General features: G+C 35.2%; 1 protein-coding gene across 1 annotated transcript; it reads left to right on the top strand.

Moving 5' to 3' along the window:
• The first annotated feature begins 41600 nt into the window (after positions 1-41600).
• On the top strand, positions 41601-43589 carry LOC149578040 (uncharacterized). The gene is made up of 2 exons (XM_089795982.1): positions 41601-41655; positions 41797-43589. Exons 1-2 carry the CDS (start codon positions 41611-41613, stop codon positions 43372-43374), a joined length of 1623 nt encoding a protein of 540 aa, XP_089652108.1. The 5' UTR covers positions 41601-41610; the 3' UTR covers positions 43375-43589.
• Positions 43590-72089: the final 28500 nt, after the last annotated feature.

The raw sequence follows: 72089 nt of genomic DNA, 5'->3' as shown, positions 1-72089 counted from the left end.
GATTCCTCTCATTAAGCATTGTGCAAAATGAAAACTCTATTGGTGTTTTTCAACTATTAAGAAATAAAATAATTAACACCAAGATTAAAAAGATCAAAATAATCTAAGGATAAGCTACTTCCTATAAACAATAATATATGCTTCATATCTGGATCCAACTTCAACAAAATCAAGACATATTTTTTGCACTTTAGGCTCTGCAAGACTAAGGTGGGTATACGTAAGGGATGGAATATTTTCAATCTAATAATACACACATCCTTTACTAATTCCATGAAAATCCACAACAATACACATCCCTTAGGGTCCGTTTGGTTCGTGGAATTTAAAAAACTCAAATTTCTACAGACCCTGGTTTAGCCAAATCAAGGTTTTGTATATCTTCATTCCGATTTTTGGGATTTTACTAAAATTGTTTGTTTCACTTGGAAGATGCGTGTGAAGACACATTTTTATTCATAAGCTTGGAGTTGAAGGCAAATTTCAAAAAGTAGTCCAATCTATTGTTTTTACACTCCTTAAAAAATAAAATCAGGTTTTGATTTTCAATTCCTACTTTTTTTAGGAAGTTAGAAAACCTGGTTTTGAGGCAAAATTGGAAGTCCCGTATACTAATTCCATTTTGTAAATTTTGAATCAAATGCACAAATTTTAAAATTTGGGTTTTCAAAAAGCCTATTCCTATCATCTTCCAGGAACCAAACGGACCCTTATAGCAGATTTGGTCACAATTCTTTTCAATTTTACAAATATTCTTGGGCAATAGTAGCTAATTAAGACTCAAAAATTAGATGCAAATAAGTGTTGACCAGCTTTGACACTCTTCAAATAGTAAAATAAAGTTGATTTTGATTTTAGACTTGGAGCTTATTCTTGATCTCTCTATTTGCGGATTGGATTAACTAGATCAGTGCCTCATCCATTGGGATTCAGAATCTACTTTAATTTATAGATCTAATTTATTTCATTAAAACAAATACTATTAGCAATTCTTACTAAAATTCATTCTTACAGACATCCTTCCTATCACCATAGAAACCCTGTCAAATTCACTAAAGGTTTTACTTAATTCATTGAATCAATGGAAATAATGAATTGACATACAACCTAAAGTGAATTGCATTCAATTGGACAAGCTTTGCTTATCCAAAATCAACATGACTAAGTAATAACAATGGAGACAAAATTCAGCAAGAATAGATATGGGGACAACTCATCTTTGAATTAAGTTCTTTTGAAAATTGTATACAATTGTAATAAAACTTAGAATGACTCAAGAAAAGACATTAGGATCATGCAATATTAATGTATTCTTAGAAATTTGTAGAGAAAATACATCAAAAGGTTTGCACTAGTAACTGGACCAACCAAAATTTAGTATAGACTAAAATTATACAATAAATCAGACCCTTTCTCTAGCCCTGGAATCTCACTTATATAGAGTGAGATGCAACAAGCTTCAAGCTTAGAGAACTAACATCTCTCCTATAGAAAAAATATTTTTACAATTTTTTTTATCATAAGAGACAAAATTTTGTGTAACATAAAAGACTTTACATCACAATATTCCTTTGGTGGGGCTATTTTCTATTTACACCTTTTAGGATACTACAAACTCCATGATTGGTTCCTTTATCACTCTGATTCATCTAAGTATGTAGACATCAGGCTTGCCAATGATGAATTCTGCTTTAATGTCTATAGCTTTACTTCAATTCAAGGCTCTTCACTGTCACCATCATGAACTATCAAAACAACAATAATTAGTGAATCATGTTCTGTGACATCAATAGATGGGACCATGGTGGTCTCTTCTTGAATTTCTTGCTCCTCTTTGTCCTGCCTTACATGTTCTAATGTGTCATTCATTTGGTTTTTTTCCTGATTAATGATCATAAGTGGTTGTTCTATCGAGGGAAATTGCTCTACTTTTATTTCTTCTTCTATGAGATCTATTATTTGATGCCCTTCATGGCCCATCTTCTCTTCTCTTGTTGCCACCTATTTTGAAGACAAGAGTTCTTCCTTCCATTTGCTGAAAATAGTGTCATCAAGGCAATCAAAACTTAGGATCTCTCATTGGTTTTTATTACAAAGCCTCCTAATTGTTCTATTTCAGAAAAATATTTTCTAACAGTATTATAGAACAATTGTACTTTGACCAGTTCTTCATTAGACATTACCCATAGTACATGCCCTTTTTCATTGACAACATGATTCATTCTGTTGCACGATAAATCATCTAATTCCTTTCCCCATTCTTCCTTTTCTTTTATTTTATCACTTCTTTTAAGGGCACTAAGAAAGAGATCAAACTTTTTGTTGTATACTTAGAAAGACAAATCATAATTCTTTTTTGAACAAAAACCCTTTTCTCATCAAATTTTGTTATATTATTAATTATACCAAAAAATTTCTCTATTTGATCACATGACAAATTGGTGACAGAGATGCATATAGTTGTAATATCATTACCCCTTTCTTTCCATATCTATACAATGGGCTTTAATGTATTTTCATCTCTCTTTATTTCATTCCACATTTCTATAATTCTTGCCAACTAATCATAGAAAACTAGCCAATCAACCTTGTCTACCAAATACAAAATTGTTTTCCTAAGTTTTTCTTCATTTTTATTATTTACTTCAATCTAATTTTTTCTTTTCCTCATCAAAATCCTCTGCAGTATAGAACTTTGGCCTCTGAGGGGTATTTGGTAACTCAACAATGGGGGTGTATTTGAATGGCTCAATTGGGGGATAAGGGGGGTATGCAATTCTTGGTCTGTTGGACTCCCTAAATTTCCTTTTTCCAAGCTATTTATCCATTTGGGAAACCTTGTTTTCAAGTAGTTGTATTATGTTTCCTCTCTCCTCATATGCCTTGAGTATTTCTCCAAATTTAGCATTAAGTTCTATGAATTTACCCTTCTCTTTATCGGCTACTACACTCCCAAAGGATAACATCTCTTGAGCCATATTGGTGACATCTCCACTGTGTACTTCATCAACTCTGTACACTGTAAGAGTACCAGTATGTTCAAAAGTTGAAATTTCTTGCATCCTGGTCTTGTTTCTTTTTTCATTGGACCAAATAACTAGGGCTTGGTGATCATTACTAGATTTCATCCCTCTACGTGCTTGTGGAATTTCTTCTTCAGTCTTATATTGTACATTTTTCTCTTTTCTAATAAAATAAAAAATCATAGCATTAGCTATGTCCCACTCTAGCAAAATAAAAACTCTTGATTCATTGTCTAACTATCTCCCGACCTCAGGTGCTAAATGAGAAAAATCCTCCAAAATTTTGGCTTTCACCTCTTCCTTAATTTCAGAGTCCAATTTCTTTGGTTGATCTATTTTTATTGATTTACATTTCTCCTCAAAATTACCTATATTTTTCCTCCACAAAAATTTTGCAAAGGCCTTAGATTTTTTAAAAAAATCATCATCTATGAAATTTTTGGATGCTTGTGCAATGATGGAATCAATCTCCTTACCTCTGTAACCAACAAAAATGAGGTCAAAGGATGGCATAGGAGGCTCCTCAGGCACTCTTCTTTCTATATCAGCAATAGTGACAATGATGTCTCCCTCCCCTCACATTTGTTTCAATTTCTCTCTTAGGGATGCTTCATCATCTATTCTACTGGGGTTTGGGATGGTCAATACTATTCAACATAAGAAGAGGATCCTTGTTCTAATCTCTACCTCTTGGGTGCACTAGTGTTAGGTAGACTCTCTGATCTTGGTCTTTTGTAGGGGGGAATGTGTTGTATATTCTGAGCCAAAATGTATCTAGCCCTCCTCTATATTGTATACTAACCTAGAGTAACCACCATTCTTCTATTTACCTTTCTCTCCACCTATACATCTTTATCAGGATATGCTTTGACTAAGATGTTCTTCTTTTCATTCATAGTTTGCATGATCACAGCAAAATTATTTATTAATGCATCCATTTTGGCTCCCCACTACTTCTTATCTTTCAAAGGGTTATAATCAGGCTCAAAAGCATTAATAAATTCTAAAATTTTACTAAAAACTATCCACTTTTCTTTTCTAACTTCTTGTTCCTATAATGAAAAAATATTTTTAATAATGTCTTTCGGAAGGTACACATTTTGTATAATAGCCTTCGCTTTTGTTCTTTCCCTTAAGAGATCATAGAATCCCTCTGAATCAATGTATCTTTCATGGGATTGGGCCATGTGATATCTATCCAAAAATAAATTTAGATTCTTCCATCCTTTTCTAACAAAAACAAAATCATGTTCCACAATAACAATAGGGAAGAATGTGCCTTTACCTTTTCCCATTATATCCCTTTCTTTGATTGTTCCAATCTACCATAGCAACTCTACAATTCCTATCTTTAGAGGCACATGAAAAGGTAAAACATGAGGTTTTCCCAAGAAATCATAAACCCAAAATATAGTTGAAACATTATATGGAATTATATCTCCCCAATTATGGCTGACCAAAAGTCCCTTAGCATGGTCCCTGGGTCTAATTAGTTCTAATAGAGGCTATGGGATCCTTGGACTAGCCCCTTTCAAAAACAATCATAACCTTGAAGCAAAGTTTTTGTCAAATTTGATATAGCTAGCATCTCTAGCTTCCCAAGTCATGTCAACACTCCATAATTGAACTAGGAGTTTCTCTCCATCCCTCTCTAATTCCAAATTCATCACATTGGAGGAAAATGTTACTCCCTTGTAAAGACATATGCGCATTAACAAGGAATACCAGCAAAAAGGTCTATTCACCTTACCTTGAGATATCCCAACTAAACCATTATGAATTTCCTTGGATAGGTAAGTTGCAAAGTTTCAGCCATAACAAGAACAATAGAGCCTTAAATGTAATCCTACTCATCCATCCCAAATATTTTGCAAAGAGTAAAATATAGGGCTTGCGCTCTAGGACTAAAATATTTTTTCATCAATGGTTCAAGAGTGCTCAATGTAACTAGGGGTAGTGACCCAATCTTTAAAAAATGTTGTTGTTCTACCCTTGCTCTCAAATATACCCTCTGTACATTTTATATCACCTAAAAATCATCCATATCAATTGTCTCATGGATTTCATGGTTGGGGTTGAGCTTAAATACTTCATTGATTAAGGTAGGTGAAACCCTAAAGATATTATCTCTAGCATGATTCTTTACAATTCTCGTGATGTGGTCATACTTCTTGGCCATATCAAACAATAGGTCACTACCAAAGAATGCCCCAGGAATAACCAATTTACCAATGTCAAATTCCCAAACATTACTTAATCAAGTATCTAGGTTGTGTTCTACAAACCATTTCTTTAAAAAGTATAATCCCCCTACTAAAACTTGAGCATCTCTCACCCAATTGGCTCTATCACAAAAACCCTCACCTATAATCAACCTAGAGTTTTTTGGGATGAGTTCTCTTCCATTTGCTATTTCATTTATAGATAAAGGCAATTGTTCTAAAAAATCATCATGAACAACCCTTTTGAGGTAGTCCTTCTAGCTAGAAAATTCCTTTTGGGGAGGCATTAAAAAAAATTCTCAACACAATTATAATTTTCAACTTTCTAAGAGTTTTAGACCACTTACCTACTAATTTTTGCTTCCTTTTCTCTGAGAATTGCTTTGTAAATTGCTAAAAAACCTACAAAATCTCATGCCCTAGCTTTGAAAACCCTTGCACTCTTAAGAAATTTACAATTATGTGGTTCAATAATGGCTAATTTTACAAGGTATATTGTAGTATTAATATCATAGTATTAATATCATACAAAAGAGCTCTAAGAAAATTTATGTTCATTAGCTATTAATTTTCATGTCATGATTTAGATTTGAATTTTACCTGTCGATCTTGTAGCATCTAATAGTTTTATTTGAAAGAGAAAAAGCCTTTTTAAAGTTTTAAAGTTTTGGCCAGGTGTCACATGGGTGCTTCCCCACTTTAGGTAGTTTCCTTGCATCTTTTCATTATGGTGAAGTGTTGGTTGTTGGTCTTACCAAGATCAATCATCACAAAAAATTACTATATCTTATTAATAAAAAGTGGGCCCATGATATAATCATTTCTGACCTAGCACATACATGTCATTCTTCACCAATTATTGTGCTTTGAGTATTCAAATCCTTCCAACCTAGTGTGGCTTAGAAACTTCCTTACAACTTGGTCCCACTATGCCATGTAGAACTGTATATGCAGAATGTGGCCTCAGAGTTCACACACACACTTCAACATGGTCCTTATATGCAAATTCATCCTGGAATGAACATGAGATTGTTCATCCAAGAGGAGTTCTGCAAAATGACTTGTTGCCTTCTATCTAGGTGGATCTTACCTACTTATGCTCTCAGATTTGAGGTACAAGAAATCAAACCATCTAGAAGAAATGTTTTAAAATGATTAATCTATATGAATATGTAGGTAGTCTAAATGATTATGCAATTAATCTAATAAAATATGAATAGAATTAACTAAATGAATGCATATTAATTCTAAATGATATTAATCTAAGAAAATGAGAATTTTATGACAATAAGAAAATGAGTGCATAATACAAAAGAGATTCGATAGCAATTCAATTCAACCTCCTTAATGAGGAATTATGAGCCTCTTAAATAGAATCCCTAGAATCCATCAATAGGTGAGATCAACTATAATCGAAGGTCAAGATTGAAGCAAATATTTAGTTAAGATGGAAACTTCCTTGTGTAGGTGGAGTTAACTATTTACGATTTGGGTGTGATAAGTACTAAACTTGTCATAAGTGTGAGGGTAAGTTAAGTGGATTGATTCTAATTTTGAGAAATAGTTCACTTAGAGTTTCCATTTAGAACTTAAGAGAGGATTCTTGAAGATATTATTTAATTTAATAAAATGAGATATGATCTCATAAATGCATTTTATATTCAATTGAATAATCATATTCAATTAATTAAAATAAGCATAATTATTAAATTAAATAAATTTAATCCCTTGGTACATTAGCCTTAGGTGATACTTTAATTTAATTAAAGTATAAATACTTAATAATTAAATCAAATCTTAATCAATAGGTTTAATGTGACTAATACAAGTTAATACTTTGGGAATTAAATAGAGAGTATGATCAGTGCAGATTGAGGTTTTCTATATTTGACAATTAAGTCAATTAGTGACAATTAAAATGAGAATTTTCCAATGAGATAGGTCTTTAGGGTTGGTCAGAAATAGACCAGAATTGGTGATCATGACAATAAGCCAATTTTGGGGTATTACATTGGGGTATTACATTTTGCCCCTCTTTTAATGAACATGCAAGAAACATGTTTAATTCAAGGAAAATTAGGAAGCATGATGTGAAGATGAGATTGGTTCTGAAGTTGATGATATAGAGACCAATTGATAAGCTTTTAAGGACTATCTCCAGAACAAAAATTAATCCCAAGGAATCTAAGCAAAGCACCTAGATACCCAAAATGATAAACATTCTAAAGGTTTCCATTAGAACAAAGTTTAACCTTTAAGGATCTAGATAGAATGTCTAGATACCCAAGATTGATAGGATTTATAAGATTATCTCCAGAACAGAGCCTAACCTTTAAGGATCTAGACAAAACATCTAGATACCTGAGATCGATAGCATTTAAAAGATTATCTCCAAAATGGAGCTTAACCTTTAAGGATCTAGATAGAACATCTAAATACTTGAGATTGATAGAATTTAAAAGATTGTCTCCAAAACGGAGCTTAATCTTTAAGGATCTAGATAGAACACATGGATACCTAAGATTGATAGCATTTAAAAGATTATCTTTAGAAAAAAGCTTAATCTTTAAGGATCCAAATAGAACACCTGGATACCTGAGATTGATAGCATTTAAAAGATTGTCTCCAGAATGAAGCTTAAACCTTAAGGATCCAGACAAAAAACTTGGATACGTAAAATTGACAAAAGATAGCAAGATCAAATTATGAGTCATAGAATCATCCCCAAAACAAGGCTTAATTCTTAAGAGCCAAGGTTTAGATTGTCTCAATACCTATCCATTGAATTATTTGTAAGATGCAATAGATGGCAAAGATGCCAAAAAGAGGGGAACAAGATGCCCCTAGTGATGAGGACATGAGATAGGAATGAGATGCCCCAAGTAATAAGGATTCAGATTGATTTGAATTTCAAGTTCAATGATGTAATCATCCTACCCCCTCAGGAGCGATATCGAAGGATGACACACTAGAAATATGATGTAAAGAAGTATGTTGAGAGATATAGAAGAAATTGAAGATTGAACAAAATGTAGAAAAGATCAGAATGATCTAAAGAAAATTCAAAGTGGAGTTGAAGTGATTTGGAGGTCTAGAAGACCAAGTTTGACCAAAAGTTGACTAGATTTGACCATAGTTGACTTGAGTTGACTTTTTTCAAAATAAATTTTGAAATTTGGAAGAATTTTAAGTTCAAAAGATTCCATGAATCACAAACTATCAAAAAAATGCACTGCACAAGTGTTCGATCACGTCAGTCCCAAAAATTTTAAAACACATTTTTTGGCTACTTAGGTGTATTAGATTTCGAATTCGATCCCGATAATGGATTCAAAACAATAAAATTAGCTAGGGATATTTTTCACAAATTAGAGCACTTTGCAAAATTAGGTCAAACCCTATATAAGGGCCCAAGGGGTCATTTTCAATTCATTTGCACCTTTTGTCTTTTTGTGAATAGGAGCTCTGAGAGGAACATGAGATATCATCGTTTTGAGTGCTCTTGATGACATAGCCAGTCAGCCGACTATGGACCATTGGTGAGTGATTGATAATCATCTTCATACTTTTAGTTTCACACATGTCAAGGTCATTTATTACAGTTTTAACATGTTTTTAGGTAGTCATAATCAATCTTCGCATGAGACTGTCCTTTCTGACACGAATGTGGTCTCTTCTCACTTGAAAATTTGCCAACCTAGTGTATCTTCGTGCACATTAGTGGGGGTTATCATGTGGGAGATACCCACTTCACACATGAAGAATAGGAGAATTTCATAGATTTGATTGTTGCATTTCACACAAAACTATCTCTCTTCATGCAAAAACTTGTTTCTTCATGCAAGAGAATCTCTCTTCACATAGGGCTTTGATCACTAACATGGACTCACATTTTTTTGCATAAAGACTTTTTTTTCACATGAAGACTTGTTTTATCATGCGAAGAAATGAATTCTCACACGAAGAAATATATCCTCACACAAAAATTCATAATAGTAGTGTAGTGAAAATTTGCATTTTTTAACTTTTAGCATGATTTTTGCATTTGTTTCTTTACCGTTCTAATTTGTTGATTGAGTACTAATTATTTTCTTGTCGCTATTGTTGTTCACATGTGCAGGAGATATTTGGTGACATCTCATTCAGATCTCATTATCCACTATATGGGGCATTGTTATAGAGCTTGGATGCAACAGAAATGACACATATTGATAGACTGGGGCTCACTTCTCTATGTCAAATCCCAGCATTGTTGGTGAATCATGACTTGTTGACTACTTTCGCGAAGTATTTCCCTTCCACCTTCCTCAAGGAGAGATGACTATGACTCCCAAGGATATATATAGGATTCTATGGATACCATTTCATGGACTAAGAGTATCATATGGCACAATGCCCCGAATAGGTATAGAATCCTTGTGTGCCATTTTTCAGAGGGAGTTGGCTATTAGATGACCCATTACATAGGATGAGCACATCCACACATATGGGTAGACACATAGATTGGCTACAATTTTGGCCATATTAATTAGTTACTTCTTGGTTCCAAATAGAGGATAGCAAAGTTTGGAGTGTGGGTCAGGGATTATACTACAGAGGATGTTGGATTTTCCACAGAGATTCATATGGGGCCAGTGCATGCTTGCCCATATGTTCTATGAGATACAAGAGATAGTGTACCACAAGTAGAAGAGTATGGCCACTGGTGTATATGTTCTATAGGTTTGGGTATTGTAGCACCTTCTAGTCACATGATCTATTTTTGAGGGTGCCCAAGAGCTTGCAAAGCCATACATTTGCAGATATAGAGGGTAGATTACCCAAGTAGGCCTAAGTAAGACATAGCATTGGCAGACCCATCTCAATGAATTAGTCTCCATTGTATGGCAGCCCTAGCAAGAGATAGAGGAGTGGGATAATGCTCCTAGAGAGCTAGGATGGATGTTTTGTTCACTACCACTAGTGGGGAAGATGACATAGATTATTGAGTGATTTACTATCAGTAGGGTATGGAGGAAGTATGGGAGGCAACAAGACATCTCCTAGGATTTTTGTGCCTACATGCGAATTGCAAAGGATCTAACATGAGGATGGCCAATGAGGCTAGATATAGTGTGGTCTATGATCAATGTGCACAACCTAGTTGCGACATAGTGTGACTACCATCTAGAGGTAGTAGATGCAATGATGAAAGTGGCATACTAGACATATCTTATCAGTCACCCCTTCCCATAGTTTCCAATTCCCTTGGGGGGAGTAACACTAGCCCCACAATACACACTAGCATAGGAGAACTAGGCTCTCCTATAGCAAGCCCCATAGGGCCCACTACCAAAGGTGCAGTAGAGAGTTAGATAGGTAGAGATCCCTACACATTAGATGGGATCAGATCCAGGAGCTAGGAGTAGTAAGGGAGGGTAGAGATGATGATAGAGACCAAGAGTGGAGGAGCAAGCACTGAGTAAGTAGGCACTTGAGATGCTTGATGAGGAGATGCAGGAGTAGCTTGCCATAGGATTCCAAGAAGTTTTTTGATGATAAAGGGAGCAGATCCAATAGGCTTCCTAGCATATCAGAGAGCTAAAAATTGTGGTAGCGATGAGGGATGCATGACTAGCTAAATGGGATCAAGAGATCTTGAGACTGTGAGAATAGGTACCAATAGCTGAGAAGAGGGTGGAGATGTTGTAGGATGAGGTTAGATTGTAGATAGATTGAGTGGCTTATTAATTCTCAACATACTCTATAGTTCTGCCAAATGGGGCTCAACAAGTTCCTTGATTTTCCTAGTTTGCTCAAGATTCTGGGGGTGCATGTCCCCCTGCTAGACTAGATATGCCACCTCCTCCCTCCCCTCCAACTACCAGTGGTGATGGCATAGGCTAGAGTTAACTATTGATTTCTTTGATCCCTGATTTTGATTTTTGCTATGTATCCATTGGTGTGCCAGCACCATTTTGTATCATTTTTGACTAATAGCACTTGAGTGGCACCCATTTTTTGTACTGACACATTTTTGATATACACATATACGATATTTTGAGCTGAGTATCCCTGTGTATATGTCATTGTCAGTATGTGCTTTACCTTGATGTACTTGAGATGTTTATGTGATGATTATGAGATGTGTGTGTTATGTTATGAATGCAATGTTTGATTTGATATGGTGCAATTATGTAGTGTGGATGATATTAATATATGGATGCAATGCATATGGAAATGAACTTACATCTCATGTAGTGTTGGATATTTTTTCTTGACAATAATAGGTACCCCCTTAAGGAGCATGTAAATATGAACTAAAGGACCAAACACTTCTGTAGCTGTGGAGAATCCTAATAAATTTTTAGAGATCCATAGTCCATCATCACAAAAGATGAAACATAGTTGCAATGGAATTGCGTGCTTATGCAAATGAAGTATGCAATGCAAAACTACATTAAATGCAACCCTAGGTCTGATTACCAAGCCTTCACCATTTATCATCACTGAGCATAAGACAAAATACCATATGTCATATAATTCTCACTAACATTGCAATCATATGAATATGAATAGGACATATGTTGTAAGTTTTTCAGAACTAAATGTAAGCATTCGAGGCACAAGAAGCCAGAATGACCAAAACATTTGTCCCTTTTATTTTAGCAAGTTAACATAAGCATCAAAACATAAATATTAGGATGACCTAAATGTTGCTTGGATGAAAAACACACCAAACACATGAGAGATCCATCATATGCTAAGTACTTAGTAAGTATTATGTCTGCAATGACCCTTCAGTTTGTAACCTAAGACAGAAGTGTGCTAGGTATACTCGCAGTGACCCATATGTTTACTTAGTAGGATGAGTATATGTATGTACTATAGCATGAAGAATTCACCCTAAAAAACAAGGAAAAGAATCAATATTATTGACATATTCTTATAAAAGCAATCGAGGTACACCCGACCATCCAATATGAGATGGAGGCTCTTATAGTGGACACCCCTCTTATAGGAATTTATCAACTAATTAGAACTAAACTACAGATAGAAAGCAAAGAAAAGGTCATGCCCCCACTCATTACTTCTCTAGTTAGAAATGAAATCATCGAGTTTCTTGAGGGGACATGATAAAGTGAAAACAAAGCAAACAAAGAAAAATGCTTAGCATATCCAAACAAGTATGTCATTGTGAGGTCAATGTTTTGTGTCTTAGGATTGAGGTCAAGTATTAGTGTTCAGAACATGTTTGAAATAAATCTCTTTAGTAGAGTGACAATAGTAAGCTCACATAGTCAGAATGATTGGTGAATAAGGTCAAAGAGGAATTTTTGAGGTGAAGAACCTAGGAGGACTGAGTGATAGTAGACAGACACAACCATGATGACTACTGACTGATGCAAAAGAGATCTTCCCTAAAGGAATCTGGAGATGTAACCCATGCAATAGTAGGTGGACATAGTTGAAAAAACTAGTGACTTTTGCAAAATATATTCTATGAGGAGAATCTTGAAAAGAGTGACACTAGTGACAATAGGTAGACATAGTGAGAACAGCTGGTGACTATCACGAAGGAGATTCTATGAGGAGAATCTCAAAAATAGTGACACTAGTTACAATAGGTAGACATAGCCAAAATGACTAGTGACTATCATGAAGGAGATTCTATGAGGATAATCTCAAAAAGAGTGACACTAAAGGGGAATGCCCCCAAGCTGTGACAAGACTCAATCCATTGATACATGAGTAGAAAGTAGGAAAAGCAGTAAAGAAACTATATCGATAGCCAGAAGATGCACTGCAAGATGGAGCATTGGGAACAAGAGGTGCCTATTTACTAGGTTTTCATCCTCAGTGACTTAGTCCATACTAGATACTCCCCCATACAGGAAGTATCAACATTCAATCTAGTCTAACCATAGTGCTTTGTACCATTATATTGATGCACTTTCTGCATCATCTACTCTGAAGTAGGCAGGGGCATAACCCCTAGCATACCTCTTAGGTACTCAAAAGTATCCTTAGACAAAGGCTTCATAAAGATATCTACAATCTAATCTTTAGGACTTACATACTCTAACCTTATTTCATTTTTAGTTTCCTTCTCTCATAGAACATGATACTTGATGGATATGTACTTTGTTTTAGAGTACAATACTAGATTCTTAGACACACTCACTCATTGTACTTGTGTTATCATAGTAAATGATAATAGGTTCTATAAACTCAATCCCAATATCCTTCAACATTTTCTTCATCCACATAACTTGATTATAGTTATTTTCTATTGCAACATACTTAGCCTCAATTATAATCTAAGATATATAGTCATGTTTCTTACAGAACCTAGAAACCAATCTTTCTCCAAGAAAGAATGCTCCACCACTAGTCATCTTTCTCTCATCCATACTGCCTACCCAATATGCATCAATATATGTGAACAAAGTAAAATCATTTGATCTGTCATACCATATTCCATAATCAAATGTACCCTTCAAATATATGAATATTCTCTTTACTGTTGCATAATTATACTCTTTAGGATCAGCTTTCTATCTAACTACAATCCCAACTGCATTTTCTATATCTAGTTTAGCGTGAGTTAGATATTGCAATCCTCCAATCATAGATCTATACTTCTTTTGCTCAACTGTAGGTGTCTCATCTTTACTAGATAACTTGTGACCAATTATTATGGGTGTACCAATAGGTATGCAAATTTCTCTACAATAAATTCATGAGGAAATAATTTAATCAAGAGATGTCTAATTTCTTGAAAATCAATCATGGGATGGCTCAGTAGATGAACCTTCAAGAACTTCAAGAAAAGTGTCAACTATTGTTGAAGAAGATGAAATTCATGATCAACAAAATGAAGGAGTAGTGAATATACATGAATCCAAACAAAGGAAAAAGGGAAAGAATCCTCAAACATCTAGAGTTTCATGTCCTAGTAGCTCAAGGTAGCTTCAAGTTGGTATGTATAATAGTACCAACAACAATACTAAAAATTCAAATCCCACTCTCATCTCCCTATTTCCAAGAAAGAATAAGAGTCTAAGGGAGACATACCAAGAAGAAAGGTATGATGAAGACTATGATGAGAGTGTTAATTTTGCATTATTTTCTCATAGTGATCCAATTTACTTTATAGAAGCTATGAAAGAGGAGAAATGGTGTAATGTCAATGATGAGGAAATAGATGCTATTGAAATAAATGAAACATGGGAGATAATTAATGTGCCTCCCACAAAACAAGTAATTGGAGTTAAATGGGTTTACAAGACAAAGTGAAATGGTGAAGGAAAAATAGATATGCATAAGGCATGATTAATGGTCAAGGGGTACAAGCAGTAGAATGGCATAGATTATGATGAGACATATGCCCCAATTGAAACAATGGAAATTGTGTGTTGTCATAACAATTGCAACCTAGAAAAAATGGAAGGTATACCAAATGGATTTGAAGTCTGCCTTCTTGAATGGTGTATTGAAAGAAGAGGTATATGTGGAGCAGCCACCTAGCTATGAAGTTATAGGTGAGGAACACAAGTTATACATATTGAAAGAGCTCTATATGGGCTCAATAAAGCTCCATAGGCATGGTAAAATAGGATTGACTTATATTTGATGAGCAATGGCTTTAGCAAAAGTGATGGTGAGCCCACTCTCTACATCAAGGAAGCAAATGGTAAGGTCTTGATTGTTGTCTTTTATGTAGATGACTTAATCTTCACTGGAAATGATAATTTCCTAATTGGTGAGTTCAAAGAGGCCATGAAGAATGAATTTGAAATGATAGACCTAGATCTCTTGAAGTAATTTCTAGGCATAGAAATAAAACAAATGCATGATGGCATCTTCATCTCTCAAGAAAAATATGAAAATCAAATCTTGGAGAGATTCAAAATTCAAAATAGTAAGGAAACCCCAACACCAACATCAATAGGTTTGAAGTCGAGCGAGGAAATTTGTAGAAAAATTGTGAATCCAGCATTATACAACAACATGGTTGGAAACTTGATGTATATCATAGAAACTTGGCCTAATACATGATGCATGTATTAAGTTTGATTTCCAAATTTATGGAAACACAAAAGGATTCCCATTGGAAAATGGGAATGAGGATCCTAAGGTATGTGAATGGTACCAAGGGATTCAATATTTTTTATATTGCTGATAATGATTTTAAGTTGGTTGGATATACATATATTGAATGGGCTGGAAGCCTAGATGATAGGAAGAGAACCTTCGGTTATATGTTTCATATGGGCTCAAGTGCAATTTCATGGGAATCCAAGAAGAAAGCTATTGTTTCTTAATTTATAGCAAAGGCTAAATACATAGAAGCAAATGTAGTAGCATGTCAAGATATTTGGCTAAAGAGAATCTTGGAAGATTTGGATGAAAAGAAAGAGGATGGAACCACAATCTTTTGTCACAACATTTCCTCAATTGCACTATCAAAGAATTCATTATTCCATAAGAGAAGCAAGAACATTGAAATCAAATATCACTTCATTAAAGAGCTAGTGGAGAATGGATAAATCAAGAAAGAATTTTGAAAATCTAAGCAGTAGCTAGCAGACATATTCACTAAGTCATTGGGCATAGCAACTTATATGAAACTAAGAAATAGTCTTTGTGTAGTTTATTTGGATCAAGATTGATCTTTAATTGTTGGCTTGAGACAAAGGGGGAGTGTTCAAAACTATTTCTTGCCCCTTGAGCCAACCACCCACCTACTTGTTAGGAGCATTAAACTCAATAGGTGAGTTCAAATCTGAAAATGAGAGGGAAATTTTTTGAGATAAGGAAAAATGGAAGAATGCTCATTCATTTGAAGATCTAGAAGTATAGAGATTAGTTGAAGAGAGCAGAGCTTTTAGAGAGAAGAAGGAAGGTTTGGGAAATTAGGAAGAAGATTAGAGGTTGTAGCAACATAAGTCTTCATCTTCTTGTTCTCTGTGTGTTCATTTGGTTTGTCCTATTGAAGCAGTGATTGTTCCAAGGTTTATTGTATGCAGCCTTCTAATGCCATAAGTTTGTATTAAAAATGAAGTTCTAGGTTAAATAATTTTTTATTCTAGTTGAATCCATATGCGCCTAGCTTTGTAATGGTCGAATCAATTTTTGAATAGAAAGCATGTAAGCAGACAGATTAGTCAATCTCTAGTTGTTTGAAGTTTATTGTCATTTCTATTCCTATCTATTATGCATTTTGTTTAATATTCGAGAAGAATAGATTTGAAAGTTCTTTTTTCTTATCTCTATGTTTTAATGGTGAAAAAAACTAGACTATAGGTTAGTCAAAAAGTAACTTGGTATCCTTGTTAGCCAAGTTCACTTCCCTAACTTGGTTGAAGTGTTGATCGAGCTCTTCCCATGTTTACCAAATCATTTGGTCTCAACATTGACTGAGATTACTCAGGCACTATATTATTCGTGCTCACTAGGTACCCTTTCTGACCCTAGTGTTGTTGAGCTCTTTCCTTTGGAGACCAAGTCAACATTTCCTATCACTCGACTGCTTAAGGTGTTGAGTAACTTGGCACTCACTATGTCTTTTGATTGGTGAGAATTTTTTTTTGTGAAATTTTCATAGAAAAGGAAAGGGCAAGTAGAAAAAACAATCTATCTATCTATCTAGAAATGTAAAATTTATAGTCAAATTCAATGCTTGGGTAGATTATATTTTTTGTTTGTGTTCCTTGGATTGAATTCAATCCTTGGGCATGTTACATTTTTTTTTTTCTGTTCCCTAGATTGAAAGAAGAAATATTAAAAAGAAAACCTTAAACTAAATTGCCAAAAACCTTTCCATTTTGTTGACAACAAGGAAGAATGCTAAAAATATTTCCATATTTCTCTATATTTATATTTTATTATAGTCTATATATCTAAGGAAACATGTAGCATTGTTGTTAAAGTATTTTAATTTGAATATTTTTCTAGAAAGAAAACAAGAAAATCGATAAAGAATTCAAGTTCTAACTATTTTGAGAAAGGGAGAGAGTCAACAATAGATGTAGGAGATAAGACTTCTTAGAATTTGGGCCATGAGAAACTCAAAAAAAATTAATGGTTCAGATACAGAGTTCAATAAAAAAAGACTTACTAAAACCAAGACAAATGACATAAGTTAAGGTTTTGCACAAATCATGTCATGTTGATAGCAATGAAAATTTGTCAAGGTTACTATAATACGGAGATGGAGAATTATGATTGCCTTGGTTGATCTAGGCTAAATGGATAAGATGCATTGGTTTAGTATTGCTGAGTTGAAATCAATTTACTGAAAGGTGGTATAAATTATAATAGTAGTAATTAAAATGTGAGAATGTAAATAAAATTAAATATATTTCTAAAGAATATCTTAGTGAATCAATGGAAGGTATCAAATAAGTTTGTGACTAGGGAGCATTATATTTTTTTGATTTTGGCAATCCGCTTTGAAAACCAAAATTTGAACTTTTTTCTTTCTCTTCCAACCAATATTTTCCATTATACCCCAAAACCTACTAAATCCACATGAAAAAAAACATATTATTATTTAAACAAGGGGACATGCATAGCCATGAAAAATTCCATGCAACCTTTTACATGTCATCATCTCCTTGCCACTACCAGTCATAGGTTTGGTAGAAACTTCTAGAGAAATAAAGATAAATGGTGTCAAGAAAATGGAAAAAAATATAATATAACCACATCATGACATCTATCCTTTAGAGGACCATGTAATGGGCACATGCAAGATGTGTATCCTCTGAGGAGTTATCTTGAAATAACCACATGGAAGAAAACTATACTAGCTTGAATTTCGACAATTTCTTTTCAGAAAAATGAAAAAAAAATGACCACCTAAAACTGAAACAGAGAATGAGAAAATAACAATAAATTATGGAAAATAGACTTAAATTGAAATGTTGGTGGAAACTTTAGATTAAGTGAGTTATGTACATTTTCCTAGAAATTGATTAATGCAAGAAAGCTCAATGAAAACTATAGTCTCTTGCCTAAAAGGAAGGGACTAATAAGCCTTTAATGCAGTCATGATTCCTTAAATCTACCTTAGTAGTAGCAATATTTTGCTTGCACACAGAGTTAATTTTTCCCAATTATTAGCAACATTCACAAATTTATTTTTAATAAATTAAGGATTCATCAAAAACCAAAGAACAATAGATTCCTAACCTAGATAACATTGAAATAAGATCAATAATTCTTCATTTATATTACTCTTTCACAACCATGTTTTGTATTTATGTCTTCTGAATGTAAGAATATATAAATATAAATATAAATATGCCTAAAAAATAAAGAAGAAATCCCTTGTGATTGATAGTAAATCCGTTAAGAGGCTTCACTTTAAGCATGTATATCATAGGTTATCTATTCTTACTCCTGACCTAAAGTTAAAAATGATTACAACCTGAACCTAAAGCATAAGTTGTTCAAGACATTGCCCAAGACAATGAAAGAACCATAACTATCAACAATGTTACCTTTAGGTCTTTGAAATATAAGAATAGATAAAATAGTAATGTGCTTGAAAACTTGAGAAACATATCCCACACCTACACATGATTTATAGTAAATACATCTATAGGCTTGACTCTAAGCATATATCATAGGTTGTTTATTCATGTTCCTCACCTAAAGTCAAACATGATTGTAAACCTAAACCTAAACATAACATGTTAGATCAATTGCATGAGACAATGAAACATGCTCAACTCTCAACAAGTTTTCAAACTTAAAATTTCATGAATCTAGAAATTATAATTTGTAAAACAAATGTAAAATCCAAAATTTTTGTAAAGATATCTCATGGAAAAATATAAAAGATCATATTGCCTACTTGTTCTATCCACCAAAATTTTGAAAGTAGGAAAAAAGAAACATATTTCAAGAGTTTATCAGCCCACCTCAACTTAGTGTGTCCAATATCTTGCATGTATTGTTATAGGCCAACAAAGGTGATTCCCTCCAAAATTAAATATTGTTTCATGCAGATAAAACTAGTAATACACACTCCTACGACCCAAAAGAAATGGAACTTTGTGACATATTTTCCCCATTGTAATCATTCTTCCCATAACATGAATATTTTAAAATTGCAATATCTACAAGATACATTTCATTTTTACTTTGAAAATCAACAAAGGGAATAAGAAGATGGGGAGGAAACCTAGTTTATGGCTAGTGATGGGTGAAGAATGTGAATTTAATTAATTAGAGTCACCTAGATAGGGGTTCCAATTGTACACTCTTTGCTTCAAATTGATAATTTGATAAACGTGTATATTTGTCCCACTTAACTACATACACACATCAAAGCCAAATTAATGTGCCATATAGTAAGAACTTGCACTTGAAAAGTACCATAGTTTCCACACCATAGTACTTGTGGATATGAGATGTGAAATGTGAGTTGAGGGACAAAAAACATCAAGAGTAAGGACACCTTTGTACTCTTAGAGTAGAAAACTTGGTCAAATATCATGTGGGTCCTTTGTGCATAGGTCTTCAAGATTGCAATTGCTATGTGAGGATAGTGGTAGCCATTGGGCCATTAAAGCTCTATCACATTTCCCCATCTACTTGGATTGATTCTCATTTTCTATGGCCCTAAAGGAACTTATGATGCATGATCCTAATACCAAGGTAAATGTGTTGCTTATTTTTGGATCTATAGTTAAAGTGTGATCAGATTAGTAGAGGTAAGCTTGAGCTAATCAATATTCTTGTCTCTCTTGGTATTGAAAAAGTGTTGGCTATCACGTGGATAAAATGCATTTTGTTTTGTTAGTTTTTTTGCATGTTTTAATGGTTTGAATTATGAGTTGGATAATTTTGGTCTATTTGGGAATCTGGGGATTTGGTTCAGTAATAATTTTAGCTTTTTTCTCAATAATTACAAAGTTAAAATTGACATCAATCTAGGGTAGGTGTCTATAGACAATTCTCATCCTATACCTGTCACAACATCAATTTATATATAGAGTAGTTATGCAATGGTGGGATTAAGTAAATATTCAACATTATTTTGTAATACTATTCATGTTTTGGTTTTCTTCCTCCATGAAGTCTAAATATTTTCCTAGTTGTTCAAATTCTAAAAATATAATTTTGACTATATACTTATGAAATATAGAGCATCTTAAAATACTAACACAAGACTACATATGCTATAATATATAGTCCACTAATATAACTAAGGGCTAGGGAGAAGGGGGCTGGGGGTGAATCAGTTATCCAACTATTATCAAAATCATTAACCTTAAACAAAATTAACAATGTGATTAATATAAACTAAAACCACAACAAGATACTTATGCATAATTAACACTAGATATGTTAACTAGGGAAACCCTTGATTAGAGGAAAAAACCCAGTGGGAATTGTAACCACAAGAAGATGTACTAATATAAATATTCCTTGTTAGAGGATAGACCATGTTAGGAGTCTACTACAATATTCAGTACATATGAGTCCCTGTTAGGATACTTTTAATCCTTATTAGGATATTTCAACCCTATTAGGAGTTGTGGAAGATAGCAGGACCCACTACCCAAATAGCTTCAAGGTTAAGATCAGTGAACCCAATGTCCAAATGATCTCTATATTTTTCCTTGCACAATAATAGAACTAAAATGTACTTCCTTCCTCTATCTGTATCCTCTCACCCAGACTTTTTCTCCTTCAGATCTTGTAACCAAATCTCATACAGTGCATTTAATGATCCCTTGGATCGTTTACATGCATTCACTAAGAATTCTACTCCTCACACTATGCACTAATAATTTGTATTCCACCTGATCTTCTTCTCCAAGATACTTTTAAGAAAAGGGAAAAAAAACTCTCCTTTATATCACATCTTCATAATAATTCCTTGAATCAGCCTTGAGGCTTTCCCAATTAATTAAATTAAGATAATTAAATAATTCACAATTGTAATAGCACTGTCAGCTCACAGTCTCTATAAAAATTTTCACATGTAATACTAAGTCTTGTTCACATGTTGACATCACCACATGAATTTCCTCTTTGTGTGGCTATGCATCTCTTCATTACATCTCAGATGAAAGATAGTGATAGATCATCAAAACATTATTTTCCAGTACTCTTTTCCTATGCTACTTCCAATAATTCAAGTGTAACTTTCATACACCATCGAATCAGCCTTAGTCCTCTTAACCACGTCATCATGACAACCTCATGAACATGTCCTTCACTATGCATAATCTAAACCTTCCTCAGATTCTATGCATCATAAGGTCTTTGACTTATATTCTTCCAGTCTTTATAGAATTACTATTATGATGACATCAATGAAAAATGCATTCATGAGTACAACATATCAATTTTATCCAATTCTCACGATACTCCCCCAATGTAGTATCATCAACAATCATCCTAACAATCTCCCCCATTTTCATTGATGGAAACATAGATGAAAACATCTAAGTTCCAAGAATACCAAAATGTACTCTATTGCTACTACTGACATCTTCTCAAATCCTCTTCATCAATCTAAAATCTTCTAGCTCCTAGAACTAGCATCATTTGTTCATAGTGAACAAATTACAACACTTTTCTGGCTACATATCTTTTCTATAGAGATATTCTTCTATGCACTAACATTTTCTTCTACGTGTAGACACCTAAATTTGATTACACTATTTTAGTAATCCTATTTAGTTATCTAAAAAGGCATTATTAATTAAATTTCTATTTAATTAATCCTTTTTCATCCCCTAGTTGATTAATTTAATTAATCATCTATAGTCCTAATTGATAAATCAAATAATCTATTATTTATCAATAAAATCCTATTCTTCTATCTAATTCCAAAAATCCCCATTTATTAAATAAATCTATTTGATAAATGAAATCCTCAAATTCAAAAACCCCTAACCTATCTCTAATCCTCCATTTAGCCTAATCCACCCCATCCACCCATACTAACCAAGCTTAGCCACTAACTCACCCACCCTCATTAATGCCATCCACTTGCACATCTCTAACATTCCTAATCTAATCCTAAACCCAAGCCTAATCCACCCCCTAATGTTGTCACATTCCTTAAACAAGTTTAAGACTTTCCTAATCCAAACCAAAGTCTCCCCTCAAAAAACCCAACCACTAAGTCATGAGTGCTCTTACAAAACATAAAAGACTCTTACAAACCCACTCATGACTCTTACACCCATCTTCCACATTCTTCCCTCTTCCACACTCATTCCTCTTACATCCCTCTTACATACTCAACCCCACTCATCATGCCTTTAACCAACCCTTTACCCTACCCTCTCACACTCATCCTCCTTGTGACAAGTGTCACCTTTCCATTGGTGCTAAACAAGCACAATCCATGTGCTCTCCTTTGAGTGCATCCTAGCCCTCCTTAAGCCTTCATCCATCCTTGCATCTAAGCCCTCCATCCCTCTACCCCTTAGCCTATAAATTGAATCCCATCCCAAGCCATTTCATCAACAATCTTTGAGCTAAAGTTACCATGCTATTTTGAGAACCAAAGCCATCAATATTACCCTTATAATTCCAAATTGAGAGCTCACAAAGGTACCAATTTGCCATTACCCATCTCCATTGAAGCAGCTTTTGAGCATCTTGAGCATACATCCATAGCAAAAGGACACATCTACAGAATCAAGAAAGCATGGAGTGTTTTCTCTTGTGAGGTTTGCACTTCTTGTTTGCTTTCTTTGTCTAAGCATATATGTGAATTTAGTTTTTGGTTTGTGAATGTTTACTTTATTTGTTAATGTTCTTTGCATACTAATTCTTGTTCTACATTTTGGCACGCCCGGACCCCACTATGGGTCATTTAATCATCTATTTTCATCTATATGTCATTTTTCTAACCATCTAATGTTTGTTGTTGTTTGAGTGTGTTGTGAGGGTGTTTTGCTTATTTTTGCAGGTTAAAGAACGCACTTAGGAAGAATAAATACCATCTAAAAAAAAAAAAATCGCATTTTTTAGCTTTTTTGGCGCAGTTTTGGCGTCTGCAACCTGTTCTGTCTGCGAAAATCGACATCTGCGAAAATCTGCATCTGCGCAAATCGACATCTGCGAAAATCTGAGTCTGCGAAAATCGACGTCTGTGAAAATTTGCGTCTGCGCAAATCGACATCTGCAAAAATCCGCGTCTGCGAAAATCGTCGTCTGCAAAAATCCGCATCTGCGCAAATCGGTGTCTCTGCTTGTCACCTGTTTTTCGTGCCGCAAATCTATTCTGTCGTCTCTGCCTGCTTATGTTGCATTTCTGTTTGAAAATCTTTATTTCTGCACTTTGTAGCTAAAAAAAAAAAAAAAAAAAAAAAAAAGTGTATAAATCAAAATTTAACTTTTAGTGGTTCCGTAGGATTTAGACCATTTTAAGCATTTTTACGCGTAGAAAAAAACAACAAAAAAAGTTAAAATTTTTTTTCCCATAGTTAAGCTCTCATTTTTGAAGATTTTGGCTAACTAACTAAATTGCTTTTTTTTGGCTCATTGCAGGTTGGAGCACATATGGAACCACTAACCATGTTTCTTGCAGGTTTTCATATTGCTAAAAAATGAACTTGAATGTTTAACCATTTGTCTTTGAATGCATGTTGCTAAAAAAATGAACTTGAATGGTTAAACACATTTTCCATTGAATGAATGTTGCTCAAAACACACTCTTGAATGTCATGGATTAAAATCAACTTTCTTTGGAATGCATGCTTAAAACAAAAAATCCAATCTTGAATGCCAAGGATCAATTAACCATTACAATATCAAACACTTCATTTGGAGCTTCTAAAATTGAACAAAACAAATCTCTTTTTCACATGCAATCTAAGTAAAGTTTGATTTTTGGACATTTAAGAAACTTTGTTAAGTTAAAATACAAATTTACAAAAATCAATTTGAGTAGTTCCTTGGACTCACCTATTTTCTAATCACCCATCAAATATTAACCATTGGTTGCAATCTCAGCGCCATTTATGGGGATGGGTCTACTTGAAAAAGGTGTTAAATGTTCCACAATCTAACTCACTGACTTGGTCTTTGAACGTTTGCTTTAACTTTATCAAAATTCTTAAATGGCCAAAAATCTAGATTAAATTGATCACACTTCAAGTTTGGGCACTAAAATTGAACAACAACTGACGTGGAGAGCCTCCGGGCACGCGCTTGAAAACGAATCTCACACACATTTGTTTTGGGCTTAAAAAAAACTCACACTCAATCTTGAATGCCTTAAAGAAAATTAATCAATACTTGACGTGGAGGGCCTCCAGGCGCCCGAGTTTGCTTTTGTTGACCCTAACTCTTCTTATTGTTTGCATTCTTCAATCGATTTACTTTTGTTGGCACTTCAAGTTGGAATTGAACATTGTCTCTTAAACATGAGTGCTTGCAAAGTCTAGATTAGCACACATAAGAGTAACTTGGTAAAAGAACAAGCGTGTTTTTTAGCCCAAGGTCATCCAAGTCTTCTCTCCCCTTGTCGTCTTTCAAGGCCATCTTGGGTGCATAAGATTAGGATCCAAAACCTTGTTTCTTTTTAGGAGGCCTGCTTGGAGATTTCATCACCCCTTGGACGACTTCAACTCTAGCATTCCGGTGGAGTATAAAAATTGGGAGGTGAATCGAAAGACACCTCTCTTGGGATCAAGATTTTGTCATTCGGGCTAAGCCTCAAGGAACTTTATACCCTTGAGAAGTGAAAGAGGAGAAGTGGGTTACCACTCCTCTCGGCTGTGTGACATCCTTTTGGTCTCATCTACGGATTTGGGCCTCACGTACCTTGCATATATCGAGGACTCCCTAGCTAAACCAATTGTCTGCCTTGCAGAAAACCATCTAGGATGTTAATGTGTTTGGAGTGAGTGATCAAAACATTTGTAGAACATACACACTCCTTGGTGCAAGTATCACATTCTGAGAACCAAAAACTTCTATCTGGGTGTTCCTATCTATTGCTTGTTTTTATTTTACTTGTTGAATGAATGTTTGCCAAACTTGGTCAATCCTAGCTTAGGGAACACTTAGCGTAGTCACTGCCTATTTTAGAAGTTGAACAAGTTGAAGAAAAACAATTGAAATTTTTCCCAAAGCCAAGCAAATTCAAGAATTTATGTGAGAACAACCCAAACCCAAACAGAAGTTTCACAAGGTCAAACTCAAGCCATCTCTAGCATACCAAGAACTTTCAGCCAAGAGAAAAGAAATAACACCAAGCCCACGAATTGCCAAACTCCACAAAGTAGAGGACAAAGCTACCGAAGAAGCACTTCAAGAGGCCTGGTTAGAGCGTACCATGAAATTTAGCCAACATCCAGGAGTTAATCCTGCTTATGCCTTACCAACTAGGCATGATTTCTATGATTAGACACCCTTGTTTCTCCACATCTTCTTGGATAAACTTCACTTTAGAGTCATCTTTGTAGAAAAGCCAACCATCTTAGGTTATCCCCTTAAGCATTATTAGCTCATCCATATCATTTAGAATCATACCATCTAGCTAGTAATCGAAAATCTGCATATCTAAGCTTTCAAAATTGTTGTCACCTTTCTAAAAGTTTTCCATTCCTAAAATCTTCCAAATCCACAAATCTCACCAAGGTTATCCCTTTGACAGAGCTTTGTCTAGGGTAATCTAGCTTTGTCACTTGTTATCCCTCATCACCTTGAGCTAAAGGTTGGGATTCACAAGTGGTCAATCTCGTGTTCTTCCTAAAGGATCATCAGTCTATCCTTAAGTTGACACAATCACCACCAAGCTTGCACATAGGAAAGCAGACCTTTTGTGCTTTGACAACATATCTTTGAAGTTAGAATCCCCAACCTAATCCTCCTTAGGTTTTGTCATATAGCTTTGCCTCAACCTAGGAAATCATTTGCATAGAAAAGCCTTCCCCCTTTTGCATCCATCAGCATTATTGCATCTCATCCCTAGGAGCATTTTTCATGCCACCCGTCACTCGCTTAGCCAAGAAGAAAGAAACAATGAAGCCCTATCATTTAGATCGAACAGCCTCACCCCCCTTGAGCACTCAACCATCCTTCAGCCTAGAGCCAGCTATGCCATCACCTACTGACATTGAAGCTTTCATGAACCAACCAGGAAATGCAGTATTGGTAAACGCCATTATAGACAAAAACAAAGAGACAATCATGGCTAATTTTTGAAGGGACAATGTAGGAACCTTTGACTTTGGAAGACCCCCTCCATTATCACATCCATCTCACCCATTTTTTGGGTAGCTGCCACCACCCATAGGCTCTTATGATCCAAATTATCCTCAATTTATTCCAAAAGAAGAGCCTCCAACCAATCCATATGACCCAACAGACCCAAACATACCATCATCCACCCAAGTTGAAATCTCCATGCCGCAAGCCAACCCAGCCACCACCACTCCATCCTTGGTTCATACCTCTCCGCTCCAAACCCCCTTTACCCAAAACATCTCACCGTTCACCCCCTTCACTATTGCTGCTGCTCCCCAACCCAACCTTCCAAATCTACCCATCTCCCAAATCAGTGCTAGCATCTTTGGCCAACCTCAACAATATACAACAGGGATGTCACCCATGGGGCCAAGTAATCAACCTTTCATCACCCCCAGCTTGTTCACTATAGCCTAGAACACAATCCCACAAGCTACTACCAATTTTCTACCAAGCTCCCAAATGACCCCAGCTCCCGCCACCACTCTACCAAGCTTCCAAATCCAGCCACAAAGCTATCAAACCCCATCAGTTCCATTCCCAAGCTTTCAATTCCCACCACCTTCACCACCAACTAATCCATTACCTCCAATTACCAACTACTTTTCAATGCCACTTTTAGGAGGTAATCCACCACCCCAGTCAACCACCAATTATTTGCAGATACCATCCCAAATGGGGGCACAACCCACATATATTGGTCAAACCCCACAAGCCCTCTGATCCTTTCACCAAGCCTCACAACCATCTTATACCTTACCTCCACAAAGCAATCCATTTATCCCACAGCCACCTTATGTTCCTCAATCCCAACCTCAAATCCCATATCAATAGCAAGCCTCGCAGCACATGCAGCAATATGCACCACCTCCCCCTCAACAACCCGTCATCCACCATGCAGCTGCCCAAATAATGTACAATCCCTATCAGAAAATCCCTCATAGCCATCCATATTCAGTGGCCCCATCCAGCACATACCTACCTCAAGGCACTCCTACATTGGGGGCACCCCAACCATCACCTATCAATTCAGAGTGGGAGAAAATGAAGACAGCTCTAAAAGCCATCCAAGAAGGGAATGATCCAAAGACATTCAAGTTTGAGAATGTGTGTCCTTACCCATTTGACAGAGCCATTACCACGACACCATTTCCCAAACACTTTGAGGTACCTAAATTTGACAAATTCAGAGGAAAAGGAGACCCTGTCACACATATCAAAGAATTTTACATGCATTGCCAGGACGTGGAATACAATGATGTCTTCCTCTTGCTTGGCTGGACCAGCTCTTGAATGGTTTTATAGAATCCCCTATGGCACAATTAAAAACTTTGCTGAATTATCTGAGGCATTTGTAGCCCAATATGCCCATCTTGTTGAAACAGAGCTATCAATAGTTGATCTTGTCCACACCAAGAAAAAAGGTGGAGAAAGCCTTGCCGAATACCTGCAAAGATGGCGAACCCTTACCACCCGCATATCTTGCACCTTGCCAGAACGCCATGTGGTGAAAATGTTTATTGATAATGCACATCCCAGCTTGGCTCACCACATGACCATGAACTGTTTGCAGACCTATAAGGATATCAAAGAGAAAGGAATGATCCTTGAGCAAGGACTCATCAAAGATGGTGTGGTAAAGATTTACAAAGAGGCCAACCAAAATCAATCACATTCCAATGACAAGTCTAGGTATTGGAAAAAAAACAAGCATGTTACAACAGATGGGGTTACTAGCACCAGACATGTGAATATCGTTGGTCCTTCTCAAAACCAGTCTAACCCACCATATCAAAAAAACAACCAACAAGCTACCAATTACCAACAACAAAATAACCAAAGCTATCAAAACCACAATACAAGACCCAAATTTCAAGGGTCTAACAATCAAGCTAATGCCATCAATGTAGCTGTAGGGAAAAAGCCCAGATTCCAACCTGCACCTAGAAACTATACACCCCTTGGTGAGCCATTGGATGTTATTTTTGAGAAATTGGCTAAGGAAAACCTCATCAAATTTCCTCCTACTCAGAAAATTGATCCAAGCCAATCCAAAGCTGCATGGTACAAGGACAATGAGTATTGCAAGTTCCATAGGGTAAACGGTCACACCACCCTCAGATGCATGAAACTGAAAGACTATGTGCAGGACCTCATTGATCGGAAGGAAATCACTGTTGGTGCCCAAACCTCTCCCAATGCAGGCTTACAGATTTATCAAAATGCTTTTCCTCCACACAACAACCAAAATCCTGGAAAAGCACCTATCCAAAACAACACCAACAACCGCCAGCCAAACCAACAGCATGGGAAGAACAATGACCACACTTCATCCTATATAGACTATGGTAGCCTTATAGGTTGTATATCTGAGAAAGAGCCTTCTATCAATGTTATCAATATCCAAGGACCAGACAATGAGTGTGCAGTCACCACTTGAAGAGCGCGATTTAACATCGCAGGCCCACCAGTTTTATCAACACCATCAGCTCCATCAAAAAGCCGGTACAATATCTTGGAACACCTTGGGAACATGCCAGCCCAAATATCCATTTTAGACCTTCTTCGCACTAGTCCTGTGTATAAAGACATCCTTGACAGTGCTCTCATAGAATCCCGTGTCCCTTCTAATATCAATGCTACTAATTTTCGTAATCTTGTTGGACACCTTTCATCCTCATGTGCCCTATCTTTCAAACCCACCGACATACCCGCGGTTGAGCCAGATCACACCCTTCTGCTTCGCATAGCCATCATGGTATCCAATTTTACCGTGAAAAGAGTAATGATAGATAATGGATCAGCCTTGAACATTTGCACCCTAAAATTCATAAAACAAGCTGGGTATACTGAGGCAGATATGATCAGTGAGGTTATCACCATCAAAGCTTATGACAACTTGGAAAGGACCATAGAAGGGACTATTTTGCTACCAATCAAGGTTGGGCCAGTCATTCAAGAGATAGTTTTCCATGTTGTTGATCTAAACCTACCATTTAACATCCTCCTCGGTCGCCCATGGATTCATGCTATTAAGGCCGTTCCATCCACCTACCATCAGTGCATCAAATTTCTGCATCAGGGCACTGAGGTAACCATCCATGCCGATCCAGAACCCTTTGCTTACTGCAATGCGGTTGAAGCTTCATATACAAACCATTGCCCTAGAATAAACATCGGCACAGCCATCGCCAGCTCATCCCACACTTGTAATGATGCAGAAACCATCCTTGCCTCCACCCTATCTACTGTAAAGATCAACAACAAAGGTTGTGGAGAATATAGTCTATCAGATGCATTTGCTGTCGGAGCAATCCCACTTGATCCACATACCCATGGATGGCCAACATATCACAAAGCTAAGGAGATTCCACCTCCTCGATACAAACAGTTTGGCCCAACCACCTTTGTGTCCTCAAAAACCCCTCTTCATGAGGAGCTCACTCCAGATATCAACAATTGGCTACATAAGGATGCACCTCCAAGAAATCAAGCACGCCTTGATCACTTCAGCCAGAAGTATCCCCAACAACATAAGCTCATCACTGAAAAATGGAACTATCAAGGAGGTGGACTAAGACCAGAAGAAAGGGGCATGCAATGTCCCATCGAAGCACATAATTGGGAAATAAAGTCAGGTCTTGGCTTTGGCATACCCACAACTGGGGGCACCAACAAGAACGGTCACGCTTTTTCGAACATCCACCGCGACCTTGTCAAAATCGAAGACATTCCCGAGGATGTTTAAAAGAGAGCCTACGATGATATCCTAGACCAAATCTTCCTAGGAGACTCTGTTCTCCGAGAACTATCCATCCATCTCATTGACCTACCACTCGCTCATCCACAACTCATAGATTGGGACCAACCAAGTGTCATACATATTGATGAGTTTGCATTAGAGGAAGCGCTTCTAAGATTCATGGGAGCTGAAACTCCTCATAAGAAGAAAAAGCCAGATTCTGCCTACATCTACAAACTAGATCCCAAGGGGTATTTTGGAGAAAATCTCCAACCTAGTTTCGATACACCCAAAACTGGAACTAAGGTAAATCTGGGACTAGCTAAGGCAGCGAAGAGAACCCCTCAGCAAGAAAATCTAGAGCCACAAGCAGAACATGAGGATTTAGTATTGCCTCCTCAAGATAATCGACCAGAGGTGTCTTCTATTCTAATAGAGGATACTAGAGAAGTCAACATTGGTTCTTCAGAGATCCCTAGAATTGTTCAAATTGTTGCATCCCTATCACAAGACCAAGCTGACCTCCTCTTTGAGGTTTTACAAGAGAACATTGGCCGATTTGCATGGTCATATCAGGACATGCCAGGACTTGATCCAAAGCTTGTAGTTCATCATCTTGCAGTCGATCCAAAGATAAAGCCCGTCAGACAAAAGCTTAGAAAAATGCACCCCAAGGTGGCATTACTAGTCAAAGCTGAACTAGAAAGAATGTTAGCTGATAAGGTTATCCGACCTATCGACTACTCAGAATGGATCTCCAACATGGTCCCTGTCACTAAGCCTTCCGGTGACATCAGAATCTGCACTGATTTTAGAGATCTTAACAAAGCTTGTCCAAAGGATGATTTTCCCTTGCCCAACATAGATATGATTGTAGATCTTACAGTCGGACATGAAATTCTGTCCCTTATGGATGGATTTTTTGGGTATAATCAGATCAAGATTGTAGAAGAGGACCAGCATAAGACAGCATTCACTACCCCTTGGGGAACCTTTTGCTACACCATGATGCCTTTTGGCCTAAAGAATGCTGGGGCTACCTATCAAAGAGCTATGACAGCCATTTTCCATGATCTTATCCATAGCATTTTGGAAGATTATGTGGATGATATCCTAGTCAAATCTCACACCTTCATGGATCATCTTGCTGACCTGGAAAAAGTCTTTGATAGGTTGGCCCAATATCATCTCATGCTAAATCTCAAGAAGTGTGTCTTTGGGGTCACATCTGGCAAGCTTCTAGGCTTCATAGTTTCTAAATGGGGTATAGAGATCTACCCCAAAAAGGTCAAGGCTATCTTAGACATGCCTCCTCCCCAGACACTGCAACAGCTTCACTCTCTTTAGGGAAAACTTCAATCTGTCCGGTGCTTCATCTCCCAACTTGCAGATAAGTGTACACCATTTTCACACTTGCTAAAGAAGAATAAGAACTTCAAGTGGGATCTTTTATGTCAGCGCAGCTTCGATCAGCTCAAGCAGTATCTCACCAATCCCCCTATCTTGGTTCCACCAGTTCGTGGTCGTCCCTTGATCTTGTATATATCAGCAACACCTCCTGCTCTAGGGGCACTTCTAGCACAACATGATGATTATAGCAGAGAGAGAGCCATCTACTATATTAGTAGAACCCTAGTTGGTTATGAACTCAATTACACTCCTATGGAAAAAGCTTGTTTGGCAGTTGTTTTCTCAACTCAAAAGCTTCGCCACTACATGCTAAGTCATACCATCCAACTAGTCTCTAAGATTGATCGTCTCAAGTATATGCTCTCTAGAACAACACTCACAGGTCGGCTAGCAAAATGGGTTATGCTACTAAGTGAGTTTGACATCCAGTATGTGGACAGAAAGGCAATCAAAGGGCAAGCTATAGCATATCACCTAGCTGATGCACCTCTAGTAGATGCATATCCTTTGCTCACAGAATTCCCAGACGAGCATATCTGCCTAATTGAAGAACAACCCCCATGGAAGCTTTATTTTGATGGCTCATACACCTCTCATGGATCAGGGGTAGGAATATTATTAGTTACACCTCAAGGAGATTACATTCAAAAGCCTTCAAGCTACAATTCCCTAGCACCAACAATATAGCAAAATATGAAGCTCTTGTAGTAGGATTAAAGATAGCTGCAGAATGGAATATCACTGAGTTACAAGTCTTTGGTGATTCCCAGCTCATCATCAAACAAGTCTTAAATGAATATCAAACCAAAGATGAAAAGCTATTACCCTACAAAGAGCTAGTTGATCAGCTGACCCAGCATTTTACAAAGCTTCAGTTTACACAAGTGCCTCGAATGCAGAACAAGGTAGCAGATGCCATGGCCACTATCGACTCGCTCTTGGAAATTCCCCAAGAAGCTACGCAGTATGAGTTTTTAGTTGAGCAGCTCCTCACACCTACCTATGCGAATGAGGATTCAAACCGTGTTTGTATCTTGGTTGGTCCCCAATCCCCTTGGTACCATAAAATTCATGCTTACCTTAATGATGGTATCATATCCCCTCACCTCACACGTACCCAATGCCAGAACCTCATTCAAAAATCATCTCGCTATGTTACCATAGCCAATACCCTATATCGTCAGGGTTATCACGATACTCTCTCTCGATGTTTAGATGAAAATGAGGTCGCGATGGCATTAAAAGAAGTACATTCTAGACTTTGCGGTGCCCAAACGAGTGGTATTGTCCTAGCACGACAAATCCTTAGAGCAGGCTACTATTGGCCTACCATTGAAGAAGACTCTTGTGACTTTGTCAGAAAGTGTCTCCCATGTCAGCAGCATGAAAATCTTGTGCACGCTCCAGCACAAGATCTACAGCCTATTGCACCACCTTGGCCTTTTGCTTGTTGGGGCCTTGATCTAGTTGGAACTATCACACCTCTCTCATCTGATGGACATAAATGGATAATAAAAGCTACAAACTATTTCACTAAGTGGGTGGAAGCAGTCCCCCTAGTCTCAGCCACAGGAGTTCAAGTCTCCAAGTTCATCTTGTACCACATTGTTTGCCGCTTCGGCATCCCATCCACCATCTTCACTGACCACGGAGGTAATTTTGAAAATCTCAACATGGAAGAATTATGCACTTCCCTCCACATCCATCTCCACTTTTCTAGCCCATATTTCCCACAAGGTAACGGCCAGGCAGAGGCAACTAATAAAACCCTCCTCAAAATCCTAAAGAAAGTTGTCAATGATTCTGGCCGTGATTGGCACCTTCAAATAAATCTGGCTCTATGGGCCTATCAAACTTCCTTTCGTACATCCACAGGCACAACTTCATACTCCCTAGTCTATGGTGCCGAAGTGGTATTACCTATAGAAGTTGAACTTCCCTCACTACGCATATCTTTGCGAGGGAAAATCTCAGATGAAGAATACAGAGTAGCTCGACTCACCCAGCTAGATCTCTTAGATGAGAAGAGACAACAAGTCTATGACCATCTCACAGTCTATCAAACTCATCTCAAAAGGAATTTCAACAAGAAGGTGCTCCCACAACACTTTCAGCCAGGTGACATGGTCCTCAAAGAAAATATGAAAGTCCAAGCAGATCGAGAAAAGAAAGGCAAGTTTGAACCTACATGGCTTGGTCCCTATGTGGTTACTGCCTCCTTTGGCTCCGGAGCCTATCAATTATCTACACCAGAAGGAGAACTCTTGAATGATCCCACTAACATCATTCATCTCAAGAAGTTCTATGCTTGAAGATCCTTGGTATACCCAGCTTTTGAAAAATACAAAAAAAAAAAAAATAGTAAAGAGAAATAAGCGTCCAATGGTGAAAACTTGGCAATTCAAGCGCCTTGGATAGGTACCTTGGTGAAAACCTGGTAATTCAGGTGCCTTGTGTGCTAAAGACTAATCCATTATCTATCACTATCCTATCCCTCATCCATCCACCCACCATCCCATAAAACACCTGCTTGTTCCTTTGGTGTTCCAATCAAATATCCAAAATCTGATGGAGCTTGTCAATACCTCCTGTACAGCTTGTAAATCTTTTACCAAAGCTTGTATTATACCTTGTAAATCTTGTACCATACCTTGTATATATTCGAATCTTGTCCAAAGCTTGTACCATATTCTAGGTTGTAAATAATCTTGTATCCTAGCCTGTATCCTATCACATGCACACATAGAATCCCATTTTCCTTAAGCTTTTCACAAACCATCTACCTATCCACCTATCAACTATTATAGACATCGCATCCTTCACAAACATTTCCATCTCACAAAAAACCAAAACATAAACAAACTTGTACATTTGTAACATATCTTGGTCTATCAGCTTGTACATCCTCTTTAGCTTAGTATCATTGTATCTATCCGACTTTCGTGTTAGTTCATCCTTGGTCAACATCTTGCACACATCGCACACCTTGGTTAGATATTCCAATGCATCCTTTAGCTAGATCTCCTGTCACCAAAGTGTTATCCTTCTTAGTTCAGCTTGCCAGATGCATCACTCATCTAGATCCATCAACTTAGGTGCTCTCTGATAGATCCTTGCAGGATATAGCTTTCCTCATGTCTGATCTTGGTCCGTTGGTACCTCGTCCTACCCATCTCGTTGGCAAACAGTTCTCTTTTGGATTTTCGCTTTCTTTTGATTTGGGATCTTCCCTTTTGGGTCTTGAAATATCTTTTCCAAGCAATCTCCTTGTTCCCTCCTCAAGGTTGCCATGATCTTCCATATCATGGTATGCTGCGAATGGGGCAATTAGAGCGTAAGTTCTATATTAGGTCTTTTGCTTGTTTTCTTTTTCTACTTGTGGGTTACCTAGTGTCGTTTCCACGCTGCTTCCTCTGGGATTCATGTGTGATACTGGGGCAATCCTTGCGTGTTTGTTTTGAGTCAATTCGTCAGTCCTCTGGATGGTTGGTGAAAAGGCCTTGATGTTCTTGGTAACCTTGGCAATTAACCAACAGTCCTATAGCAAATCTAGTGCTCAACTACATGGTGGTACTTCTCTTTGAAGTATCCCCCCGCTCAAAAAGCTTCAATGGATTCCCTTCATCTCCATTATCCCCCATCCATATCCTACATCTGTCGCTCCTACCCCAGCTTATGCATCAGTATCTCTTTGAATCACTCCTCACGCTTAGCTTTAGGGATCCACAATCCTAGTCTTAGGGATCCACCAATCAAATAAATCCATCGAGCCTCATCTTTCGAGATCCACAATCCTAGTCCTAGGGATCCCCGAAACCCATCTTCCGCCAATCTGACTCTTTGAAATCTTGTTGCATCAGCTTTATCATTCTATCATCCATCTCCCTACCATAGATTCCTTTTATAGCGCTCTGCTCCTCTTGCCCCCCCCCCCCCACAATCCTGGAAAGTCTTAAGCTTGCTTTACTATTGTGCCTCTGATTTCCCTTTATCATTCTCCCATAGTGAGAGTTTGAGCTAACTCAGCCCCTTCTCTTCGCCAACCTGCGTCTCAGCTCGTCTCAATTTCTTGTACTTTTCAAGAAGTCGATGAGCCTCATTTCTCTCCCCGTCGCCTTCTTGAGGGGGCATCATCTAAGTCTAGTCTCTCCTCTTCTTATCTGAGACTGGGGCAACATTGTTGCTAAAACATCTTCCTCGTGTCGTCTTCATTCAAACTTCTTTGAAATAGTGTTGTCTTAACACTATGTCAAAGAGGGGCAAAATGTAGAGACCTAAATTTGATTACACTATTTTAGTAATCCTATTTAGTTATCTAAAAAGGCATTATTAATTAAATTTCTATTTAATTAATCCTTTTTCATCCCCTAGTTGATTAATTTAATTAATCATCTATAGTCCTAATTGATAAATCAAATAATCTATTATTTATCAATAAAATCCTATTCTTCTATCTAATTCCAAAAATCCCCATTTATTAAATAAATCTATTTGATAAATGAAATCCTCAAATTCAAAAACCCCTAACCTATCTCTAATCCTCCATTTAGCCTAATCCACCCCATCCACCCATACTAACCAAGCTTAGCCACTAACTCACCCACCCTCATTAATGCCATCCACTTGCACATCTCTAACATTCCTAATCTAATCCTAAACCCAAGCCTAATCCACCCCCTAATGTTGTCACATTCCTTAAACAAGTTTAAGACTTTCCTAATCCAAACCAAAGTCTCCCCTCAAAAAACCCAACCACTAAGTCATGAGTGCTCTTACAAAACATAAAAGACTCTTACAAACCCACTCATGACTCTTACACACATCTTCCACACTCTTCCCTCTTCCACACTCATTCCTCTTACATCCCTCTTACATACTCAACCCCACTCATCATGCCTTTAACCAACCCTTTACCCTACCCTCTCACACTCATCCTCCTTGTGACAAGTGTCACCTTTCCATTGGTGCTAAAAAAGCACAATCCATGTGCTCTCCTTTGAGTGCATCCTAGCCCTCCTTAAGCCTTCATCCATCCTTGCATCTAAGCCCTCCATCCCTCTACCCCTTAGCCTATAAATTGAATCCCATCCCAAGCCATTTCATCAACAATCTTTGAGCTAAAGTTACCATGCTATTTTGAGAACCAAAGCCATCAATATTACCCTTATAATGCCAAATTGAGAGCTCACAAAGCTACCAATTTGCCATTACCCATCTCCATTGAAGTAGCTTTTGAGCATCTTGAGCATACATCCACAACAAAAGGACACATGTACAGAATCAAGAAAGCATGGAGTGTTTTCTCTTGTGAGGTTTGCACTTCTTGTTTGCTTTCTTTGTCTAAGCATATATGTGAATTTAGTTTTTGGTTTGTGAATGTTTACTTTATTTGTTAATGTTCTTTGCATACTAATTCTTGTTCTACACTATGCACTAACATTTTCTTTTGCACACTAGCATATTCTTTTGCACACTTACATGAATCTTTCTAAAGAGATAAGACTCCCCATGAACATCTCAACATGCATTTCTTACACATTTTCTCTCCCCATTGCCTAGGAGATATTTTTCATGTACTTATTCTCTCCCCTACTAACATCAATGTCAAAGGTGTCAATACAAGTACAAAATACCAATAATTATAATATATGTCTTCCAACTCTTTAATCAGCTAAAGTGTCCAAAGACACTATTTAATACAAACTACCAAATACCAAGAGTCCTCAATGACTTAGTACATACTAGATGCTCCCCCATATAGGAAGTATTAGCATGTAGTCCAATGTAACCATAGTGCTTTGTACCACTAGACTCATGCACTTTCTGCATCATCTACTCAAAACTAGGCAGGGGCATAACCCCTAGCATACCTCTTACGTACTAAAAAGTATCCTTAGGCAAAGGCTTCATAAAGATATCTACAATCTGATCTTTAGTACTTACATACTCCCCTTATCAAAATTATAATCTACCATCTCTCTTTAGTACCAAAATTTTCATCAATCCTTACATTTGTGCACTCAACTATTGTCTTAGTTCTATAGCTCAAACATCTATATGCTTTACTTTTGAATGAGTAACCAAGAAACATACCTTCATTGCTTCTAGGATCAAACTTACCAATATCATCATCTCTCTTTATGTAACACTTACTTCCAAATATTTTCAAATACTTGACTGATGGTGAATGACCAAACCATAACTCATAGGGTGTCTTTCTCATACCTTTTCTGATCTATACTTTGTTCAGAGTATATACTGTATTTTTAACTGCTTCTCTCCAAAATGTCTTTGTGACATCATTCTTGAATAACATTGCTCTTGTTGCTTCTGCTATTGACTTATTCCTGCTTTCAACAATCCCATTCTGTTCAGCTATTCTTGGTGAAGATAACTATCTTTTGATTACATTCTCTTCACAGAATATGTTGAACTCTTTAGAGGTGAACTCTCCTCCTCTATCTAATCTCAAACATTTAATCTTAACACTAGATTCATTTTCAACTCTATTCTTAAATATCTAAAATTTCTCAAAAGCTTTGGACTTCTCTTTAAGAAATGCTACCCACACCATTCTAGTGAAATCATCAACAAAAATCATAATGTACCTTTTACCATAGAATCCTCTAGTCCTTGCAAGACCACTCAGATCTGCGTGAACAATCTCCAATTTCTCTGTAGTAGAAAACTTCTTGCTAGGAAAAGATACTTTCCTTTGCTTAGCCAAAATACATTCCTTGCAAACAACATTAATAGGCTTAATAATCTTAGGCAGATCTCTCACTACAAATGTAGTGCTAACTTTCACAATATTATCAAATTTTATATGATAGAATCTCCTATGCCACAACCAATTGTTATCAACTTTTGCAACCAAACATGTTATTTCAGCAGGATTCAACTAAAATACATTAGCTCTAGATCTAATTTTCATACTAATCAACTTACCATCTTTATCTTTGATAATGTAAGTCTTCTCTGTCAACTATAACAGATATCCCTTGTCTACCAATTGTCCAACACTTAACAAATTATGTTTTAAACCATCAATAAAATAAACATCATCAGTGTTAGTTTTACCATCAAGAGTAATACATCTAATCCCTATAATATGATAGGCTACATTGTTACCAACTCTAATAATACCTCTATCACGGTTTTTGAACTTAACAAACTTGTTCATATCACTAGTCATTTGATGTGAACATCTGCTATCAATTATCCAAAATGATTTCTTCTCAACTTGGGTAATTAGAGCTCTTTCTTCTCTAATTTCTCTATCAAGATCATCTTCTTTAATAGCCACAAATCCTAATTCATCATCACTTTCACTTTGATCTCTTTCATTAGATTCTTCATCCTCATTAGCATATGAATAATTTATATCCTTATCTCTTCTAGACTTAAATTTTCCTCTAAATTTTTTCTCTCTTTTAGGACATTTAGATGTATAATGACCATATTCATCAGAAGTCCAAGACTTAAAAATGTTCTTAACATCTTTCTCTCTTCTTACTAGAAGGGTTATTCCTTCTTCAATCTTCTTATCTTCTTCAGATTTACTACTACTGACAAAGTCTCTTCTTGCACTTGCACTTCTTGAAAGATTAGGTCAAATGTTCAAAGCATAAAACTCAAGTACTACAAAGGACTATAGAGGCTTTTGGGAAGGGCAAAATGCTATTCAGAACTATAAATACATAAACACTACAATTTCCTATTTCTTATGTGGCCTATCAAAGAATCCTCCAAACATAAACTAGTACAAAAGGAAGATTTAGAGAGAGCATCCATGGTGAAGTGACTATAGAATGGTGAAGACGTATGAAAGAAAAAAGGAAATAGGCCCCTAATAGCTGTAGATAAAACTTGATATTTTAATTTTGTCTCTACAACCAAACAAAATCATTGACATTACTTGTAAGAGAAGCTCCACCTAATTTAATTTACGCATATTTGGCAGTGATGTCGATGCCACTACTATTTTTGTTCTAATGAGGCACATGACTTCATTCTACATTGTCTGTTAAACATAAATATAACAATGTGGGTGAATTTGACAAAATGCCTCAAGGTCATGATAGGCAAGGCAGACAACCCAAGGGATTTTGGGGGTATTGAGAACTGCTTATAATTTTTTTGATAAAATGTAATGAAGAAATATGGGTTTTATCCATGAAAATGTTTACGATTAGGGGCAAAAATTTTGCATCACAAATAAGAAACCCTAGAACCCTTTCAGTAGAGACCAAAACTGTTAAAAGAATAGATACCCAAAAAGATTAAAATTTTAAAGAATTTCGAAAAGTTTTTTTTAAAAAATTCAATCATAAGAACTAGAACAAAAAATCTAACCCTAAAATAGCCTTGTGAAATAACCTCTTTATGAATTTTACTCAAAGATTTTCTACATTTTTTATACTAAAAAATAAAAGCCTCACAAAAAATTTAAAACCCATGAACAAATTTAGTTATGAAAAAAGAATTTCACTAAAATAGTTTAAGAGGAGGAAAGCAAAAAAGGAATTTCAGTAAAAAATTTTAACATGCTCAAAATCGCCAAACCTAAATTTTTAGTGAAGGAGATTTGTACCTGAGTGAAATTCTGAAAATTTTGCAGAACTAGGATAGAAGATGAAATTGCTGCAAGTAAGTTGTTGCAAACTGGAAGCCTTTGTGGAGCTTAAGTTAAGATTACATTTTACAAGCAACATTGACATTCATTTATTATTTCATTTAATGTTTCATAAATGAAACTATTATATTTAATGTTTAATTAATAAGACAAATATTCACTAGTTGTTAATGATAGCTACACTGACTTGATGACATCTGTCCTACCTCATTATATCTTATTTTTATAAAAAAATGTATTTACTCATTGCTTTTGTCCCGATGAGCGAATGGAATTGAAGAATATTGTAATTTTAAATTTTATAAAATATTAAGATTAATAAATCATATAAAGACATGGGTAATCTGAAAAATATTTAAAATTTAAAATGCTCAAGAACTAATAATGTTGCATCTAATGATTCTAATAGTTTCTTACAAGGCAAGACCTAATAACACAACATTTTATTATTCCATAGCCTATCATTTTGGGCTTCTCAATAGAAAAATAATTTATAATAAAAAAATTGAATTATTTTTATTGCATTATGAAAAATCCCTACTTTATTTTGTGAAGAATGCTAAATATATTATTCTATATGAAATGAAAGAGACAAATTTAAAGACGGAGGAAAAATCAGACAGACATTATTAATGACATATAGTTAGATCATTAATTACATAAAGGAAGAGATGATTAATCCATTGACTACATAAAAATTGGATGCGTGGAAAGCGATGGGCAAATTCGACACAGCTGATATAAAAGTTGTTAATTTTCACGTGTTAATATGAGAAGCCCGGAAAGTGTGCTGTCTGTAGTGTGTTAGAGATCTGCGCTTGTGGGAGATGAGAAAGGAAAGAGAATAATAGGCAAACGCAGACTGAGAACCCAACCCACTAATTTTTAAAACATAAAATATCAGTTGCCCACAATTTGGACAGGAACCATTAATGTTATTAAAACCGTCCAGCAATATTTTATGCTATCAACAGCGAGAAAAACAATGAGAGTCACAACATAAATGCAAGAAAAACGTTTTAGCATGTAGTGACGTCTTTGTCCTTTACGGCTCCCAGGGCTTATTTATACGGAAGGAAGGGCTTTGTTATCTCCACATCGGAACTCCTTAGCTTTGCATTGCTGCGAAACAAGGTCTTTCTTCCATCATTTATCCATTGCCTAGTCTTTTCTAGAAGTTGTCTTCCACATAAGTTTTGTTTGATGGTTTTATCTATTGCGTCCAAGTAGTCTTTTTTAGATTGTGTCCTCCGCATAATGACATGTTTAGCTCACGAAATTACATGAATTGGTTGTAATGAATTCGGACTAAATCAAGTGTAACGTTTGGTTCTCATGTTTGCAGCAATGGCGTACAAAATGGCGGTTTCCCCTACGTTGATTGTTCTTCTTGTTGTTCTTGTGGTACGTATTTTTGTAGTCTTGCAAAACTATTATATACTTTTTACTCGAAAAATAACTCGACAATCTTTCAGCGAAAAACATGTTTGATGGACTTGATGGCTTAATATTTAACTGCCTCGTGTCTTTATTTGTTTTGGGCAGAGTGTGGTTGTGAGCAAGGCCAACAATTTGGAGGGTGAAGGGATTTGTCCAGCTTTAGGTTACTGGAACCTGAAGTTGCCCAACACGTCCATTCCCAATGCCCTACGCGAAGCCATCTGTCCTCACACCATGGCGGATCATCTGCTTCACAAAAATATTCAAGAAGATGGTGTCAAGTCAGGAGATGTATCCATTTCTAGTCAGAAGTATATAGCAAGTCGAGGAGGAGGAGACGCAACCATCTATAGTCATAAGTACTTTACACCACCAGTAGATGATGTATCTATCTCTAGTCAAAAGTATATCTCAACTGGACGAGGAGATGCAACCATATATAGTCATAAGTACTTTACAACTCATGTAGGAGATGTATCTTTGTCTAGCCAAAAATACATTCTACCTAGTGGAGGAGATGCAACTCTATATGGTCACAAGTACATTACACCTCAAGCAGGAGATGTATCTATTTCTAGTCAAAAGTATATCCCACCTCAAGAAGGAGATGCAACTATATATAGTCATAAGTACCCTAGACCTCAAGCAGGAGATGTATCCATTTCTAGTCATAAGTATATTCCACCTCAAGGAGGAGATGCAACCATATATAGTCATAAGTATATTACACCTCAAGTAGGAGATGTGTCCATCTCTAGTCATAAGTATATTCCACCTCAAGGAGAAGATGCAACCTTATATAGTAACAAGTATAATACACCTCAAGAAGGAGATGTATCTATCTCTAGTCATAAGTATAATCCATCTCAAGGAGGAGATGCAACCTTGTATAACCGTAAATATATCATTGATAGGCACTCATCACCCAAAGAAGGAGATATAACTCTTGCTAAGGATTCAAATCAAAAAAATGTTGAGTACCATAGGCAACTATTGGCGAACGACCCTTTATTGTCAATTTTCTTCTATGAAAAAGACTTGCATATTGGAACCAATCTGATGGTGCATCTGGAGGTCTTAAAAGCTCATAATTTAGCAAGCTTCATTCCACGTAGCATATCAAATGAAATCCCCTTCTCATCAGAGAAATTACTTGCAGCTCAAGATATGCTCAAAATACCTCAAGGTTCACGCATTAGTATTGCCATGGAAAAGACTTTGAAAACATGTGAGAGTCCAACTATCAAAGGTGAAACAACATATTGTGCAACCTCAATGGAATCTATGATAGACTATAGTACTGCTAAATTTGGGAGTAATGAGCTGAATGTATTGGTTACAGATCTTCCAAGCAATTTTAATATTGAAAATCACCGATACTCTGTCAGTGCTATGTTTACTAAAAGCAATTCTAGTTCGAAGCATGCTATTTGCCACAACTTAGTGTATCCATATGCTATATACATGTGCCATGAATCTAAAGGAACCACGATCTTTGAACTTTCTCTCAAAGCACAAGGGACATATGGGTGCCTTGTACCTGTGGTGGCTATATGTCATGCAAACACTAGTGGCTGGAATCCAGAGCATGCAGCATTTGTGGCATTGAATGCAAAACCAGGGGAGGAAGGAATTTGTCATTTTATGCTTGAAGGAACGATTGCATGGCTTCTTGCCAACTAAGTATGAGCTTATATTTTAAGTACTTATGACTTGTTGGTCTGTAACTCATTTCAATCTTGGTGTTAGTTTGTCTAAAAATAATGTCGGGCTTGCTAAATATGTTGTTTAGTTTTCTCTATGTAATAGTGAACTCCCTCTAGAGGGGCTTATCTTAGGCCGAGAAAGTGTTCAAATTAGGTGTTTTTTCAACTCTTTAGTCATATGTTTATATCCTATCTTATGCTTTGCAATATATATACATATTCTAGGTGTGCTTATTTCCAATAACTCAAGATGGATATTTTTAAGATGTTTGTGGTATAATTATAGATATTCACTACTATCAATTTATAAATAAATTTAATTTATTGGATTCACATAGAAAAGATCACTTAGACTTTAATAAACTAAAATGTTACAATTCATGTCTAATGTTGCTTTAATTATGAGATAATCTTTAAAAATTATCCAAATTAATCTTATTACAAGTTTAATGTTGAAGCTAATAGAATTTCAAAATTCATACCCATAATGCTAAATAGATTCTAGATTTTGAAGTTTAAGGTTTTCACACAAAACATCTAATTTCTACCTTTCTTTAATTCCCTCAAATATGCATTCAATAAATTTTAATTCATAATTAAACTATATTTTTAATTTAAAAAAATTAAATGAAAAACTCCACATTTTTTATTTAGTCGAAAAGAATGGTGTTATAATATTTTGTATTATTAAAGTTTAATTAGTTAATTAAGGTAGAATTTTTAATTTATAATTGATTGGTAGTTTCTCTGATATCAATTATAGCTAATAGTTTTCTTTAAGTATTTTATATTAATTTAATATATCATTTTAAAAAAATATGATACTTTCCCTCCCAAATTATTCACCGGTAACCATGCACACAAGTCTTTATTAAATAAATAATCATATTAAATAATTTGATAGATAAACAATTGTTTTTATGGTTACAGGTAAGAATTAATATTATGTTATGAACTTAACATTGTTATCTTTAACCTTGACTCTCTTTCCATCTAGATGAGGTCTGCATTTTTAGAATATTATGTGCTAAATCATAATTTCATATTTTCTTATTACTACAATATAGATAAAGATACAACTATGAACAACTTTATTATCAATAATTTTATATTTGATACTCTGATGTTTTATGGAACACAATTATTATAAAAAGAAACTAACAAGTTTACTTTTAATTCTTAAAAAATTAATTAGTTCTAGTACTATCTTGGATAAATATAATCTTACATTTGATTAATCATATTTATTTATATACTATACTATCCTTTGCTCTATTTTATGTATATCTACACATAGACCTTCATATCTAATGGTTATCATGGTTGTTGACATTCCCATGTTTATGGTCAGTGTTACTACCCTTGAGATATTTCGAAATCCATAAACCTAACCCATTAAATAAAAACATATAAATTATAAAATTAACCCATTAAATTGTGAAAACCCACAATTTCTTTGGGTGATCTAACAAAGAAATTATTATTAGCTATATATTATTCAGGTACTTTATTTTCTAAATTTCAATTCTTTTTTAATGTTAGAATCTATCTCAATTAAAATTAAGTATGAAATCCTTCTAGAATTGGAGGATTTACTCAAATTTTCAATTGGTAACCAAGAAATACCTTTCTATATTTCAACATCATCTACGATTTTTAAAGATCGACTTGTGAAGGATTATGGATAAATGTGTTTAGTTTTTAACATTTTTTAAATGATATTTATAATTAAATTCTACATATCTAATTTAAGGTTTGATTCACCTCTTTAAAATGTTTGTGGTAGTTTTAGATCTATTTAGAATAGATTTTACAAAAAAAGTTGAGTTGGAAGACAACGTATCACTTATGATTAAATTGATACAAATTATATTAGAGTTTGAGGATTCCAAGATTGGAATTATCCACTAACCATTTAAGGGAAATCTTTATTCAATGACCTAAGAGAATTTCAATTTTCATAGTTTCAATGAAAAAGTAAGTTAATAATTATCACAAACATAACACCATAGTTCAAGAAACTATAGTCCTTACACATCGTTGCTAATCATTTTATGAAATCATGCAAAAAAAAGTAAAAATAAAGGGGATAATATAATTATATTGCAGCAATGCAATCACTAATTTAACTACTCAAGAATTTCCCTTAGGGATAGACTAAGTATGTCATCTTGAGAAGGGTTTGGGATGAGCAAGATTTATATTAATCACTATGTTATCTTTTTTGGTGTTGAAAGGAATCTAGCCACTAGAGGAGCTCATGGGAACTAAGTAAAATTTTTACAATAATAGTTAGATGTTGGGTATTCTATAAGATGCTCTATGTGTTGGGACCATTTGTCATTGCACCATAAGTTTTAACTATCAATATTTGATAAAAATGCTAGATTTAACATGAGCCATGGAAGGCGATTAATCCATGTCATGAGTTCCCAAGAAAGTATTGATCACCAAGTCAAAAGTATATTGATAGTTATATTAGTAGTACTAGTTGATCTTATTCCTTAGTGTAACAAGTACATTTATAGATTGTCTTGTTCATATATCCTCAACTAGTAAAGCACACACACAAAAACACATGTATAGACAAATGCACACACTCGCGTGCGCGCGCGCGCGCACACACACACACACGCACATGCACACGCACACGCTCACTCACTCACTCACCCACTCACTCATTTATCCAATCAATATCTCCTAATATGCCTCTCTCTTACCAACTCCTAACCTCTTTAAATCTCTTAGTAACTCCTAACCTTTATCTAACTCATAATCTTTAAACCTCTGTCTCTCTCTAATCCCAAATCCCTCTCTCTCTCTCTCTCTCACACACACACACACACACACACAATCCTAAGATCTCTCTCTTTCATACACTCACATACTTATTAAATTCCAATATTTCTCTCCCACTCTCTCTTGCTAATTCTTAACCTCTCTAATTCTCTTACTAACTCTTAACCCCCCCTCCCTCCCCTCCCCCCCTCTCTCTCTCTCATTTAGAGAGATAGAGATAGGTTATTAGTTTATGAAAGAGGGTAAGAGGATATGTATTACTAAGAGATAGGGTGTAAGAGTTAGTTAGTGTGTATGTGAGAGAGTAAGAGTATGGTGAAAGGTTAAGACTTATATTTTGAGAGAGAGAGAGAGAGAGAGAGAGAGAGAGAGAGAGAGAGAGAGAGAGAGAGAGAGAGAGAGAGAGGTTTAAAGATTATGAGTTAGATAAAGGTTAGGAGTTACTAAGAGATTTAAAGAGGTTAGGAGTCGGTAAGAGAGAGACATATTAGGAGATATTGATTGGATAAGTGAGTGAGTGAGTGAATGAGTGAGTGAGTGTGTGTGGTGTGTATGTTTGTTTTGTTTTTCTTATCATGTTTCTGATGTGGTTAAGGAAAGGAGCCGTAGTCACCTGCTTGTCAAGATCTACAAGATGCACCATTTCCTACCATTGCCTATTTAGATTAGTATATATATTATGTTGTACATGCATGGATTTTATGCATGTTGCACATACGGAGTATCGACTTCCCTAAAATGCCAAGATGAATGTACCGTATCGCATTATCTCAATGGTAATAGAAGGGAGATAAATTCTCAAGTCCAAATTGTAAACCCTTAAGCAATTTGTCCTAATTGATAATTAGGACAAGTATCTGAGTCGTGTACCCTCTGAATGCATTGGATGAAGTTAATTTGTGATTATAACCCTTTAGTTTGATTTTGTATGTGTTTTTCATTAATGGGTTTTCATATTTTTCTTTATGAGTCCTTGGTGAATTTTCTATTAATTAAGTCCAAGTAAAAGATTAAAATTAATGATTTAATTTAATGGAAAATTATTATAATATTTTAATATTTAACTATATTTAATTAATTAAGAAATTAATTAAATAAAAGAATTAAGTTTAAAGATAAAAGTCATAAATTTGGATTTGAAACATGATAATATTCATTTAATTTAATAATAATATATTTAGAGTCCACTTTTAAATAAATACTAAATAATATTATTATTTAAGTTAATAAATAGTTATCAAATTGAATGTTTGAAAATAAATTTAGAAGTGGGAAAATAAATTAATTAATTAATGAAGGTTTCATGATCGCATGATGCGTGCATGAGAATAAATTTAATAAATTAATTAAAAAAGAGAAAAGTGAAAATTAAATAAAGTAAATTAATTAATGTGCATGGGAAAGATAAAAGAAAGGTAAATAAAAGTTAATAATGAGTTAAGAGTTGTGAGCAAGGAGTTCTTTGGGGTGAATGCACAATTAGTGCCCCGATTTTTGGGAGAGAACTCCATATCACAACTTGGGAGTTCATTTTCAATTCACCACAAATTTTGGAGAAGGAAGAAATTTTTTGAAAGGAGAAGGTTCTGGGAGGAGAAAATTTCTCTACAGTTTTTTGGGGCGTAACGATTAGCATCAATGTCCAGGTAGACGCTTGTGATTTTCACATTTCTTAATATGCACTTTTCTTTCCTATCTTCATCATGTCTATTTAATGGATGCCTAGATAATCTTGTGATGAAATTTATCATATTATGATTCTCTAGTGTGTGTGTTAAATCTTCTGTGTATGGGAAGTTTTAAATGTTCAATATAATATTTCTTTTCATAGATCTTGAATTTGGAGAAAAAATGGGATAGGGTTATGCAATAAAATTGAAGATCTTATTCAAAGTTCCAATGTTCTTAATAGATCAAAAAAATCCTTCCTTCAATAGAATTTAAAAAATGAGAATTAAACAAGGAATGGGTTTTGCTTTGAAATTTTTTTTTTTTAAATGAAACAAAAAAATTGACCAGTTGGCCATATTTTCCCTATTAGACTAGGGCTGGAGATTTTATTAAATAATAATAATAAATTATGAGAATCATTTTTTAAAGAAATTTTTTTTTTTTTTAAATAATATAAAAAAAGAGAGGGAGGGAATTACCCGGTACCCCCTTGTCACCATCCTTCGACAGTACCTGCCATCATAGGTACTACAACAACAGAGTACATTGTACCCTGTCACTATAGGCCTTGCAATAGAAGGGTATTGCACACAAGGCACAACCCTTTATGCAAGCCGACATGGTTTAAAACACACATTAAATATATATATTTTTTACGTTTTTTATTAAATTGTTAATAAAATTAATTTTGTTAAAAGATTTTAATTATTAAAAATTATTTAATATTATTTTATTAAATGAAATTTATTAAAAGTTTTAATTTATAATAATTATTTGATGTTATTAAATTATTTAAAATAAATTTATTGAAAATAATTAAATGTTTCATACATACATACATACATACATACATACATACATACATACATACATACATACATACATACATACATACATACATACATACATACATACATACATACATACATACATACATATATATATATATATATATATATATATATATATATTAGTTATTATAAAATAAGTTTTAATTTATTATGAGTATTAAGTAAATGGGAGATTTTTTTAAAAAAATTAGCTGAAGATTATTCAAATTTTGACTTTAATAGAATCACAATTATTTTGTCGGAATGGCATATGAATTTATCCTTGCAAGTTCAAACGGAATTATAATATACCCATAGTAAATTTTGGAAAAATGTTTTCAAAATATATGGGGGGTAAAATCTTTGTTTTATTTAAACAAATTCATAGGTTAACTATAGAGTAAACAGGGAATCCTTTAGCTTCAAACATACATCGGAACAAAAATGGAAACCTCATATTTAACCCAAACATTTACTTGCATCTTGTATTCTATATGTCGTCTATGTTTTGGGGTTTTGGGGTTGACTAGATTGTTGAACAGTTTTAGGACGTATACTAGATGCTTGAGGGTTTTGTGAGTGTGGTATCATGCTGACTCGATCTTGATTACTTTTACTTAACCATGATATGTGATGGTATGCTCTATGTTGAGTGTGTTTATATTGATGGTTACTATGTTTTAGTGTTTTATGGGATAACGGGATTTATGCTATGAGATACCTAACTTAACCATTTTGAGTCCTTGATCAGTATTGTTGAGATATTTTTTAGTTGCTCATTGAGAACCGATGGATATTATTTATCTTTGATATTTTCCAGTTGCTCATAGAGAACTGATGTGATTATTATGATTATCTTTATGATGCTTTCCAATTGCTTGTATAGGACTAAAGTGATTTTACCATGATTCTATGATTTGTGATTTCATGAGCCTAGGGTAGGAAATCTATATGTAGTGTCAAGAAGTGGCTTGCAATGGGGGTCGAGGCCTTAAGTGACTGCCAAGGTAACTCATTGTAAGTTGTTTAATAAGTGAAAACATTACACTAAATGAGAGTAAAATAAACGTAATAATAGTCTTTGTACGTTCTTGTCGATGCCTCAAGTGTTAGTATAGACTAGGATGGGAGTAGAGAGAATACTGGGTTGCAGCCTTGCATTTTGTAGTATGCCTTGTCAGTACGAGAGGATACTAGTGGCCGCATAGGGATCACTAGGGGGCCAAGGTCCTGAGAGACTACCAGGGTAACTCTAGCATGATACGTGCGATGACACTTGCCTTCTTACATAGTAGGTTTCTGACGTGTCTTGTGTGCCTTTGGGTATAGATGTCGACCTATCTTGGAACCCTTTGAGTTAGAATACTTTAAGGATTTCCTAGACCTAGAAAGTATTTTGATATTTGGTTTGATATCCTATTTGGGACTTGATACTATCTCCTCAACATGGTGGGAGTGAGCGATTTAGGTTCCACATGGTCAAGTGGTAGTGCTTTTTCACTCTTACCATTGAGATCCGTCCATGGTCACTGTGATTGGAGCATTCCTTGTCTACATTTACTTTCATACTTTCTATGTATCATTTGATGGATAGTTATACTTTATGATGGATGTTTAGATCTTTTATGATGGATGGATGTATCATGTATGGTGGATGGTTGCATTTATTTTTATTGTACTATGTATCATGGATCCAAGGAGGAGGATGTATTACTATTTCTACACATGTATATTCTTTTAAGCCTTTCAACCCCTATGACATGTACAGTGGATGATTGAGCTTTCTAAATTTAATTTGCCAAGAGGCATTCAGAACAAATGTATATTATTCAAATGGACACTAAAATTTATAATTATTCTTTCATATGGATGTTCTATTTTATGGAATTAGTATTAGATTGAATTTGTATGTAATTCAGTGTCTTGGGATCCTTAAGAAATGTAACCTATTATGTATGATTTTAGTTGATTGTATGTTATTGCTTCCTCTACTATGTGTTTGATGTGTATGTTATTCTTTCTTGCTTCAAAAAAAAAATTGTTGGAAATATTAGTAAAACTTTAGGTCATTTCTTTTGGGTCCCTTGGCAGGGCATTGCAAATCCATTACACTTGATGAGGACACAGTCATACCATACTAAGACAAGTCTAGCCTGACTAAAGAGAAAATAAATATTTTTAGTAAATCATTTTCTAAGAATGAAAAGCATGGCAAGATGAGAAGTGAACATCAGAAGAAGTAAGAAAAATAATAGGTGTTATGTGACATAAAGGATATATTTATTGATTCCTTTGTTATTGATAATTTAGATGAGAATGCTCCTATTTTTGAGAAATTAATTAAGATTTTAGAAATAATAAATGACCTAGATAGTGACACAAATGAAAAGTTGATGCAATGGTTAGAAAAGAGATTTGAGATTAGAGTAATGGAAAAGGTAGCAACAGATATTGTTGTCAAACAAGTTGAGTTGTCAAAAATTGTAACTAATTTGGAAAAGGTTTCTAATAATGTACATATAATGTTTAAGAAGTTGTGTGATAGTTCAACACAAATAAAGGACATTAGAGACAGAATAGATAAGTTGGAAGAAAAATTATAGTATAGTGCCAATGCACTAAATACAAATGCTAGTTTGAGTGTAGTCCACTTATCCAAGGTTTATTTTGAATAGGCAAGGCTTACAAAGTTTATTTTAGAATATAACCAAATAAGGGAAATTTTGATTTCAATTCAAGCCATGATGACACCTCATCTTAAGGTTATATAGATTCATTTGAAGAATGTAAAATATTTGGTCCAAGTAGATAAAAATCTATCATTTTTTGATAGTATGGTGGATCTTGTAGCAAAATTAGAGATGGAGATTCATGTCATTCAATCTAATAAGACTAAGTGGGACAACATATTAGGTAACATTTTTCAAATTCACAAACTAGGATAGATAAATGACACAATAATTAATAAGGATGGTCAAGGGGAGTTTTGCAAATTTTGAAGTTAAGTTCTAAAGTAGCTTTGTGTGTGTGTGTATATATATATATATATAGAGTCATACATGTACAATGATACCAAGTTAAAGTATGGATTATATTCCTAGGGGGAGTATTTGTGTATCTTTGTAATGCAAAGTTTTGATCATGACAAAGTGTTTTTTCCACTAATGTCAAAGGGTAAGATTTTTGATCCCTAATTCATTTTGTCTATTAGTGTCAGATAGTTATTCATTCATAAGATAGGATTATTTGATCATCATTTCAACTGAGTTATCCTATCTAGAATGAGCTAACTATGGAAGACTTGTATATATTTCAAATTATGTTTCAAGTAGTAGTTATTACCAAGATAGCTAGAGGTTGTCGAGTACTCCAATGATTTCCAGGTTTATCATGGACAATAGTTGAAGCCAAGTGATATAAACGGTGAGTAATTTAGTATATGCTAAGTGTAGTTAAGGCTAAGGGATAACATGATGTATCAAGATGGAAGCATATTTTGAAGATTGACGAGGTAATCAAGGAGTTGATTACACATCAAATAGAAGATCATTAATCCCTATGCAAGGAAATCCAACAATTAGGAAATTAAAAGGACTAAGGGACCAAATAAATAAATCTAGATTATTGATTGGTATCTAGAAGGTTCACCCAAATAGCTATTTAAAGAGGATCTATGACTTACTTCATGTGTGTGACTGTATGGATGAAAAGATCATTTGAATTAAAATTTTTGGAGGTGAATTAGAGTGTTAAGGAAATAAGAGATGAAGTAATGTGGTGAACATTTTTTTGCAAAGATAAACAAGATCAATCATAGTAAGGAGATATTATATTGCATAGAAGAGATATTATATCAACATTGTAAGTGTATACCTAAGGATTACCTCTGAACATTCTAACTTTTGGAAATGTATGTGGGCCCAAGTGACTAAGAGAGGGTGGAGGGTGAATCGGGAGCCAATAAAACTTTAACTTCTATTCACCAATTAATCCTTCATTAGCTATTTTGATCTAATTGCATGCATGAAAGATTGAAAGAAATAAAATATTCATAGTACTTGACATAATATTTGGTAACCTAGAAACCTTCCAAGAAGAAAGTAAAACTAGGGTGGGGATGATACCCACAAGCTTTATGACTACAATATAAAGGTGGCCTATTAAGGCTTACAATTAATCACTTCTGGTGATCTACTCTCTTAGGAGCAATGATGACTATTAGGTCCACCTTTTTAAAGGATTTATGTAAAATACAATGAATTATGCACTCATTTAAGAGATTAAATATAAGACTGTTAAGTCCACCTTGTTAGAGGATTTCCTTGATGCTCTTGTTAACATGAACTAGTAGTTGACCTCTACTCTACAACTTGATTTTTTGTATGAGATTCCTTTAATGTAAAATGATCACCTTTATGTGATGGATGAGACTTCTTTTCCTTATACTTCTTGTAGCCTTTGTGTTCTCATTCACATTCATTCTACTTCTTTCTTGTTACTCATTCACACTTGGATATGAAAAGATGTATTACATATATACCAAACCAATTAATTACCTTCTAGAGTTGGCTACAACACCAAATTCAAACAATCTTCACTAAGTCAGGTTATTGTTGATACTTAGGTTCTGAAGACTAGTTGGGTGATATTCTGACACTCAACAACACTGTTAACTTAGAAAGTTGTGGCACTTGTTTGACATTGATTCTTAGCCCACATTCATCACTCAGGAGTAGTCATGAACTCAGTTAGAGTTTGGTAATGTGATGAACACTAGAAAAGTTAGTAGACATTGAAGGGCTTGGTTGACACTAGAACTCAGTGAATACTATCTTCCTTCCACTTGGTTAACATGACTAGCTCGACATACAATGATAAGCTTAGTTAATGCTATAAAAAGCTCAATTTTCACTGATAAGCTTGGTAGACTCTATGAAGCTTGATAGCAATGTAACTAGTCAAATTGATTAAGTGTTTAGCCACTAATAGACAAATAATTTGACCATAAGGTCAACAATATCTCCCTTTGGCATTAGTGAAAAAAATAGTTATCATACCAAAATTATGAATACTTAAAATATAAGTCAAGATTCCACCTATCAATATGGTTGGGTCTGCAACTCAGTAAACACTGACTTTGCTTTTTATTATTTTGAAAATTATTTTTGTAGCTTTGTTGTATACACAAATTCTTAAGCTAAATAACCATATTTCTCCCTTATATATATGTAATATTTATATATTCCCCCTTGTTTTTGACACAAATTCCAATCAAACATATCTACAAGGTAATACCAAAATGTGGGATAAAATCACTATGTACCTTCAAAAGTATGAACATGATTTTGTCCTAATTCTCTTGCAAAACTTTGGAACTATGCAAAACTATTTTCACTTCAGTAGATAATTCCATCATGTGATCAATAATTGAAAATTTGTTGTCACAGATTAATATTTTTGCATGCACAATATGTTTTTGCATTACATTCCATGTTGGAAATTATCATATTCTGAATATCTGCTAGTGTAGCCTTATTCTATAATCTTCCCTTAATAATTCTTCCTGTGAGTTTGTCAGATACCTGATTTCCATAGAATATCCAAAGTTAGTGCTAGGGTCAAGTAACAACTAGTGTGCACTTGCCTTTACATCAACATCATTTTTTGACAACTTCTCCTTTATTTCCTTTGCAAAATTGGTAGCGTCACTTAACTTTAAATAATGAAGCCACATTATTAACATAATTTTCAAAGATTAAAAAATAGTGGACAATTCCACTTGATCAATGGCAATTTTCTATGCCACTTTCTCCAAAACTTTGTTTTCAAATTTCCTTTCCACCCTTTGCAGAAGTTTTTCTCGTCCACTCAATTCTTCATTAAACTTGTGCATAATGTCAACAAGTTGATCCAATATAGGTTGTTTCTCATCAACCTCCATTCTTAGTGGATCAACAAATATACCCTTAATCTCTTCAAGCACTTGATTTTCCTTCTTATTTTCAACTCTTAGCTTTCGTTGTCTTTCCCTTTTCCTCCAAAGCTCTCCTAGAGTGTCCATTTGATTAGGAGTTAGATTGGAGAGATCCCAATATCATATGCCTATGTCTTCGTCTAGATCAATATCATCATTGGAGTCTTGTATCTCTTTTCCCTTTTCTTTTTGAACAATAGAAGAAATAATTTCTTTTCCTTTACTCAAATCCTTTATTCTCAGTTTAGGCTTAAGCTCAACCATCTTTGCACTTATTATTGAAACATTAGAAGTAGAAATAGTATCAATTATAGGAAAAATAGAAATAAAAGCAAGAATAGTCATGATACCTTGATGAGACTCTAGCCTTTTGCTATGAAGAGTGGAGCATGTTCCTTGGTAGATGAAGTAGTAGAAACACCACTCATCATTGCACTCAATAGAATAGCTCCAATAGTCTGTTGGGTTCTTGATGGAACTATGTTTACCTCAATTGATTGTGACTTAGTAGAAAGCTTCTTTGAGCTATATGGCACTAAGGCTTGCTCTTAGAGTTAGGAAGGGAGGCCATTACCCCTGTTGCTATCTTTTCAGGATTAGAATCTTGGATATCTTGAATCTTAGGTAGATCCTCACTGATTGTATAAGCATCCACATCATCTTTCTCATCATCATCTTCGTCATCATCAACATCATCTACTTGTACAACCTCCTTAGTAGGCTTTACAACATGCAACCCATAGATGTTCTTCCATGCATTTATATTTGATTGTACAATAGATTTAATATCTTTGGATAGATTAGGAATGCATTAAACTTAGGAATATATTTTTATTAAATAATTTATTTTAGGGTTTAAATCTCATAACAAAGTATATTTAACATGATTTTGTAAATTTCCTAATAGAGTATTCACTTAGTTTTGATGTAAAAGATCTTTAATCAAGGTAGAACCAGCAACTCTTTTAGCATTTAATATAGATAATAAAAAGTGATCAATCATTGAATCCTTATTAGTAGACTTCATTGTTGTAGTAGTGAATATTTTCTGGGTGACATCACCAACATAGCTTTAACTTTAGCTTGGAGGGTTTCTGCATTACTAAATCTATGTGTTATGTGTTATGAGTTTATGATTTTTCATTCATATAGTTAGATGTTAGATCTGATAAGTTACTGCACTAAATGGTTTATGTGATTTATGGTAATATTGAGATAAGCATTAATGGTGAAGATATCAAATATGTTTTATGTTTGAAATTTGAAATTTTTTACACATCTTGATTCCCCTGCTCTTAGTATCACACTTTCCCTATTAGATTTCCAACATTCATATCTAGTTGGACATTAGTGGGTTGGGTTTTCTATTTTTGATGTTAAGGTGTGTCTATTAATGTGTCATAATTGTCTATTGTTAATGTGTTGTATTTGAATTGTTTATCCATCATGATGTCCTATGGGAAATCCCCCTTGTTTTGGCTAATGTTAGTTTCAAAAGCATTAGTCTCTGTCATATATATGATAGGGATTAATAACTTCCCCATTCCTTCAAGTAGAGGACATTATCATAAGCAACTTGCCAAATGTCTTGTTTGATCCCACTTTTTGTTTTACTTTTGATTAGAATTTGCGCTAACAACACAAGATATCTTATTTTGACATATCTAACTTCTTAGACTCTCCAATTTGCATTGATTGAAGTAGTCAACATGATAATCATTTTTAGTAAGGAAACACTACTATAATTTTGATAACTCTCATGGAGGCCTACGTTAAATCTAATTTTTTATTTTTTATTATAATATAATGCTAAAGAAAATTATTCAACATTCTCTTACTATTTATATAATATATTCTTATATTTGTTTATGATATTATTGTGAATGGTCTAAGAATTTCTTTTTACTTCCAATTATTGATGCTTGATAAGTATACATATTAATAATTTATTATATTTATTTTAAATCTTTTAATAATGTTTATAATATATTTGATTTTTGAACCATAAATTCTTAGATTTGTATCTAATATTGTTGTGAAGGGTTTCTAATTTTTTTCTTCCAATTATTAATAACTAATAATTATACATATATAGACAATTTTTTGATTTATTTAAAATATTTTAATGATTTCTTCCAGTTATTTGGTTTAATAATTTAATTAATTTTTATAACATTTGATTAGAAATTTAATTTTCTTTCGATTAGATTTCTAATCAAATCTGAGAAGAAATTATTAAAATATTAAATCAAGTATATGGAATACATTAATAAAAGATTTAAAATAAATCTTAAAATTATCAATATGTATAATTATTAGTCATCAATAACTAGAAGGAAAAAGTTATAAACCCTTCACAACAATATCAAATACAAATCTAAGAACATTTAATTAAATATTAAATAAATATTTTGGAAAAATTATTGAAATATTTAAAATAAATCAAAAAATATTGATATATTTAATTGTCATTCATCAATAATTGGAAGAAAACAAAATTTCTAAAACCTTTCACAAGAATATCAGAAAAAATTCAAAGCAAGTGATATACATATATATATATATATATATATATATATATATATATATATTAGTAAGATAATTTCAAATAATTTTCTTTAACATAATATAATGATAAAAAAAAATGATGTAGATTGAAAGTAGGTCTCCATAATAGTTTGAAAAATTATAGCAACGTTTCCTCCTTAAAAAAGATTAACATGTTGACTACTTCAATAGATACAAATTGGAGATTTTGACAAGTTAAATATGCCAAAATAAGATATCTATACACTATTACTACAAATTATGATTAAACATAAAATAAGAAGTGAGATCAAATAAGGCATTTAGAAAATTCCTCACGATATTTTTGTCAACTTCTAGGAATGAGGAGGTTATTAGCCCCTACCATATATATGACAAAGGCTAATTCTTTTGAAATTAACATCAGCCAAATCAAGGGGGCTCACCCATAAGACATTACAATGGATAAACCCTTCAAACAAAACATATCAACAAAAAACCACTATGAACATTGTATCAATCCAACACTTCATATCAAAAAATGAAAACCAACCAAGTAATATTGAACTAGATATAAACTAAGAGAGTATCCCATCTACTAGTAATGAGAACAAAATTAATAGGAAACCACATATTTTATTTCCATCTAAAAACCATATAAATGTAATAATTAAAGCTATTACCAACATCAATTGCAAAGTTGTTTAACATAATATAAAATTTTTTAAGGCCCAATGAAGAGATCAATATGTAAAGGTTGGTTCATACCAGCAATGCAAGTCCGTAGAGAAATAAAAGATTAAAAACATATGCCTAAGCTTTGGCCTATTCCTTCCCCATCTTAGTTAGCATAATTTTGGCCCAGCCATCTACTAGAAACCCATATAGTTTTATTGAATCCTTTGGACCAAGAACACAATCCTCATTCTCTTGATGCAGTAATTGGAGATTGGTGGCAAAAATATGACTCACCTTTAGAGAAAGTTGTTAGAAAGTAAATTCTGCCAAGATAATTGAGAGGGTAGGGGTATGTGTGAATCAATTGTCCAATTAACACAAAGCTTATTCACTTTACTAAATCTAAAACATATAACCAGCAAGTGTAACAACCATAAAAAGATAACCATATATAATAAAACTATATTTTTTTAACTAAAGAAACCCTTGATCAAAGGGAAAACCCGACTAGGGATGGTACCCACAAAATGATGTACTAATACATAAGTTCTTTGTAAGATAATTGACCCTATTAGGAGTCAATGAAATAAATTCAATATGTTTGTGTCTGTGTGTGTGTGTGTGTGTGTCCTTTTTTGGAGACTTTTAATCCCTGTGAGGAGATTCCAACCCTATTAGGAGTTGTGGAATTCAGAAGGACCAACAATCCAAAAAGCTTCAAGGAAAAGACCACCAAACTCAGTGTCCAACTGGCCTTTGTAAATTATCCTTCATAGAATAATACCAATAGACAACTATCCACTACAATCTCTTTTCCAAGTATAGTCTCTTTGTCAACTCATTGTGCTTTATCGGCACCAAACACTTCTCTTGCCTTAGAATAATCAATATTATAATTCTTGGATCTTATAGCTAGGTTTGATCACTTGAATTACATATACATCAATCATAACCATAATCAAAATCACTTGCCACAATTACAAATTTAACCACAATGAAAAAAATTTCCTTTATACCAAGTTCTCGCACTAATTATTGAGTTGACCTTGAGGATTTCTCAATTTAAAATCAATATAGGATCACATTAACATAATATAATACATGTTACATTACATCTTTCTATAATTTCATTATACTATCAAATTTGAATATTCATAGTCCTTCACACATGCAACATTAGACTTAGTGTAAATAATCATGTCTTATTCCTTACTCCAATTGTGCTAAACAAGATTATATCTCTATTATGAGATATAGTCCACTTACCAGAAACTATTTCTCAAGATCTTTGCCAAAACTCTATCCTAAATAAATATAGAAAAACTATCAATAGTCTTCATATTTCCTCATGCACTCTTAGCCATGTCATTATGATACTTTTTGGAACATGTCCCCAACTATGCTCATCCTCATCTTCAATCCTTGAACCCCATAATCTCAATCCCCATCTACTTCTTTGTCACTCTTCTCATAGTCATTAGTATGTTGACATCAATGACAAACATAGTCATGAATGTAATATGCAATCATGCTAACTATCTCCAAAATTCTTTAGTAATTCTAGGATACTTCCCCATAGGAATATCATCAGTATTCATACTAACAATCTCCCCCTTTGGCATTGATAGAAACATTTATAAAAAATGTTTAAGATCCATGAATAAAAAAATTATCTCTACTGCAAATCCTCAAATGTACATTTTCTTTCCAAACACTCTTCATCAATCAAATCTAAATCTCAAGAACAACTCTCCATTAGTGTACTACTCCCCAATAGATATACTTCCCTTATTTACATCAATATTTTCTCCAGTGAATTTTTTTCATGTAAAACTCTCCCACATTGACATTAATGACAAATACATCATTATGTCAATTAATCTACATAAAATACTCAGCAAGCTTAAGTGTTCAAAGCCACTATTAAGTACTAGTTACTAATAGTCCTCCATGACTTAGCTCAAATATAGATACTACCCCATACAAGAATTATCAAGCATCTAGTCTAGATAAATAATAGTGCTCTATATCAATAGACTAATGTAATATCTACATAAAATAATTAGAAGTAGGTAGGGGGATAACACCAAACATACCTCTCAGGAACTCAAATGTATCCTTTGACAAAGGCTTTGTAAATATTCTTTTTATCTTCTCATTTTCATTTATATAAACTACCCAATCCATTTCTCTACAACTTTCTCTTTGAAAACATGATTATTAATAGATATGTTATTTGTCTTAGAATATAACATGCAATTCATAGACATACTAACTATGATTGTGTTATCACCATGTATTATAATAGGCTCTATAAACTCAACCCAAATGTCTTTAAAAATTTGCCTCATCCACATGATCTGATTATAATACTCTACTTCTATTATCCTTTGTGAGATATAGTCATGTTTCCTGTTTATCCAATAAACTATTCTCCCTCCTTATAAAATTGTTCCATCACTTGTAGTCTTTTTGTTATCCATATTGCCCACCCAATCTTCATTAGTATATACACATAAGATAAATTCATTTGATCTTCAATGTGTGCCCTTAAAATATTTAAAAATCATTGTACTATTATAGAATATGATTGTTTAGGATCATCTTGAAATCTCACAACAATACTAACCATGTTAGCTATATAGGATGTTGTATGAGTATAATATTGCAAACCTCCAATAATTGATCTTTTCTTCTTCTTCCAAATAGTAGGTGCCTGATGCAGGAGCATCCAGAGGTATAAAGGCAATCCTGTGTCACCCAAAAAAATGTACTTAGACTTAGTTTCTATTTCATTTCTTTACATTTTTCGATACCCATTTGGCTCAAATAAAGGTTTCAACTCTCATAGTTCAACTATCAGTGTGTTTGAAAATCCCAAAAAAATAGGAGCATGTATTTGGGCCATCATTTCAGTAAACTATAAGGTTTGAATTGGCCAGATGAATGTAATCATGATTTAGAGCATTCCAAAAAAAGAATCAGGTCAATAGGCCCCACGGTTTGAAAGTTATTGCAGTTTTTTGAGTTTTCGAGACCTCCTAAGCATGCTTCAAAGTCAGGTTTGGGGCATTAAATGACCTCAAAAAGGGTCAAAAAATGGGGGATGAGAAAAGCTGGTCAATAGGGCTATAGAGCACTTCAAGAGCTTTTCGAAAATGTAAACAGCTCGTCAATCGGAGCTACGGTTCAAAAGTTATGCCTCCTGAAAGTTCGGTTACTGTTTCTGGATTCTTCTAGATTTGCACTGACTTCTAATGCAACTTTCGGAACCTTTTATTTCGTCGGTGGATGCCTACTAGCACTTTCTAGAATATACTCCTAGTCCTTAACCCTTTGGGGTCTATTTAAGGAGATTTCTGACATTGTAAAAGGTAGTTCAGAGTGGAGATTGAGAGGAGGTGCTAAAAGGAGAAATATTCTCCAGATTTATGCTATTGTAAGCCCTTAGGGCATGTTATGAAGTTTATTTTCTCTGTACTATTTGTACTAGCTTATTTTCTTAGTTAATATAATTTCCCTTTTTTGTTGTGTCCATTCTGTTCTTGGGTTGTGTCCCCATCAAGTGGTATCAGAGCGGGTTTTCCTGAGTGTGTAGACAGAGTGTCGACTGTGAGGCAGTTTGCACCAGGACTATGTGGTTGTGGGTTTGAGTTAGAAGATGCCTCCACGAAGAGAGTGTGGTGGAAGGGCTAGAGCTATTGATCCTGAGGAGGTTAGAGCCCTCTAGAGGCAAGTACAAGCATTGCAAGAGGAGCTTTGTAGAGGAGCAAATGTTGCCGCAGGTGACAATAGTGAGGATGACAATGAAGAGGAAGTAATGGGACCAGAAGAGGAAGTTGACAGGAAAGTTCTGAATCCTGTAGAGGAAAGGCTTTTTAGGGCCATTACTAAGTTTGGGAAAAGACGTACAATTGAAGTGGGTATATTTTCAAGAAATCTGAAACTAGATGAGTTGATCGATTGGATCAATGAACTGGAAGAATACTTTGAGTATGAGGATATAAGGGACCCAGATAGGGTTAAGTTTGCAAAGGCCAAACTGAAAGGCCATGCCAAAATCTAGTGGCAAGAGGTTCAACTGGAAAGACTTAGAAGAGGAAAGGAGAAGATCACAAGATGGGATCGCATGGTGGACAAATTGAAGAAGTAGTTCATTCTTGTGGACTACGAGCTTGATCTATTTAAGAAGATGCATGGGTTAAAGCAAGCAGGAAGATTAGTCCAAGAATATATAGAGGAGTTTTATCGACTCTTGATTAGAGCAGGGCATGTAAAAGAAAATAAGGAGAAGGTTGCTCATTATATCAGTGGGTTGCGACGTAGCATCTAGGAGGAATTAAGTCTGGTAAGAATGACCAACGTTCAAGAGGCATACCAGTTTTCCCTATGAGTTGAAGAGAAGCTGAATAAAAGGTTTGAAGGAAGACAAAGAGGGTGTGGTCAAGGAGGAAGGGGAAGTGGTAGATCATCTGGAGGCCACAATGAAACCCAAAAGAAAAATGAAGATGTGGGTACTAGCAGAAATCAGAGGAATGAGGGTTTCAACCGCTCCCATGATCAAGACTTTGGAAATCAAAGAGGAAGAGGTAGAGGACGTGGACAAGGAAGAGGAGGCTTCTGTGGTACCTACTTCCACTACAATGAAGAAGGTCATCGTGCCTTTGAATGCCCTCAACGACAAGGAAGGATAGATAGGAGAGCTGAGGGCCAAGCTAGGGTTACTCATGTGAATGAGGATGCACAATCATCACATTCAGAGGATGCAGAAAGAGGAGAGACCTTGGTAAATGAAAGAGTCCTACTAAGTGGTGAGAATGAACCAGGACAATGGAGGAGTTTGTTTTGTACCAGATGCAAGTGTGAAGATAAATTTTGTGATGTGATCATTGATGGTGGTAGCACTGATAACTTGGTATCAGAAGAGATGGTCTCTAAGCTGAAGCTCAAGAGGGAGAAACATCTCCAGCCCTATCAGATTTCTTGGGTAAAAGATGATCATAAGGTCCTGGTAAGTGAACAATGTTGAAACAGAGGAGCTAAATAGACAGGTTCAGGAGTTGTTGAGGAAGGGCTTGATTCGAGAGAGCCTGAGTCCATGTGCAGTACCTGCAGTACTTGCACCAAAGAAGGATGGAGAGTGGAGGATGTGTACAAATTCTCGAGCTATAAATAGGATAACGATCAAGTACCAGTTTCTTTTACCAAGGATGGATGATCTTATGGATTGCTTGAGTGAAGCTCAGTACTTCACAAAGATAGATCTGAAGAGTGGCTATCATCAGATACGGATTCGAGAAGGAGATGAGTGGAAAACAACCTTCAAGACCAAGGAGGGTATTTATGAGTGGTTAGTCATGCCCTTTGGATTGACGAATGCCCCAAGCACCTTCATGCGTCTCATGAATGAGGTACTTAAGAAGTTCTTGGGAAAATTTGTTATTGTCTATTTGGATGATATTTTAATTTTCAGCAAGACTTTGGAAGAACATTTACTGCATATTTGTAGTGTCCTTGAAAGGCTAAGGGAAGAGAAACTATTAATTAATCTAAAGAAGTGTGTCTTTGTAAAATGGAGTTAGTCTATTTGGGATTTGTTATATCACCTAAAGGTCTCAAAATGGATCCAGAGAAGGTAAAAGCCATCTTGGAATGGCCTACTCCAAGATCTGCTACTGAGGTAAGATCATTTCATGGTCTGGTTAGTTTTTATAGGAAGTTTATTAAGAATTTTAGTGGCATATGTGCACCCCTAACTGATACAATAAGAGGGGATAGAAATGAGTTCAAATGGACTGCAACAACTACGAGAAGTTTTGAATTACTGAAGAAGAAGGTGACAGAACAACCTGTGTTGGCACTTCCAGATTTTAGAAAAGTATTCTAGGTGGATTGTGATGCTAGTGGTAGCGCTATTGGGGCTGTATTATGCCAAGAAGGTAAGCCTATTGCATATTTTAGTGAAAAATTGAATGATGCAAAGAAGAAGTATTCTGTTTATGATCAAGAGTTCTATGCAATAGTTCAGACCTTAAAGAAATGGAGGCATTATTTATTGCCAAAGGAATTTTTTTTGTATACTGATCATTAGGCATTACAGTACCTAAATAGCCAAGGTAAATTGAATCAGAGGCATATGAAGTGGGTAGAATTCTTGCAGAGTTATACATTTGTGTTGAAGCATAGAAGTGGAAAATCTAACAGGGTTTCAGATGCACTAAGTAGGAGACAGTTGTTGCTTACAACAATGTAGGTTGAAGTAGTTGGGTTTGATGAGCTCAAGAATTTGTACCCCGAGGATCTTGATTTTGCTAAAGCATGGAAAGCTTGTAAAGAACGTGTTGTTGTAGATAGAACCAAGTGGTTAGACTATTTGATTCAGGATGGCATGTTGTTCAAAGGTAGTCAATTGTGCATTCCAAGGAGTTCCATGAGGGAAAATTTGATTAAGGAGAAACACACTGGAGGGATGGAAGGACATTTTTTTCGGGATAAGACCATTGCCATTCTTAGAGAACATTATTTTTGGCCTCAAATTACATAGGATGTGAAGAAGTTTGTACAGAGTTGCTAGGTTTGTCAAGTTGCCAAGGGGTTTAGTCAAAATACTGGCCTATATCAGCCATTGCCTATTCCATCAAGGCCATGGGAGGACATAAGTATGGATTTTGTTCTTGGATTTCCAAGGACACAAAGGGGTAATGACTCAGTATTTGTGGTGGTTGATAGGTTCTCCAAAATGGCACATTTCATTCCATGCCACAAAACTCATGATGCTGTCCATATTGCAGACTTGTTTTTCAAAGAGGTGGTAAGACTACATGGTCTTCCAAGGAGTATAGTTTCTGACAGAGATACTAAATTTTTGGGGTATTTCTGGAGGACATTGTGAAAGAAGTTGAGAATAGACTTGAAATTCAGTTCCACGCATCACCCACAGACTGATGGCCAAATAGAAGTGGTAAATAGAAGTCTGGGCAATTTGCTGAGATGTTTAGTTGGAGATAAGCCCAAGGGATGGGATTTGATTCTACCATAGGCAGAGTTTGCTTATAATAACTCTGTAAATAGGAGTACTAGAAAATCACCATTTCAAATTGTATATGGGAATAGCCCAAGGACTGCACCAGAATTGAGGAAGATAGAACAAGGGGAGAGGACAAGTGCTGAAGCTGAGGAATTTGCTGAACACATCAAGCATCTACATGAGGAGGTTCAAGCACACATTATCAAGATGAATCAAGAGTATAAAGCTAGGGCTGATCAAAGGAGAAGACATAAGGAATTCCAAGAAGGGGATCTAGTCATGGTGCACTTACGAAAAGAAAGATTTCTAGTTGGTACTTACAACAAGCTGAAAATGAAGAAATTTGGCCCCTGCAAAGTTTTGAAGAAACATGACTCAGGAAATGCATATGAGGTGGAGCTACCAGATGGTATTCACATTTCTCCCATTTTCAACATTGCAGATTTAACAGAGTATCATGATGATGGTGCAAATGAGGAGCTGGTTTTAGAGCCATGTCCAATTCCTACTTCTAAGAAGGAGGAGATAGAAGGCATTCTAGATCATCGTGTGGGTAGGAGTACCAGAAACAGGTAGTATGAAGAGTATTTGGTCAAATGGAAATGACAGTCGATCGAGGACTCAACTTGGATTTTAGCAGCTGAAGTTTCCCATTTGGGATTTCCTCTACCACCCATAAAGTGACAGGGTCACTTTTCAATCTACCCTGGGTGTCTGATGCAGGAGCATCCAGAGGTATAACGGCAATCCTGTGTCACCCAAAAAAATGTACTTAGACTTAGTTTTTGTTTCATGTCTTTACATTTTTGGATACCCATTTGGCTCAAATAAAGGCTCCAACTCTCATAGTTCAACTATTAGTGCGTTTGAAAATCCCAAAAAAATAGGAGCATGTATTTGGGCCATCATTTCGGTAAACTAAAAGGTGTAAACTGGCCAGATGAATGTAATCATGATTTAGAGCATTCCAAAAAAAGAATCAGGTCAATAGGCCCCACGGTTTGAAAGTTATTGCAGTTTTTTTGGGTTTTGGAGACCTCCTAAGCATGCTTCAAAGTCAGGTTTGGGGCATTAAATTGTAGGAGTTGAGAATCTGACTCCGATAATGCGCCAAGATCACCTGCAGTGCAAATAACTTGCCGAAGAAAAGCCTAGGGAGCAAAGAGCTTGAAGCAAAAAAAATGCACAAGAATGTTTCACAATAGAAAATTAGAATTGCTATGTGAAAAAATGGAATGTATTATAATGAGAGAGAGACCGTTTAAAAAGGCCTCATGGAAGCTTGTAGAACAAGCTGGAAGGAGGTAGAGGAAAAAAATGACAACTCAGCACATATCCACAAAAAGTGGAATATGCTAAAAAAGGAGCAAACTCCCGAGTTGTCAACAACTAACCACTACATGCATTAAATACTAAATATTAAATAAATGCATTAACCTAAGTAAGCTTAAGTAATAGAATAAATAATTAATTATTAATTATTTACTCTAACACCCCCCCTTAAGTGCAACTTAGGGGAATGCCTTAAGCTCCCAAAACTAAGATGAAATGCATAATGGGTCCCGGCAATGAGGCCATGTTAGGTACCCATGTACAATGAAAAGAAAAAAAACATGAAGGAAGGAAGGAAGGCCTCAACCAATCCCCCCAAGGACAACTTCAATCCAAAAAGAGTCAAGAGACTCACTCAAAACCATAAGTAAAACCAGCCCCCCCATGAGAGATACTAGAGCCTCCCTAGAATAAAGGAGCCCCTAAAGGAGGGATCAAACCAATGCAACTCCAATGTGGAAGAAACAAGGGTACATAACAAGGGAATCCCTGAATGAGAGGCCAAACTGGAAAGCCTAGTTGAGGCCCAGGGGAGAATGTATGAGGATCTAGAAATAGAATCCCCAAGGCAGGTGTGATGACACTGTCATGAATGTCCACTGTAGTATCTGCAACAAGTGTATCTGGAGTCTCAAATGAAGCTGGAAGATCAGGTAGAGCGGAAGGAGAATCTTGCAGAGAAGAAAAGCCCTCAACTGGATGTGGCATGGTAGTCAAAATAGGGATCTCAAGAACAATACAAAGGTTCAAGTATCCTGACTGCACCACATGATGCTCCTACAAAAGAGAAGTAGTGTGCTTCAACAATGGAGATGGTGGACCAAAGTGTGAGAAGGTGTAGAGATGAGTGGAAGGATCAACTGCCCCTGTAGCAATAAGATCTCGTATAGCACGATCTCGAATGAAGACTAAATTAGTAGTGAACTCAACTGTCTTCCTTGATCCACTGCGTGTAATTTGAGAAATCGAGAGAAGGTTAGAAGACAAAGATGGAACATAGAATACATCATTGAATATACCATCTTGGATGGGAATGGAACCTTTCCCGCAGACTGGTAATGCAGTGTTATTCCCCATGAGAATGTGAGGAATAGGAGAAGCCTCAAGGGTGGAGAAGACACCTTGAGAAGATGTCATATGGTGAGAAGCACCTGAATCCAGTATCCAAGGAACCTGTGAAGGAGATGCAATGGAAGCCTGTAATGCATGACCCTTTCCAAGATCTGATGTAGATGTTGAAGAGGTGGAAGAAGCTTGAAAAGAAGACCCTTGTGAGGTAGAAGAGGATGGAGAGGAAATAGTGCTCTTCTGAAGGAGAGCGTGCAAATCAGCAATCTGTTTCTCATAGCCATCACATCTCTTCTGAAAACAACGTGCCTCATCATGAGATCCTTTCCCACAATAGGAATAGGTAGGAGTTGCAGTCTTCTTTTTCTCCTTCTTCTTAGAAGATGATGAACTAGTAGAAGAGGGATCTGATATCTGTGTTGACTTCTGCTCCTGTGTAAGCAATGCTTGTGACTGTGAACCTGAAAGTGAATCCATTTGAGTGATCTTGGACTGTTCACGGGTTAACCGATCACAAAATATTTCAAATGAAGGAATCCTATGTCTATCACCCAAGGCATCCATAGTGGAGTAGAAAGAGGAAGAGAAGATCTGATACTGTCCCTTTAACTTTGAGAGTATCAAAAAGATACACTCATCATTTGTTTTGTTCTTCCCACATCCCTGCAAAAGTGTACGTAGAGATTTGAACTTCATCAAGAAGTCCTCAATGGTGGGAAAGCTATCAGGTGTCAAAGAAGTCAACTCTGTATCTAGCTGAAGTGCCCGAAACTCATTCACTTGGCCAAACAAAGTCTGAAATTTGAGCGAATAAGCTCGTGGAGTAGTCAAACCATCCAAGTGGAATAATAGATTGTCTGAAATGTTCAGTGCAATCAATCCCATGGCCTCATCCATTTTGTTCCTATGCTGAAGAACCTCAAAAGCTCGTGTAAGAATAGGTTGATTCTCATCCAAACATGACCATAAACCCCTTGACATGAGAAGTCTAGTCATTTGTGCCTTCCACGTGTGGTAGTTGTGTGGTGTGAGACGGGATATAGATGGATCCGCCATTGAGAGAAAGAAGAAGACAGAAGTAGAATGGTCTTAAGTGAAGTAAATTATAGAAAAGAAAGACACCCCCCCCACAAACGTACAAGAATATCTCCCAAATACCACAAAAAAACAACTACGGAAAGCAAAAAACTAGAAAGGAACTTGGATTTGTTGATGCAGAATAAGAGAAAACAGAAGCCTCTACTTTGATGCAAAAAATGGAAGCTCAAACAAATCAAAATCATACAAAACCAGCACCAATTTCTCTGTCTCTAAGTTAGCTTTTCGACACAACTTTCAGATCGGAAAAATACCTCCGTATGCTCAAGTTATGGCCAAAAAACTAACTTCTGCTCCAAAAATGACCCTTGCTAGAAAATTACAAACATGAGCTTAAATTTGACGGCCGTATGCCCATCACAAGACCATCCCCAGGAAAAACCCGTGCCATAAAAGTGATATCATCATGTCAAAAAATGACGTCAGCACACCAAAAAGTGACGTTAGCCTACCGGAATATGACGTCAGCAAATCTGTGTCAAGTGCCACGTGGCAGTCAATGATTGCAAGCAGACAATGCCAAGTGTCGCCCGGTCGTTGGAGAGGCCGCAGGGCGGCGAAGCAATGAAAATTGCCGGTGGCGGTGGTGCCCGGGAGGAAAACCCGGCGGCGCCGCTGTCTGTGGTGGCGGAGGCAGTTATGCCCGAGCAGCGGGAGTTTTGGGTGGCGCCGCGGCGGGAGCCGTTGGCGGAGCGGCCAGTCGGAGGCGCACGAGCGGAGATCGGGTGGCCTCGCGATGGTGCGTTGGCGCTGCTGCGGCGGTGCCCAGTTTAATATATATTTTTAAAAATTTTTTCACTATCGCGCCTCCGTACGACGGTACGGTCAGACCCTAAAACAAAAAAAATTTGCCTCCCGGAGCTTTGTCTCCAAAAACAGAAAGTTTTATATGAATTTTGACTGTAAATGGCCTTCCGGATCCAATGGTGATGTCCGTTTGGGCTGAAAGTGCTCTAAAAATTCGTTCTACCCCTAATTTGAAGAAAAATTGCACAAACAAACTAGGGTTTGTGACTTCAAATCATGGCTTCAAAAATCCTTCAAACAAGAAGCAGCAGGGAGGCTTTGATACCATGTAGGAGTTGAGAATCCGACTTCGATAATGCACCAAGATCACCTCCAGTGCAAATAACTTGCCGAAGAAAAGCCTAGGGAGCAAAGAGCTTGAAGCAAAAAAAATGCACAAGAATGTTTCACAATAGAAAATTAGAATTGCTATGTGAAAAAATGGAATGTATTATAATGAGAGAGAGACCATTTAAAAAGGCCTCATGGAAGCTTGTAGAATAAGCTGGAAGGAGGTAGAGGAAAAAAATGACAACTCAGCACATATCCACAAAAAGTGGAATATGCTAAAAAAGGAGCAAACTCCCGAGTTGTCAACAACTAACCACTACATGCATTAAATACTAAATATTAAATAAATGCATTAACCTAAGTAAGCTTAAGTAATAGAATAAATTATTAATTATTAATTATTTACTCTAACATAAATGACCTCGAAAAGGGTCAAAATATAGGGGACGAGCAAAGCTAGTCCATAGGGCTATAGAGCGCTTCAAGAGCTTTTTGAAAATGTAAACAGTTTGTCAATCGGAGCTACGGTTCAAAAGTTATGCCTCCCAAAAGTTTAGTTATCATTTCTGGATTCTTCTAGATTTGCACTGACTTCTAATGCAGCTTTCGGAACCTTCTATTTTGTCGATGGATGCCTACTAGCACTTTCTAGAATGTACTCCTAGTCCTTAACCCTTCGGGGTCTATTTAAGGAGATTTCTGGCATTGTAAAAGGCAGTTCGGAGTGAAGATTGAGAGGAGGTGCTAAAAGGAGAAATATTCTCTAGATTTATGCTATTGTAAGCCCTTAGGGCATGTTCTGAAGTTTATTTTCTCTGTACTATTTGTACTAGCTTATTTTCTCAATTAATATAATTTCCCTTTTTTGTTGTGTCCATTCTGTTCTTGGGTTGTGTCCCCATCAGTGCCTCAATATTGCTAGATTTATGATGAGTTACCATATATAGGTTTACCAATAGATTTAAAACTTTCCATACCAAAAATTTTTAGAAAATATTTCACATACTTAGTTGATGATAAGAAAATACCAAAACTATTCTTAACAATCTACAATCCCAAGAAATACCTCATCTTGCCAATCATTCTCATCTCAAATTCCTTCTCCATTTCACTAGAAAATGCTTCACTTGCTTCATCATCACTTCCAAAGATTATATCATCCACAAACACTTCAAGAATTAGTAAACCATTCTCAATCTCCTTCAAATATAAATTACTATTTGTAGTACCTTTAAAAAATCCCATTTTTGCTAAATATTTATCCAAGCTTGAATACTATGCTCTAGGTTTTTGTTTTAATCCATAGAATGATTTCTTCAACTTAAAAACCACATCTCCTTCTTCTATCAAAGAAAAAAATTTAGGTTCTGTTGGAAATCTAATGTGAAAAATAAGATATTGTGAGGGAGGGTGAATCAAGATCTATAAAACTTTAATACTTCAAACATGAACCATATTTGATACATATATCACAAACCCTCATTAAACCTTAACCTTATACCAAAGAAATCATGTACCACAATATAATATATGATCTAACATTTAATTGCATGAATAAAATTTAAAAACACATAAAACACTTGACATAAAAATTTGGTAATGCAGAAACCCTCCAAGGCGAAGCTAAAACTATGTTATGGATGACAACCATAAAAGTTTCATTACTACATGAATAAAGTGTTCCTATTAAGGATACAATGTTTGATCACTTATGATGATCTATCCTTTGTAGGGTTTAGCATATTAAAGATTTACAAGACTTTTACATTTACCTTGATTAAAGTATTTTACATCACATCTAAGTAAATAATTTTTTAGGAGATTTACAAAGGTCTATTAGAACAACCCTATTAAGAGATTTTAACCTTGAAACAATTGTTAAAATTTACCAATACCTGATCCTTTGGTTTTCACTTCAATGTTGATAATAAATCTCCTCTATACAATGTAATATCACCTCTCTATGATTGATCTTCAATAACTCTTCTTTGAACTATTCATTACATATCTCTGTCTCTCTTCCCAATTCACCTTCAAAGTCACATGCATCCAAAATATTAATCTCATACACTCCATGCATGTGAACTATGTCTAAAACCCTTCTTTAATAGTTGTTTGATGGAGCTTCTAGATCATAGTAATTGATCTAGATTCACCAATTTTTTTGCTTAGTCCCTACAATTTTCTAATTGGTTAATGATATTTCATAGGGATTGATGATCCTTTATTATATGTGTAATCATCTTTTAATGCCCAATTTTTTTGAACAAGACACACACACATACATAGTATTCAATTTTAATTTTTTAACCACTATAAGAAATTATATCAAACCATTTATAGTTTATTGCTACAAATTTCAGTACTTTTAATAATATTCAAGAAACATTTAAAGTGAAATGTATTCACAACAATGAATTTCCTCTTTAATAGTACAATCAAATTTGAATCTTTATAAATCAAGATACATAAATGAAGACCTACATGTCATCTTTAAAATACAAAACTTTTACAAATATTCATAAGAAATCCTCTTAAAAATCTCCAACAGAAAATGAAAATCTTCCAAGATTTTCTTTGACACAAATCCATTTAGAAACCTATAGAAAACA

The sequence above is a fragment of the Cupressus sempervirens genome, chromosome 1, assembly GCF_028749045.1.
Source record: "Cupressus sempervirens isolate cs-2001-9-10 chromosome 1, ASM2874904v1, whole genome shotgun sequence".
NCBI lineage: Eukaryota > Viridiplantae > Streptophyta > Pinopsida > Cupressales > Cupressaceae > Cupressus > Cupressus sempervirens.
Note: the sequence above shows the minus strand (reverse complement) of the source record. Positions and strands in the feature narration are given on the sequence as shown.

Coding starts and splice junctions, on each gene's coding strand:
- LOC149578040 (XM_089795982.1), top strand. CDS start 41,611: ATGGCGGTTTCCCCTACGTTGATTGTTCTTCTTGTTGTTCTTGTG. Junction 41,656..41,796: donor TTCTTCTTGTTGTTCTTGTG/GTACGTATTTTT, acceptor TGTTTTGGGCAG/AGTGTGGTTGTGAGCAAGGC.